The sequence below is a fragment of the Cherax quadricarinatus genome, chromosome 68 (assembly GCF_038502225.1).
Source record: "Cherax quadricarinatus isolate ZL_2023a chromosome 68, ASM3850222v1, whole genome shotgun sequence".
Taxonomy (NCBI): domain Eukaryota; kingdom Metazoa; phylum Arthropoda; class Malacostraca; order Decapoda; family Parastacidae; genus Cherax; species Cherax quadricarinatus.
The window spans coordinates 16,831,982-16,895,097 of record NC_091359.1 but is presented as its reverse complement, the minus strand read 5'-3'; the positions used below and the strand labels follow the sequence as shown (position 1 = coordinate 16,895,097).

The following is a 63,116-nucleotide window of genomic DNA, read 5'->3' as shown; positions in this document are numbered from 1 at the left end:
AATAATAATAATAATAATAATAATAATAATAATAATAATAATAATAATAATAATAATAATAATAATAATAATAATAATAATAATAATTTGTTTTAGTACAATTACATGTACAAGGTATACAGGCCTAGCTGACAACAATGACATACTACTATACAGAAAGCCCCTTGTTATGCTCCGCATGTTGGGCAAATTAGGTCAGTGTCCCAGGATGCGACCCACACCAGTCGACTAACACCCAGGTACCCATTTTACTGATGGGGAACATAGACAATAGGTGGAAAGAAACACGCTCAATGTTTCTACTCTAGCTGGGAATCGAACCCAGGCCCTCACCGTGTGAAGCGAGAGCGTTAACCACCAGGCCACCAAAGCCCATTGTAGTTCTGCAAATTTGTCGCATTATAATGTATAACAAACAAGATGATTTTAAGAATTAAATAATTGGGAGAATTATTGGTAGTGTTAAATATTGAGTGTTGATTATTTAATGTTGGGCGAGCAAGTATTTTTTTTTTTTTTAGAAGAGTCTTAAATTGATTTTCAGGCCTGGTTACTTTAGTATGTTCTGGTAATGAATTCCAGATTTTGGGGTCCTTTATGTGAATAGAGTTTTTACACTGTGATATGGACACAGGGTACATCAAAAAGAGATCTGTCTTATGTTATGGTCATGTGTCCTGCTAAGGTTGGTGAGATGTTTGAGTGGAGGGTTTATGTTTGCATGTATTGTTCTATGTATGTAGTAGGCACATGATTATTATTATTATAATCAAAAAGAGTAGGCACATGAATAAGTGTGGATGTTCTTCATTGTGAGCAAATTGACTTTTGAATAGAGGTGGAGTATGCTGCCGAGAGTGGGAATTTATCATCATTCTGTTGTTAGGTAAGACACATATGCAACAGTTAGGTATCTTTATTTCGAAACGTTTCGCCTACACAGTAGGCTTCTTCAGTCGAGTACAGAAAAGCTGATACAAGCAGAAGAGACTTGAAGAACGGCTGGATTTGAGAGGGACCTGACCTCCCAACATCTGCGTTCTACTAGTGACCTACGTCTCACCTCCTGGCGCTATATAAGGCTCCATCCTGTCACTTCTACTCCATATTGTTTCAGACTATGGAACAATGCTCTTCTCCAGACTGAGGGACTGACCACCTCAAAACTTTAAGGGTGATGGACTGATTACATCGTCTTCAAGTCTCTTCTGCTTGTATCAGCTTTTCTGTACTCGACTGAAGAAGCCTACTGTGTAGGCGAAACGTTTCGAAATAAAGATACCTAACTGTTGCATATGTCTTACCTAACAACCTGTCGGTATTTTATACCATTTTAATGTTCAATTATCATTCTGATTGCAGCCTCTGCTGGGTTATTAGAGGTCTTAGGTGATTTAATGTTGCTGATCCCCATGCACAAATTCCATATGTGAGATAAGGGTAGATGAGTAAGTGATACAGTGCAAGGAGAGCTGATTGTGGAGCATAGTATCGTATCTTTGGTAGTATGCCTACTGTCTTAGAGATTTTCTTGGAAATTTGTTGTACATGTGTCTGGAATTTGAGGCTACTGTCTAGGTGGATTTCTAGGAATTTTCCTTCTGTGAGTCTTGTGATTTGTTGCCCAAGGCTGGTCGATGAAAGAAAAGGAAAAAAGTTCCTTTGTAAATAGAGATAGAAACTTGAAGTTTCCAATTAGATCCGGTGGACGTCCTTGCCAAGCGCCAGCAGAGAGGGACGCCCACAACCCCAACCTGAGTTCAGTAACCGGATTCCCACCGAAGTCCGCTAAAGAATTTTCCGCAGAGCGGAAAACATGGAGCTGGCTAAAGTAAGCTGATGTACAGGTGCCCCTCCTGTAGAGTGCCCGGCGGGCAAAATAGATGAAGACAAGCATCTCAAGAGAGACTGGGGCGAGAGAGAGAGAGAGACATCCACACACGACGATGGTTGGCGCAGAAGTCCCCTGAGATTTGTTTTGTTTATTTGTTTGTATGTTGGGTTTATCAGGACCAGTGACGGCTCACGCAGTCTCGAACCCAACTTCACGAGGAACGGGAAGATTCGTTGCACAAAGCTGCACCATGAAAGAAAAAGGAACAAGAGTTCCTTTGTAAATAGAAACAGGAATTAGAAGTTCCCAATTAGATCAGATGGAGCACCTTGTCAAGCCCCAGCAGAGCGGGATACCCACACGCCCACTCAAGTTCAATGACCGGCTTCCCATCAAAACTGTTAGAGAATTATCCGCAGAGCGGAAAATGGAGCTGGTTAAAAGTGAGCTACTAAGTTTGTAAGTTTATTAAGGTATACGTAAATAAAGTTACATAGATTATCATACATACCAGCTTATGTGTAAAGAATCTAGGATAACACAAAAAAGTCAAAGTGATTCATTTCCAATGGGGCTGATGACAGGTGCCCCTCCTGTAAGGTATAAGTTTATTCAGGTATACACAGTTACACTACGCGAGCAAAGTAGATGAGGACAAGTGTCCCAGAGAGAGTGGAGGAAATTTGTCGCTGATACTCAGGTGAGAGCGAGACGTCCACACCCGACGAAGGTTGGTGCAGAAATCCCCAGGAGACTGTTGTTGTTGTTGAGGCAATTACACAAATGCTCGAACTGTTATATGAAGCACAGGAAAAAAAAATAATATCCTGTGGGGCTCTTCACAGACCTACGGAAAGCATTCCATACAGTGGACTACAATCTCTTGCACCTTAAATTAGAACATTACGAAGTCAGCGGACATTCCCTTGAATATCTAAAATCTTAGCAATAGACACCAATATGCCTACTACACAAATGACATTGCCTCAACTTCTCATCCTATAGTTGCTGGAGTGCCACAGTGTAGTATCCTTGGTCCGCTACTCTTCCTCATTAACAGCAATGACCTTCTCAACGCATCTCAACTCTTTAAACCAGTTCTATTCGCAGATGATGCTACTTGTCTCTTCTGTCACTCAAACCCGACTATGCTTAGAGGCACTGTTTACGACGAACTACTAAAAATATCTGTGTGGATGACGACCAACAAACCCACACGTAATATAGACAAAATTTCATGCTGTTTGGAAATAGAGCTATAAGTATGCAACTTAACAGTTAATTAATGGTTCCCCCCATTACATGACGCACAGAAGGCAAATATTTAGGTCTTCACCTTGACTGTAACCTTAAATTTCAGACCCATATGCAACATATATCCAAGAAAGCATCCAAAACAGTAGGCATCCTCTCCAAGATACGGTACTATGTACCCCAAACGGCACTACTCGCACTTACAGTACACCATTCTCTAATCTATCCTTACTTCACCTATGGTATTTGTGCTTGGAGATCAACCACAACCAATTACCTTAAACCATTAATAATAAAAAAAAGCTGCTGTGCAGATGGTCACAAATTCCTGCGCCAGACATCACACCCCCACCGCTCTTCAAGAGTTTGAACTTAATATAAAAAAAATCTGCACTCATATTATATATGTATATATATATATATATATATATATATATATATATATATATATATATATATATATATATATATATATATATATATATATATATATATATATATATATATATATATAATGTTAGGGCTGTAACATCAGACAGGGAGACTGCCCGTCTCCAAGCTTTGAGTGCACTTCACTCTTGGAACTTCCTCCAAGCAATTCCCATTTCGGCAATGGGAACATGCCTCGACCCAAAGACCCTCTGTATTGCATTGGCTCTACGCCTTGCTGCCCCAATTCACACGAAATATACGTGTATTTGCCGTGATGCGCAAGCCGACTAACATGGTCTACATGGTCTTAACTCTTCCAAAACTGAAGGTTGACATGCAAGACACAGTGAAGTCAATGACATCATAAAGAGAACCCTTGCTACAGCAGGATGCCCAGCCAAGAGAGAGAGCCCCGATCACTAGCAGCCAGCAATACCCACAACCCAGCAAACTGCCCAGATAGGATCACCATCTATCCTTGGAAGAATGGCAAGCTCTTAGCATGGGACTATACCTATGTGTCCACACTGGCTGACACCTACATCCATCACATTGTTGGGCGACAGGGAGGAGCTGCTGACCACAGGGAGGAGTACAAGATCAGCAAGTATAGGGACATAAGCCAACAGTATCAATTTGTCCCAGTGGGATCAGAGACCTTGGGATCATGGGAAAAAAATGCCACACATTTCCTTAAAGAACTGGGTTCCAGACTCATCGACACCGCCAGGGACCCAAGGGCAGCCACTTTCATGTTCCAGCATCACAGCATGGCCATCCAAAGGAAAAATGCTTGCAGCATACTTGGCTCACGTCCGGCTTCAGAGGATCAGGAAGAGATTTATAATCTTTGATATTTTGTACCAATGTATTCATGTTTGTGTTTTCTGTCAACATATTCTATCAATAAAATTCCATGTCATGTCATTCTACTTTAATCCATTCTCCCTAAATGACCAAACCACCTCAACAACCCCTCTTCAGCCCTCTGACTAATACTTCTATTAACTCCACACCTCCTAATTTCCACACTGAATTTACTGCATAATATTTACACCACACATTGCCCTTAGACAGGACATTTCCACTGCCTCCAACCGTCTCCTCGCTGCAGGATTTACAACCCAACCTTCACACCCATATAAGAGTGTTGGTACTACTATACTTTCATACATTCCCTTCTTTGCCTCCATAGATAACGTTTTTTTGTCTCCAAATATACCTCAATGCACCACTTGCCTTTTTTCCTTCATCAATTCTATGATTAACCTCATCCTTCATAAATCCATCCACTGACACATCAACTCCCAAATATCTGAAAACATTCACTTCTTCCATACTCCTCCTCCCCAATTTGATATCCAATTTTTCTTTATCTAAATCATTTGATACCCTCATCACCTTACTCTTTTTTAGTTCACTTCCAATTTTCTACCTTTACACACACTCCCAAACTCGTCCACTAACCTTTGCAATTTTTCTTTAGAATCTCCCATAAGCATAATATCATCAGCAAAAAGTAACTGTGTCAATTCCCATTTTGTATTTGATTCCCCAAAATTTAATCCCACCCCTCTCCCGAACACCCTAGCATTTACTTCCTTTACAACCCCATCTATAAATATATTAAACAACCATGGTGACATTACACATCCCTGTCTAAGACCTACTTTTACCGGGAAGTATTCTCCCTCTCTTCTACACACCCTAACCTGAGCCTCACTATCCCCATAAAAACTCTTTACAGCATTTAGTAACTTACCACCTATTCCATATACTTGCAACATCTGCCACATTGCTCCCCTATCCACTCTATCATATGCCTTTTCTAAATCCACAAATGCAATAAAAACTTCCCCACCTATATCTAAATACTGTTCACATATATGCTTCAATTACCTGGAGTTTACCTGGAGAGAGTTCCGGGGTTCAACGCCCCCGCGGCCCGGTCTGTGACCAGGCCTCCTGGTGGATCAGAGCCTGATCAACCAGGCTGTTACTGCTGGTTGCACTCAACCTAACGTACGAGCCACAGCCCGGCTGGTCAGGTACCGACTTTAGGTGCTTGTCCAGTGCCTGCTTGAAGACAGCCAGTGGTCTATTGGTAATCCCCCTTATGTATGCTGTGAGGCAGTTGAACAGTCTCGGGCCCCTGACACTTACTGTATTGTCTCTTAACGTGCTAGTGGCACCCCTGCTTTTCATTGGGGGGGATGTTGCAATGTCTGCCGAGTCTTTTGCTTTCATTGTGAGTGATTTTCGTGTTCAGTGGGCTGCAGAAAACAATATGAAGTTCAACGATGAGAAATTTCAATTACTCAGATATGGTAAACATGAGGAAATTAAATCTTCATCAGAGTACAAAACAAATTCTGGCCACAAAATAGAGCGAAACACCAACGTCAAAGACCTGGGAGTGATTATGTCGGAGGATCTCACCTTCAGGGACCATAACATTGTATCAATCGCATCTGCTAGAAATATGACAGGATGGATAATGAGAACCTTCAAAACTAGGGAGGCCAAGCCCATGATGACACTCTTCAGGTCACTTGTTCTATCTAGGCTGGAATATTGCTGCACTCTAACAGCACCTTTCAAGGCAGGTGAAATTGCCGACCTAGAAAATGTACAGAGAACTTTCACGGCGCGCATAACGGAGATAAAACACCTCAATTACTGGGAGCGCTTGAGGTTTCTAAACCTGTATTCCCTGGAACGCAGGAGGGAGAGATACATGATTATATACACCTGGAAAATCCTAGAGGGACTAGTACCGAACTTGCACACGAAAATCACTCACTACGAAAGCAAAAGACTTGGCAGACGATGCACCATCCCCCCAATGAAAAGCAGGGGTGTCACTAGCACGTTAAGAGACCATACAATAAGTGTCAGGGGCCCGAGACTGTTCAACTGCCTCCCAGCACACATAAGGGGGATTACCAACAGACCCCTGGCAGTCTTCAAGCTGGCACTGGACAAGCACCTAAAGTCAGTTCCTGATCAGCCGGGCTGTGGCTCATACGTTGGTTTGCGTGCAGCCAGCAGCAACAGCCTGGTTGATCAGGCGCTGATCCACCAGGAGGCCTGGTCACAGACCGGGCCGCGGGGGCGTTGACCCCCGAAACTCTCTCCAGGTAAATCTCCAGGTAAACTAGTCCCTCTAGGATTTTCCAGGTGTATATCATCATGCATCTCTCCCGCCTGCGTTCCAGGGAGCACAGGTTCAGGAACTTCAAGCACTCCCAGTAATTGAGGTGTTTTATCTCCGTTATGCACGCCGTGAAGGTTCTCTGTACTTTTTCTAGGTCAGCAATTTCACCTGTCTTGAAAGGTGCTGTTAGTATGCAGCAATATTCCAGCCTAGATAGAACAAGCGACCTGAAGAGTGTCATCATAGGCTTGGCATCCCTAGCTTTGAAGGTTCTCATTATCCATCCTGCCATTTTTCTAGTAGATGCGAATGATACAACGTTATGGTCCTTGAAGGTGAGATCCTCCGACATGATCACTCCCAGGTCTTTGACGTTGGTTTTTCGCTCTATTTTGTGGAAGGAATTTGTTTTGTACTCTGATGAAGTTTTAATTTCCTCATGTTTACCATATCTGAGTAATTGAAATTTCTCATCGTTAAACTTCATAATGTTTTCTACTACACATCTGTTGCATCAACACTAGTAAGTAAACTACCAGCTGCATCAAATACCTTTAACACAGACTCTGATAAGTTTCAAACATACTATACCAATAAAGGGGTAACCCCAAACAGTTGTCAACTAGTAAGTGTATCTCATGACTTTATTCAAAAAGAACTAAGCAGGTTAAACCCAACTAAGAGCACAGGCCCTGATAACATCCCGTCTAAGTTCCTAAAAGATGGTGCTTCTGAACTGTCAATCCCTATTGCTCACATAATAAATCTATCAATCACCACTAATACAGTACCGGAGGGGTTCAAGGAGGCCAGAGTCACTCCTATCTTCAAGAAAAATAGTAGGTCTGATGTAAGCAACTATAGGCCTGTTAGTATACTTAGTATAATATCTAAAATTCTAGAGAGGGCGGTGTATTCTCAAGTAGTTAAGTACCTTAATGACAACAACATTCTCCATAGCTATCAATCGGGCTTTAGAAGATCCTACTCAACCGACACCTCCCTTATTAATCTGATGGATTACCTGAGAACTGAAATGTCAAAGGGGAACCTCATAGGCATGGTAACCTTAGACCTGCAAAAGGCCTTCGATACTGTCAACCACAATATATTATGTAATAAACTTCAAGCTATCGGTATAGGTTCTGTAGACTGGTTTAAGTCCTACCTTAGCAACAGGAGACAAATAGTCAAAATCAACAAAACAGAATCAGAACCCCTGCCGATAACATGTGGAGTTCCCCAAGGTAGTATTCTGGGTCCCTTATTATTCTTATGTTATGTCAATGATATGCCTATCAGTGTCAAGTGCAAACTCCTACTGTATGCAGATGACAGTGCTCTGTTAGTGTCAGGTAAAGACCCACAAGATATTGCTAATGTTTTAACACTGGAACTGGAGTCCTGCAGCAAATGGTTAGTAGACAACAAACTATCATTACACCTAGGGAAAACTGAAGCCATTCTCTTTGGCACGAAACATAAACTGAGAAGGGTAAATAATTTTAATGTTCAATGTAATGGGGAGCCCATCACTTTGGTTTCATCAGTAAAATATTTGGGAATCCCCTTTGACCCATGCATGTCAGGAGAATTGATAGGGAACAGTGTAGTAAAGAAAGCGAATGCCAAACTGAAGTTCCTGTATAGACAAGCACAGTGTCTACCTACTGAGGCTCGCAGGACCCTATGTCTAGCCCTTATACAATGCCATATGGATTACGCTTGCTCTTCTTGGTACTCTGCCTTGACAAAAAAACTGGAAGATAGACTGCAAATCACCCAGAACAAAATCGTAAGATTCATCCTGGGGCTGGGACCAAGAGAACATGTAGGCCAGGATGAATTACAGCAGTTGGATATGCTGAATGTTGAAGACAGAGTAAAACAACTGAAGCTAAATCATGTTTATAAAATTGCTCACAAACAATGTCCAGAATATCTTGCTGTCAATTTTGTCAAGGTTGGGAACCAAAGCAATCATAGTACTAGGGGGAGAGAGCACAACTTTGTAGTATCCACAGTCAGTGGCCAGGCTTCAAACACCTTTTATTGTACAGCAATAAAGGAATGGAACAGACTGCCCGCACATGTCAAAGCCAGTCATAGCGTGAACCAGTTCAAGAAGAGTGCCAAAAGGTGTCTGATGAATGTAGCTACAGAAAGGGAGGGGAATGATTTTCTATTTTTTAGCTAACATACGTGTAAATTTTACCTTATTCCTTGTAATGACCCTCGTATTGTAGATAGTCTTAATGACCTTGGTGTAGCAGATAGTCTTTTTAGTATGATAATAAGATGTTATCTTCATTGTAGAATAATAAGAAAACATTATAACCTTTATACTATAATAATAAGGTAAAAGGACCCCAATGGAAATAAGTCACTCTGTCTGACTTTTTTGGGTTATCCTAGGTTCTCTACACATATGCTGCTATGTATGATAATTCTATGTAACTGTATTTGTGTATACCTGAATAAACTTACTTACTTACTTACTTACTTAATTCTGCAGTTACACAACCCAGGGCAACATGAGTTTAGAACAGGTCGCTCCTGTCTGTCTCAACTATTGGATCACTACGACAAGGTCCTAGATGCACTAGAAGACAAAAAGAATGCAGATGTAATATATACAGACTTTGCAAAAGCCTTCGACAAGTGTGACCATGGCGTAATAGCGCACAAAATGCGTGCTAAAGGAATAACAGGAAAAGTCGGTCGATGGATCTATAATTTCCTCACTAACAGAACACAGAGAGTAGTCGTCAACAGAGTAAAGTCCGAGGCAGCTACGGTGAAAAGCTCTGTTCCACAAGGCACAGTACTCGCTCCCATCTTGTTCCTCATCCTCATATCCGACATAGACAAGGATGTCAGCCACAGCACCGTGTCTTCCTTTGCAGATGACACCCGAATCTGCATGACAATGTCTTCCATTGCAGACACTGCAAGGCTCCAGGCGGACATCAACCAAATCTTTCAGTGGGCTGCAGAAAACAATATGAAGTTCAACGATGAGAAATTTCAATTACTCAGATATGGTAAACACGAGGAAATTAAATCTTCATCAGAGTACAAAACAAATTCTGGCCACAAAATAGAGCGAAAGACCAACTTCAAAGACCTGGGAGTGATCATGTCGGAGGATCTCACCTTCAAGGACCATAACATTGTATCAATCGCATCTGCTAGAAAAATGACAGGATGGATAATGAGAACCTTCAAAACTAGGGAGGCCAAGCCCATGATGACACTCTTCAGGTCACTTGTTCTAACTAGGCTGGAATATTGCTGCACACTAACAGCACCTTTCAAGGCAGGTGAAATTGCTGACCTAGAAAATGTACAGAGAACCTTCACGGCGCGCATAACGGAGATAAAACACCTCAATTACTGGGAGCGCTTGAGGTTCCTAAACCTGTATTCCCTGGAACGCAGGTGGGAGAGATACATGATTATATACACCTGGAAAATCCTAGAGGGACTAGTACCGAACTTGCACACGAAAATCACTCACTGCGAAAGCAAAAAACTTGGCAGACGATGCAACATCCCCCCAATGAAAAGCAGGGGTGTCACTAGCACGTTAAGAGACCATACAATAAGGGTCAGGGGCCCGAGACTGTTCAACTGCCTCCCAGCATACATAAGGGGGATTACCAACAGACCCCTGGCAGTCTTCAAGCTGGCACTGGACAAGCACCTAAAGTCGGTTCCTGACCAGCCGGGCTGTGGCTCGTACGTTGGTTTGCGTGCAGCCAGCAGCAACAGCCTGGTTGATCAGGCTCTGATCCACCAGGAGGCCTGGTCACAGACTGGGCCGCGGGGGCGTTGACCCCCGGAACTCTCTCCAGGTAAACTCCAGGTAAATTTATAATCCCTCTTTTCCTGCCATAGCTTATCCTTCAACATTACTGCTACTCCTTCTTTATCTCTAACTCTATTTGAAACCCCTGACCTAATCCCTTTTATTCTTCTCCACTGAAACTCGCTCACCCCCTTCAGCTTTATTTCACTTAAAGCCAGGACATTCAGCTTCTTCTCAATCATAACATCCACAATCATCTCTTTCTTATCATTCGCACAACATCCACGCACATTCAGACTTCCCACTTTGACAATTTTCTTCTTATTCTTTTTAGTAATTACTACAGGAAAAGGGGTTACTAGCCCATTGTTCCCGGCATTTTAGTTGACTTTTACAACACGCATGGCTTACGGAGGAAAGATTCTTATTCCACTCCCCCATGGATATAAAAGGAAAAGTAATAAGAACAAGAACTATTAAGATAAAATCAAAGAAAAATCAGATGAGTGTGTATAAATAAACATGTACCTTTATGTGTAGTGTGGCCTAAGTGTAAGTAGAAGTAGCAAGACGTACCTGTAATCTTGCATATTTATGAGACAGACAAAAGACACCAGCAATCCTATCATCACTTGGCAGGACGGTAGTACCTCCTTGGGTGGTTGCTGTCTACCAACCTACTATATATATTCTTTCTTTCAACACACCGGCTGTATCCCACCGAGGCGGGGTGGCCCAAAAGGAAAAACGAAAGTTTCTCCTTTTACATTTAGTAATATATACAGGAGAAGAGGTTACTAGCCCCTTGCTCCCGGCATTTTAGTCGCCTCTTACAACACGCATGGCTTACGGAGGAAGAATTCTATTCCACTTCCCCATGGAGATAAGAGGAAATAAACAAGAATAAGAACTAGAAAGAAAATAGAAGAAAACCCAAAGGGGTGTGTATATATGTGCTTGTACATGTATGTGTAGTGTGACCTAAGTGTAAGTAGAAGTAGCAAGACGTACCTGTAATCTTGCATATTTATGAGACAGACAAAAGACACCAGCAATCCTATCATCACTTGGCAGGACGGTAGTACCTCCTTGGGTGGTTGCTGTCTACCAACCTACTATATATATATATATATATATATATATATATATATATATATATATATATATATATATATATATATATATATATATATATATATATATATAATCTCGGTGACTTCCGAGGGCTCAGTTGGTGCAAGATAGAAGGAATTTGGGAAATTCCCATCTAGGTAGTCCCCGGCATGGGCATTGGTATGTGGGATTTTATTGGCTTGATTAGATCCTATGGTTGAGAAGAAGTCGTTTATCTTGTTAGCTGTGTCAGTGGGATGTAGTGGTGTTTCATTAGGTTTAGTTAGGACAATATTCTTGTTTTTTTCAGTTTGTGGGTCCCTAGAATCTGAGAGAGTGTTTTCCAGGTCTTTTTTATATCTCCTCTAGTGTCTGTGAATCTACTGGAGTAGTATAGTTGTTTGGCTTTCTTTATTACTTTGGACTGCTTGATCAATTTGAAACATTAATACATGCTTAAAATTGTGCTGATTGCAATATTTTTTTTTCCTATCTCACTACTATAAATCTTTTTAAATTGTAAAATTTTGATTACCTCACTTTAGTAATAAGGTAAAATAATGAGTAAATAAAATTTGCCACTCCATAACTTATGTCTAGTTTCAAGTGTAATCTCTTTCAGGTAAGTTAGTGGCTTTCTTTGTGCTTAACAACATTATATAAAATGTAAATCATACACTGTAATCTTTTCAAAGAAATAAAAATTGCATTGTATTGTTGTTGTTATTCTGGGCCACCAAAGATGACGTTTTATTGAACCCTTTCACCTGGAAGTCCAGCGATTAGCAAGTTTATTCGGGTATACACAAATACAGTTACATAATCATACATAGCAGCGTATGTGTAGAGAACCTAGGATAACCCAAAAAAAGTCGGAGTTTATTTAGGGTCATATACACTTAAGTACAATTATCATACAGTGTAAGTTACCTAGGATAGCTCAAAACTGGGCAGGAATGAGAAAAGAAACAAAGTTTCTAGCAGAAATTGTAACTGACAAAGACCCCATTGGAAATAAGTCACTTTGTCTGATTTTTTTGGATTATCCTAGGTAATTTACACATATGTTACTATGCATGATAATTTGTGTAACTGTATTAATGTGTATCTGTGCCTAAATAAATTTACTTAAAAAAAATCAATTTTAGATCAGGTAAACTCCTGTCTTAAGACGTTGAGAGAGGTGGGAATTTTGCTCTCTGAGGAAGCAAGTCTACACTCCATCACCACCATTGAAAAATGATTTTGTAATTCTTTTTTGTGGCCTAATTTATGTCTGCATAAATAAAGCTCTTGCTTCACATGGCGAATTCCTGGATTTGATTCCCAGTGAGGGTAGAAACATTAGGCGTTTCCTTACACCAGTTGTCTGTGTTCCCCATCAGTAAAATGGGTACCTGGGTGTTAGTGGACTGGTGTGGGTCGCATCCTGGGACAAAATTGACCTAATTTGCCCGAAATGCTGTGCATAACAAGCGGCTTTCTATATAGCAGTATGTCATATACCTTGTATACGTACTTGTAGAAATATAATAAAAAAGAAGCGCTAAACCACAAGGGCTATACAGCACTGCACTTGTAAAAATAAAGATATATTATTTTTATTATTATTATAAGATTTCTTCTCATGGGGTTTCAAGGGCCACTGACATATTCTGCAATAGTGAGCCCTGATTTAAGATGTGTGGGGAAGTATTGTTCAAAGCTGCATGCAGGCTTCACAAGGACCCTAATGAAAATAAGTCACTGATTTTTTTGGGTTATTCTGCTTAATATGCATTATGTATGATAATTGTATTTATGTGTATCTGTGCCTAAATAAACTTGCTAAGCTATGCAATGGAAAGGAAACATGAGTTCCCTTAGCAAGTAATATGCTTAACTTGACAATTTGGGACAATTCATCTGCTGGTTCTTATCTGTACTGTTCTTTCTATGAACTCGCTTTGCTAGTTCTTATCTGACAATATTTCTTAAACTTCTATTTGAGAACCTAAAATTAAATTCGATATTCTATTTATTTCATGTTTGCTAAGGTAAGTTATCACCTTTGTCATGCTTCTGGAGGCCTGTACAAGTGGGAATCCACAAAACCTTAAATGCGTACATCTATCTCTATAAACAAGTATGCTATTTCGAAAAAGTACTAAATAAACAGGCTTGAGAGCAACAAAACAGCAGCAAGTTCATTTTGTAAGGTGGAAGCCCAGTTATGTCAATGGGTCAATCTCTCAAACGATTAAGAGTCCCGATTTCAGCGAGACAATCCCTCTTTGGAGCAATACGTTTCACTGTTTTCCCCCAAAACTGTCTTACTTTCGAATATACTGTTCAGAGTGGTCAAACTACTGTACACCAATAGTAACAATACACTAGTATTGTTACATTCATGAGAGAGCACTAAACCCATAGGGATTATACAGTACTTGGTGAAGAATGGAAAGCATTCAGACTAGATTTAAAGAATTGGAGCACAGGTCCAATTCCTTAGATTAAGCCCCTCACCAACATGAAGGGACTTCTCTTGAGAGGGTTCCAGTTAGTAGTAAAGCAACAATCCACATTAGCTCCTAACCTCCTTGTACTGTGCTGTGATATATATCTATAACATCCCCCATGGTTGGGCATCAGTGATACTTCTTGTGTAGTGTCCCAGGATCTCAAGTGCTACTTTCACGATTTCATTCCCTTAAGTCATTTTTATATATTCATGGGGAAGAGCTGAATCCACAGAAGTCATACAGTATCTGGAAAATGAAGAATGGAGAGCATTAAACTCTGAAGATCACCCACAACCTGGGGAATGGGAGGTAATTAAGTTTATACCTCAAGAAAAGGAGAATAGGCCCAACACTTGAGATTGGTCATACTGTAATTAATCTAAACACTAAACCCATAAGGGTTATACAGCACTGTCCTTGTATCAATATTTTCATCTCTCTTAATCAGGGAAACACACAACCTATAGGGGTCATATAATGTCTGGGAAATGCGGTAGTTAGGCTAAATCCAAAAGGAAGCTAAATTCAGCTCCTTGAATCATGAGCCCCTAACCAGCATCACAGCACATACCATGAGGAGTTTGGATAGTTTAATCACTATCAAGGCACATCTCTTTTAGGGTCTGTAATAAGAAATACTTTATTGTACAAGTATACTGTATTATCATTATAATAAAAAAGAAGCGCTAAGCCACAAGACAAGTATACTGTAATTTCCAACATGATACGCTACATACTTAAGCAATCCATTACCTGTTGACATCAAATGTACTGTACTTTAATCCATATATAAGGATTAAGTAAACTGTGTATATATGTATACAGATGCCTTTCATTGTGTTGTATATACATGTACATGGTCAGGATTAATTTTATAACCAACAAATTTTATTCATGGGTACTAGACCCACACTGTTATAGACAGCACCTGGGGAAATAGGAGGCATTCAGGTTCCATTCAAGTTATTTTTATAATCAAAACTAAGTGCTAAACCTGCCAGGGTTATCCAGTCCATTCAAGTTAAGGGAGCATAGATCCAATTTCCCCCTCACTGGCATCAATCAACCTCCCTCTCTTGAGGGGTAATGTATTAGATTGATTTATTTACCACTTTGATTGGGGGTTCCTTGTTGCTGTGAAGGGCTCTAGATATGAACTCAAAGTTTGGTTCTTTTTCCTAGGATCAAACCTAAATACTCAACCCATTTCCTTTCATCATAAACAGTGGTGACATTCTTGATTTCATCATAATTTTCTGCAGCTTACAGCCTGAGTTAAGACTGTGACAAGTGGACTTTCATTTATGCTAATGCTGCTAATAGTGACAGTCACCAATATTGCTACTGCCGCTGCTATTGAGGCTACCTGACCCTCATGGGTTTAGCACTTGGTTATGATTGTAACAATAATAATAATTATATTGAGGCTACCTTTGCCAATCACACTGCTGGTGCTAGTGCTTCTACTGCTGACATTGCCACTGCTGTTGTTGATGCTATTGCCATTGCTCTTGTAACCCAGTACTACTCTGATGGTCCTTTCCTTTAGACTGCCTCCATTTTGCTATGCCTCTCAAAATGGCCACTTCCTCTCTGCAATGTGGTACTGTTTGACCCTTACAGGTTTCAACACTTTCTCATGAATGTACTGTAACAATTACTGTAACCACCAACTCCTTTTCTTCAAAATCATCCTGTTTAATATTTATGTTCTAATGATGTTCACATGACGGACATTATTATACGGAATATTTTCATAAAAAAATACTATACCCATACATATCATTCAGTGCTGCATAATGCACAAAACCCAGATGGGTCAGTAAGTGCTGAATATTTATACCTAATATGAAATAAAAAGATCTTTGTTATTTTATGTTTATTATAGAACCTTACATTTTTTCTTTCAATTATTTTACTTAAGTTTATAAGGCAATTATCAATATCATGTTTGCATTCTTTCTTTGATGGCTGATAAATGATTTTATGTATGACTATCATATTGTGAGACCTTTTGCTTTCTTATCTGTTAGCTAAGTGTGTAAAAACATTTACTTCAATGTGACCAAATAACAGACACAAGTTCCTCCTATGATATAATATGAGGTTTGGAAAAACTGGCCTATTGCTCATTTTTGTAAGAGCAGGGCAAAATACTTTACATTATTCATATGCTTATGCATTTCTATTCATGTATTACACATTTATTATATTGTTTTTTTTTCCTATGCAATTAAGAATGTACAGTAATACAGGGGTCACATTTCTTAAATCTTCATCATAAGATGAATTATTATGGCTTCACATACAATACCTCTGATGCAGCATTATGTTCTAGGTAACTGAATGTTCAAAAAACATTATGCATGGGTATAACAATATGTACTGTAATTACATTAACACTCATTGATTACTGAACAAAACAGACTGAATTAAATAGCTACTGGGCACAAACATAATTTGGTTATAATTTGTTGCTTGTGTAGAGGTTTTACCCATCTCATTATACTTGTATATAAATATCTGTATGTGATGATATCGCCTTTCTAGATGATGATGATACTGTACATGAAATACAGTAACACTTTACTTATTCTTGAAGCATCGAAAGCTACTTTTAATTTTTTATACTTTAGCTTCCATAATGGACTTGTTTGAGTCTACTTAAATTTTGTAATTAAACAAAAATATATGGTACACCACTGTACTGAAAATCCAAAAGTCAATCATTACCAAGCCTTCTCAGATAACTCCCATCCCACCTCACTGCCTCTGCCAGTCACTTGACACATTCAAGGCATGCGATATAAACTTGGGCTTCTTCGCCAAAAATGCACTTCAGAGGAATATACGAGTAGGAAAACAAGGTCAAAATATTACAAGTTATAATACAGCTAACAGATTGGCACAATTAATTAATGTAGCAAACCAGTCCTTTTTGATGTCATTAAATTAAATATTAAGTAACAAAAAAAATTGACTGAAGTACAGATTTTAGTCTTAAACTAGATTTATCTTTATTAAACAAAAGTTTTAGGGCTTGCACTCATATTTTAAGGCCATGCATACTTCAGTTGACCTGGCAGAAATGTTATTCAACAGCATCAAAAAATTGTATGTTCAAGAATGGTTTGTGAACCCTTCAGAACAAAAAAAAAAAAAAAAAAAAATCTTAATTGCTGAATATTTGCAAAATTTAATGATTGGCATTTCCTAACATTACATCGGTTATCTACCATATAACTGTTGCATAGATATTAGATAAAACCATAGCATAGGAGGCATTTAGGTATATGAATAAATATGAAAATTTCCATTGAGAATCCAAGCCCTTCAATCTAGTGAAGATGAGCGCAAAAGAGAAAAAATAATTTAATTTAGAGAGAGAATACTTATATATAAACTAATTTCATTCAGAGAATATTTCTGTACGTGAGATTCACATCCAAGCTGAACATCATTCTGAAAGGAACATGCACATATAGCTTTTAAGATATAAAGCTAGGAAATGGTTAATACATGAAACTGTGCCCACAGAATTTGTCTACAGAAACCACCTATGGAAGACTACCACTATCATTTAGTGAGACATCAATGGATAGCTACATCTACTGTACAAGGCCCAATATTTAAGTGCATTACAGTATATAAATAATTAATTGGCCCAGGTCTTCTCGAGCATAGGCTTTAATCACAATAGCCATACCTCTACTACTGATATACATTTTGTTTGTATAGGAATTAGTTATAAAATATTAAAAGCCCACAAACATTCTCTAATTTCAAGAGAAATACTATAGAAGACTACATATGCCTATGTATTACTATTCTATAAATCATAGGAACTAGAATTATATCTTTGCCTAATGTTTAGGCTAGGTCTATTTAGCTCACATTTCTTACAATAAATGAACCACTTTTCAGCATTTTATACAACAAACTTCCTGCAAATGCATTAAATGCCAAGAGGCTTCATGTAAGAACATCCTTGGGTCAGTATAGAAGGGATACTCTTCATATCTTAGTCATCTTTGCTGTCTAGGGAGGTTAAATTCAGTAATTTTATCCTGGTGATTTATGAATGTAACCTATTATAATTTTTCAACTTTTCTCATTTATTAACAGTAATAATCCAGTGAATAAGGCACACAAATGACTGTTACTGACAGCACCATCATACTTCACAGGATTCTCACCATATCAGAAAGCCACACACTGAAGTTTCGCATATTTTAAAAGATTATTTTCAGTGATTCATCACAATGAGGGTTCATTTGTGCCATCAACCAATGTCTATCATACTCTTGTTTGGATATATTTATATGCACACACACACATGGATCATGAAATTTAAAGTTGATGTTAGTGCCATGGAAATAAGAAAAAGCCAAAGAAAAACTACATGAAGATTATATACCATACATTTTTCTTGGAATTGCACTAGCCATTTCCCACCAAGATAAGGTTACTGCAAGGACACATTCACCATCACTCATTCTCTAGCTGTCTTTCCAGAAATGTACAGACATTACATTTCAGATGATGCTAGCCCCTTGCTCCCGGCATTTTAGTTGCCTCCTACAACATGCATGACTTACGGAGGAAGAATTCTGTTCTACTTCCCCATGGAGGTAAGAGAAAATAAACAAGAACAAGAAAATAGAAGAAAACCCAGAGGGGTGTGTATATATATGCTTGTACATGTATGTGTAGTGTGACCTAAGTGTAAGTAGAAGTAGCAAGACGTACCTGAAACCTTGCATGTTTATGAGACAGAAAAATGGACACCAGCAATCCTACCATCATGTAAAACAATTACAGGTTTTCGTTTTACACTCACTTGGCAGGACGGTAGTACCTCCCTGGGTGATTGCTGTCTACCAACCTACTACCTAGAAATTTTTTTTATGTTAATGCATAGGGTTTATTACCTGGACCTCAGCAACGAGAGTCGCTACTCTCACCGCTGGGCAACGGCGACCAGTAATTATAGACAAAATATTGCTAGTGCAAGATTACATAAATATACAGGAGGGTCCCACTTATATAGCAAGTTAGGTTCCAAGCTACTGCTGTAAAGCAAAAATCACTGTAAAGTGAAACAGCCTTTTTTCACTTTCAAATGCATATAAAAGCCTGATAACATGTTTACTCTATCATATATAAAGTGAGCAATAGAGCTAGGCCTAAAAAATGCATATAAAGTACACATATTACTTACCTGAAAATATTTTTGGCCTTAGCTTATAGTGAGTGGTGAATATATTTATTGTAGGAAGTCTGAATAAATGAAGAATGGGTATAATTGAAAACAGCTCTATTAGCAAAATACTGTAAAGCAAAGTGCTGTAAATCGGAACCCTCCTGCAATAGTGAGAAACTCAAATGCTATGCTGCTGGCAAACTTCAAGATAATCTCTGCATGTTTGGATGGAGAAATTCTAAAGTATATTCATAATGTATATTAGGCCAAAATTGGAATATACTGCAGCAGAGTGGTACCTGCACCTAAAAAATCTAAAGATAAAAATGTCCAAAAGTATACAGTGGTACCTCGGGATATGAACAGTTTAAAACTCGAACAATTATGTAAGTGTATTTATGTAAGTGCTTTTGTAAGTGTATTTTTGGAGGTCTGAAACGAATTAATCTAATTTACGTTATTCCTTATGGGAACAAATTTGTTCGGTATCGGCACTCGAACAGCCTTCTGGAACAAAATAAGTTCATATCCCGAGATACCACTGTACTACAAAACTGAGTCAAGGTGCTAAAAATTATGAGTTCTGAAGACTGAAAACACTAAAGATGTACATATTTATCACGAGTTGATAAAACAGGTATGTGATCATCACATGCAAGGTCATAAAAGGATCTGAAAGAATAAATTAAAAAATAATCAATGCCTTCAATAGGGGTAAGACCACAGTTGTAAAGTAGAAAAAATGAAGCTGAAAGAATTCTATAATTTTTTTCAATCACAGAATAAAAGAATGAATTAAAAGATGAGGTAGTAAGTGCTACAAGAACTGGAAGTTTAAATTATATGATGCATTAGTTACTGAAGATAGGAGACTAAGTATAGTTTATAGGACTGCTCTTCTGGCTATAAATTGGTAATCATAGACTCACACATACAAGCTTTGATATCTTAATTATTTTTTTGTGTGTGTGCCATTCCCAAGTACCTAAATACATTCACTCACAAAAACTTCTTTCCAATCTTTCATTCTCTGTATGTCTACTTCATGTGATCACCTTGCTCTCTCCTGCATTCACTTTTAACTTCATGGATTACACACCTTTCCAAATTTATCTACAAGTAATGACAGCTCTTAAAAATTCCCCAGTAGCATTGCATCTTATGCAAACAGCAATTGTAACAACTACTTTATATAAGATTAGTTATCTTCTATAACTGCATTTCTGCCAAGTATTACTCAACACTACTGGTACCTACAAACACATGAACAACCATAACAAATAATAACTTTAATTTGTCTCTAGTAGTATAATACGAAAATATTTGATGTATTGTTGTTAGAAGACACAAAATTTAAGTTAATATAAAATCAAGCATTCAAATGGATAATATTGTACCAATGAATGCTGGTGTTAGTATAGTTATAAAGAACTACTTTCCGTACCATTTTCAATATACTACTAATGTTCAAAGGCATACGTTACAATAAAAAAAAGGAGAGAACAGTAAAACTACATGAAAGTTAGCACTGCTAAAGGAATTTTTTTTCAATTAAGAATTACAATATGCTAAATATTGCAGCAGGACTTCAGCAAAGAAAAAAAAAAACTAACCTGTACCAGACAATCCTTTTATTATTACCACAGCACTCACTTATATACTAACACTACATATACAAAGATCAGCCATTTTTGTATTTCAATATCAGTGCTTTACATACTGTATTAAACACATTAAACATACATGTTCTACAACCATTGAGGCACTCGGTAACATCGTCTCAAAGGGATGCAAAGAGCATATCTGATGCTGTCATTCTTTCTCTTTTTGAAAATATGTCACACTAAAAAAAGAATTTTAAGCTTCATTCGAGTGATTAAGACAAGACATTTATACATTCCTTGAATGATGCAGATTCTGTCCAATATGACTGCCACTAGTCAATAATGTCTTACATTCTGTCCGTATGACTGCCACTAGTCAATAATGTCTTGCATTCTGTCCAGTATGACTGCCACTAGTCAATAATGTCTTACATTCTGTCCAGTATGACTGCCACTAGTCAATAATGTCTTGCATTCTGTCCAGTATGACTGCCACTAGTCAATAATGTCTTGCATTCTGTCCAGTATGACTGCCACTAGTCAATAATGTCTTGCATTCTGTCCAGTATGACTGCCACTAGTCAATAATGTCTTGCATTCTGTCCAGTATGACTGCCACTAGTCAATAATGTCTTACATTCTGTCCAGTATGACTGCCACTAGTCAATAATGTCTTACATTTTTTAATATAATTTTAACTGTGCCAAAATGGATTATGATGAGACTTCAATAACATTTATGGCAAGATCTTATTTCTATTACATGTTGCTCCTTTATTCAATATGGCCACCAAGAGATGAAAAATCGAGCTTGGTTCACTGACTTATTGCACCTCCAGTTACTTTTTTCTATATTTAAACCTCATTTTTGAGCACAAAACCTTAAGCCGACAATAGTAGAAGCCTTATCTCTGAACATATCAAAACACTTCAATTCCCTCAAAAACTATCAATCCTAATGTTAAAATATAATATCCTACATATTAATGCTAGCTACCAAACAGAGAGAATGATCTTATAACATATTGGTCTGGTACCAATGACACTTTCAAATTCCCTAATATAGGGGGTCAACTGGTTATGCTATAAATGATGAGAGGATGTGAAAGAGCAAGGAATTTAGTTTTAGCCACAATTAAGTACACAGTACATGTAAAGAATTCTGCAGTTCCCAGTGCTTTCAAGTGTATATACAACCTTACAACTACTTAAAGAAATCTTCAATTTTTGTTTTAAAAATAAATTTTCAGAATATTTGCAACCTGCACAGCCATGAAAATGTCAAAGCAACAAACTATATTCTGAAATTTATTTTATTTTATTAATATTGCCAAAGGAATCAGGAGTAATTATGAAGGATAACAGATTACATTATCAGAATATACACTGCTAAGCAGGTAAAGGCACCAAGTTAAAAGTACAAAGGAGTGCTGCAGTTTTGATTTGCAAATATAGCTAAATATGGCACCTTCCAGGAAGAGAGAATTTTTTTTTTTTTTTTAGTAAGAGTGCAAGAGTATACAAACATTAAATTTTTTGTGTGAAGTACATACAGGCAGTATTTTTGTTCTTAAAAATCCTGCATGAAACTCCTTACTACTGAAGAAAAAACTGCCTACTATCAAGGGGATAAAATTATATACATAAATTTTGTCTATAAACTTTATTGCATTATCTAAGAAAAGTCTCTTCAACTAGCTATACTTCATCACCAATTATTGTGTACACAATCCCATACTCTCATTAGTTCCTTAAGAATATATTTAGAAACAGTGCTTACTCACACTATTTTTCCCAAAGGTCAACTTTTCTGCAAATGTGCATGGGATTTCTATACGGCAGTTCCAAACAAGGCATATGTAGTTATACATGTATATATAACTGCTATTATTATTGTAAGCCAACAAAATTTACTATTTGTGACTATGAACCATGTCAAAGGAAGAAAAAACAAAATAGTAAAAGTATAGGCCCCCAAAATGCTTCGAAAAGGAACTAAAACTTGTATACTATTTCTAATTCAGAGAATAAAAAATGAAAGCAATTACTATTTGCGATTACTAAATCACAAACTTAGAACTGAAGTATTTTTTCCACTACTGAAAAATACAATCCCATAAGCTTTTGAGAAAAAAAGACCTAGATGAAATGTCTGCAGCCATTACTGGAGGCAGTGAATCAGCAGGAATTTCATCCATCCCATTATACCTGAGCCTTGAATTATAAGCCATACCTACTAGCTCCTAAAGATTCCTTCCAGCACAACTACAAAGTACATGGAGAAAAGTCTACAGCATCTAGTAGGATGGCTCATTCTGAGACATGGGCAAGGCCATAAACAAAAGATCCAACATAAAAATTACTATGAAAATTGAGTTCGGGTAATCATAAAAATAAAAGATTAACCCATATACAAAGACCTTTCCTCAAATCCAAATAATGAATCAAGATGGCAGACAGCATTACAAAATCCATCCTATATCATAACTACTTCACGAAATATGGCAGGTTCCATCTCGGACCGAGTTTCCATCTGCCTTCTCAATCTCTAGAATGACTCTTGTGAAGATGTCGTTTACAGCCTGAAAGTTAAAATTGAAATATGAAGAAAACTTTCTTTATACAAAGAACATAGAAAATTTGTACTGTTAGTTTCATATTTAGTTCAAGTTATTTATTCTATATAGTAATGACTTAGAGGGAGGGAGAGCAAGGAAGAGGAGAAAATATTATCTAATGCTCTTCCACTGAATTCCTTACCAGTTGGTATGCAAAGAGTGAAAAGTGGGGGTGGGGAGCCAATGACACCTGACATCAACATATTAATCAGAACTGCAATCTAACTGTTTCTAACTTTTTTTTTTTTTTTAACACTGGCTGTCTCCCACGAAGACAGGGTGACCCCAAAAAGAAAAGCACTTTCACCATCATTCACACAAACTCACTGTCTCTCCAGAGGCACCCAAAATACGACAGTTCAAATGTCACTCCTGACAGCAAATATCCCAAAACCCTCCTTTAAAGTGCAGGCATTGTATTTCCCACCTCCAAGACTCAAGTCCAGCTAACCAGTTTCCCTGACTCCCTTCACAAAATATTACCCTGCTCAAACTCCAACAGCTCATCAAGTCCCAAAAACTATCTTCATTCACCCCTAACATGCTCACACATGCCTGCTGTATGTCCAAGCCCCGTGCACACAAAACCTCTTTCACCCTCTTCCTCCATCCTCTTCTAAGATGACCCCTATCCCTCCACTACAGATTTATACACCCTATTTATACATCCTATTTTGCTCTATCCTCTAAATGACCAAACCATCTCAACAACCCCTCCTCAGTGCTCTGAATAACTTTTAGTAATGCACACCTCCTAATTTCCACACTAATATTTACATCACACATTACCTTCAGATATGACATCTCCACTGCCTCCAGCCTCCTCCTTGTTGCAGCATTTACAACCCATGCTTCACACCCATGTAAGTGTTAGTATGTACCACTATACAGCCTCTCCTCACGTAACAATGGAGTTCCATTCCTAAGACCACGTCAGTAAATGAATTCGTCACTAAGTGAGGAGCATACTATAATAGTAGTGGGTTTGTGTTGACCATCTTTGATATTGTTTGAATATCACCTTTGTACCATTTATAACATTTCTGGTATATTTTTAAATGTTTATACAGTAGTGTACTGTATATTGTAATAAACAGAATTAGAGGAAATCAGCTCTAATATACGTTATTTAAGTATGTATACTGGTCAGAGAGCCCGTTGTATAACCAAGTTGCCGGTAAACGAGTACGTTGCTAAGTAAGGAGAGGCTGTACTTTCATACATTCCCATCTCTGCCTCCATGGATAATGTTCTTCGTCTTCACAGATACCTCAATGCACCACCCGCTCTTTTTCCTTCATCAATTCTATGGTTTACCCCGTCCTTTAATATGCAGGAAAGAGGGAAATTATTTCCCAGTAAAAGTAGGCCTTAGACAAGGATGTGTGATGTCACCGTGGTTGTTTAATATATTTATAGATGGGGTTGTAAGAGAAGTAAATGCGAGGGTCTTGACAAGAGGCGTGGAGTTAAAAGATAAAGAATCACACACAAAGTGGGAGTTGTCACAGCTGCTCTTTGCTGATGACACTGTGCTCTTGGGAGATTCTGAAGAGAAGTTGCAGAGATTGGTGGATGAATTTGGTAGGGTGTGCAAAAGAAGAAGATTAAAGGTGAATACAGGAAAGAGTAAGGTTATGAGGATAACAAAAAGATTAGGTGATGAAAGATTGAATATCAGATTGGAGGGAGAGAGTATGGAGGAGGTGAATGTATTCAGATATTTGGGAGTGGACGTGTCAGCGGATGGGTCTATGAAAGATGAGGTGAATCACAGAATTGATGAGGGAAAAAGAGTGAGTGGTGCACTTAGGAGTCTGTGGAGACAAAGAACTTTGTCCTTGGAGGCAAAGAGGGGAATGCATGAGAGTATAGTTTTACCAACGCTCTTATATGGGTGTGAAGCATGGGTGATGAATGTTGCAGCGAGGAGAAGGCTGGAGGCAGTGGAGATGTCATGTCTGAGGGCAATGTGTGGTGTGAATATAATGCAGAGAATTCGTAGTTTGGAAGTTACGAGGAGGTGCGGGATTACCAAAACTGTTGTCCAGAGGGCTGAGGAAGGGTTGTTGAGGTGGTTCGGACATGTAGAGAGAATGGAGCGAAACAGAATGACTTCAAGAGTGTATCAGTCTGTAGTGGAAGGAAGGCGGGGTAGGGGTCGGCCTAGGAAAGGTTGGAGAGAGGGGGTAAAGGAGGTTTTGTGTGCGAGGGGCTTGGACTTCCAGCAGGTATGCATGAGCGTGTTTGATAGGAGTGAATGGAGACAAATGGTTTTTAATACTTGACGTGCTGTTGGAGTGTGAGCAAAGTAACATTTATGAAGGGGTTCAGGGAAACTGGCAGGCCGGACTTGAGTCCTGGAGATGGGAAGTACAGTGCCTGCACTCTGAAGGAGGGGTGTTAATGTTGCAGTTTAAAAACTGTAGTGTAAAGCACCCTTTTGGCAAGACAGTGATGGAGTGAATGATGGTGAAAGTTTTTCTTTTTCGGGCCACCCTGCCTTGGTGGGAATCGGCCAGTGTGATAAAAAAAAAAAAAAAAAAAAAAAAAAATATATATATATATATATAATACCTGCCTTAACTGTAACTTAACACAAAACAAACAATATACTATTATGCAAGAGGCAACACTTCATTGTAGGGCCCCATTTATATAGCAGGTTAGGGTCCAGGCTACCGCCGGAACACTGTCATAAAGCAGAACGCCATTTTTTTTTCACTTATGATATAAATTCCAGATAAATTTACTTTAAGATATATTAAGTTAGCAATAGAACTAGGCATTAAAATGCATACAATAAAAAGTAAAACACACATACAGTACACTCATTACTTACCTTAAAATATTTGCAGTCTTAATGTAGGGTGAGGTCAGGTGTGGTAGTCAGGTGTGATAGGTATGGCCATCCCACCCACACGTAATATACATTTAAAGCTCCTCAGAGCAATAAAATGCATATACATGTACAGTACACTCATTACTTACCTTAAAATATCTGTAGTCTCAATGTAGGGTGAGAAGCGAGTAAACGAGATAAAATGAATAAACAAGAGAGAACGAGTAAATGAGAGAACAGAGACGTGAAGTATGTAAACAGACGAATGCATCTGGTTATGGTTCATACGCTGTCATTTCAATGTTTGTGAATAAGTTTGTTTTTATTCAGGTACAGGTACACATAAATACAGTTACACAGATTATCATACATAGCAGCATATATGTACACTACCTAGGATAACCCAAAAGTCAGAAACAGTAACTTATTTCCATGTTTATGAAGCTTATACCATAATACTAACACCTTACATTGTGTACAAGTTGTCTCCATGTTGGTACAGTAGAATAAATATAAGCTACACTCCCATTCTCGTGTAAAACATCATTTTCAGAAGGAATGCTCTGAGTGAAGGCATACAAAAGAAATAATTTTCTACAATTTCCCCACAGTAATACTACTGTGTACACATTTTCTTTGGAGTTGAACTAGAGAAAACGTTATTCTTTCCGACACTTTGATAAGACAGCGGGAAAAACATCTCATATTTATGTTAATTTATTCTGTGAGGTGTATTTATCATGTTTATATGTTACATAGCATGTTTATTGTATATTTTTTGGAAAAAAAAAAAAAATTGATGGATTAATAGAAATGTTTATATTAATGTAATACAGTGGATCCTCAACTAACGGTAGCATTAAGTAACGGCAAATTTGTCTAATGGTGCTTTTTGGCGTAAAAAAATGTCTCTACCAAAGGCGAAAAACTCTACTAACAACGTTCGTCCAGAACATGTCCATGCGCCGGGAGCGCAGCCTGAGCAGGCCCAGCCACTCCAAGACTCAGTGTGCCATTGTTTACAAGCTGTTGGGGTCGATTCCACATGTGCCTGCCATATATTTTGGATTATTCCAGTGTTTTTAGTGCTTGTAACTGCTAAATAAGCCACCATGGACCCCAAGAAAGTTTCTAGTGCCAAGCCTGTGTTAAAAAGGGTGAGAATTACGATGGAAATGAAGAAAGATAATTGAAAAATATGAGAGTGGAGTGCGTACATCCGAGTTGGAAAGGCACTACAACAAATCACATTCAACCATCGGTACTATCTTGGCGAACAGAAAGGCAATCAAGGAAGCTGTTGTTGTGAAAGGTTCAAATATGTTTTCAAAATGGAGACCGCAAATAACTGAAGAAGTAGAGAGACTGTTATTGGTATGGATAAATGAAACACAATTATTAGGAGATAGAGTTTCTCAGTCTATAATTTGTGAAACGGCAAGAAAGTTGCATGATGATCTCATTAAGAAAATGCCTCAAAATAGTGCTGCTGCTGATGAATTTAAGGCCAGCAAAGGCTGGTTGGAGAGATTTAAGATTCATAGTGGCATACACAGTGTGGTAAGGCATGGTGAAGCAGCCAGTTCAGACAAAAAAGTGGCTGAAAAATATGTGAAGGACTTTAAGGAATACACAGACTGAAAACTTAAAACCTGAACAAGTGTTTGTGATGAAACAGGCCTGTTTTGTAAAAAAATGCCAAACAGGACCTACATTACTCAGGAGGAAAAGGCACTCCCAGGACATAAGCCTATGAAAGATGGCCTGACATTAATGATGTGTAGTAATGCTAGTGGTGATTGCAAAGTGAAGCCTTTATTGGTGTATCACTCTGAAACTCCCAGTGTTCAAGAAAAGCAATATTGTCAAGGGTAATTTGTGTGTGCTGTGGAGATCAAACAGTAAGGCATGGGTCACTAGGGAATTTTTCTTGGACTGGTTTTATAGTGTGTTTGGCCCCACTGTGACAAAATACCTCTAGGAAAAGAAATTGTCACTCAAGTGCCTCCTGGTAATGGACAATGCTCCTGCTCATCCTCATGACTTGCAAGAGGAAATTGCAGGAGAGTTTGGTTTCATTAAAGGTGAAGTTTTTGCCTCCTAATACAACTCCTCTCCTCCAGCCCATGGACCAGCAGGTCATTTCAAACTTCAAAAAACTCTACACAAAAGCAGTTTCAAAAGTGCTTTGAAGTGTCCTCAGACATTCAATTGACCCTAAGAGAGTTTTGGAAAGATCACTTCAACATCCTCAGTTGTGTAAACCTTATAGGTAAGGCTTTGGAGGGAGTGACTAAGAGGACCTTGAATTCTGCTTGGAAGAAACTGTGGCCAGAATGTGTAGAAGAGAGGGATTTTGAAGGGTTTGGGGCTAACCCTCAGGAGGCTATGCCAGTAGAGGAAGCTATTGTGTCATTGGGGAAGTCCTTGGGGTTGGAGGTTTGTGGCGAGGATGTAGAAGAGTTGGTGCAGGACAACGAGGAAGAACTAACCACTGCAGACCTGCAAGAGCTTCAGGTGCAACAGCAACAGATCACATCTCAGGAATGTTCTTCAGAGCACGATGAAGAGACGGAGGAAGATGACTTCGTCAAGGATTAGGGAAATGTGTTCAATGTTTACAAAGGTACAAGCATTTATCAATGAATTTTATCCTGTCACAGAAGTTGCAAGCCGTATTGGCAACATGTTCAATGGCACTCTTGTGTCCCATTTTAGGGAAATCCTATGGGCACATGAGAAACAGAGCTCTCTGGACAGTTTTTTTGTGTGACAGGGGTCCAGTGACTCAAGCTGGTCCTAGTGGCATTAAAAAACCAAGAAGGGAGGTAACCCCACCAAAGGACTTGGTACCTCAAAGTATTTATGGAAGGGGATTCCCCTTCCAAACAATAAAATGCCTGCATCATCTTCCAGCCTACTGTCTCATCATTCATCAACAACTCCACAATAAATGTAAGTGGCATTTAATTATTGTTTATTTTGCATGTCCCTTTCGTTTTGTTGTAGGGAAATGTATATTTCATACTTTGGGGTGTCAAGAATGGATTAATTCTATTTCCATTATTTCTTATGAGGAAAATTAATTCGACCAATGGCAAATTCGACTAATGGCAAGCTCTCTGGAATGGATTAATGCCGTTGGTTGAGGGTCCACTGTGTATGATATTTAATGCGCCTCAGAGTGATTATTATTATTATGTTTCATTATTATTAACATTATTGATATGGCATCTTCAAGACTAATAAGACACTTAGTGATTTTAATGTGTACCTGCATGCCAACACAGTATGTAAGTTTACTTAGGTACAGATACACATAAGTATAATTATCAGAGTACTATATATAAAATATGAAATAACTTTAAAACATTTGAAATTTTGCAAAGTTTCCAGACATAATGGACAGACGTGCTCACAGAGTATGTAAACAAACCAGGTGGTGCATGGTGACTATTAAAGTAAGGTGGAGAGAACTGTATAGCAAGTTTTGGTCATAATTTGAAATGTCCATATTAGCGGAATGCTGTAAAGCTGGGCCCTACTGTACTTACTTATATTTCTTAGTCATGCTCTAGCCAGGCCATTCATGCATACATTACATTGTACAGATTTCTTTCTTTCTGCAGATGTCTCAGCGTTTTACCTACTTTTTTTTACTAGTCTATTCCATGATTTGTATACTGTATAAATTATGTACTCTGAACCATGGGGGCTTTGACCATCAGAAGACTCTTCAGGTAGACCAATGCATGTCTTGAGTTTTTGAAAATGGTGAACCATTAACATTACCTATTGCAATAAATACACTACAGTAAGAAATAACATCAAACTTATGCTAACCTCATGTTGCTTGGCACTGGTTTCAAGAAAAACTGCCTTCCAGGTGTCTGCAACTTTGCGTGCTTGATCAGTACTCACTACACGTTCCATGTGAAGATCATTCTTGTTGCCAACTAAAACTACAGGAACACTGAAAATAAATATACCATATAAACTAAAAATAGTGTAACTATAAAACAACATTAAGGATATATTAAACATCAACATAAGCTTCAGTTAGCAGTAATAAAGTTTAGCTTTCTCTCCATTCCCAAACACATCCCAACAACTTGAACCCCATTAACAATCCACAGCCCACCCTCTTAATAACAGACAACATGGCAATGTTATAATGGACAAAATCTTTCATGTTTAAATATGAAGGTTACACGAGCCTGGTCACAGATCGGGCCGCGGGGGCGTTGACCCCCGGAATTCTCTCCAGGTAAACACAGTGGGTGCCCATTTTTGTATTCACACTGCAGACTATTTTATCATCTTTTATCTTATACTTACAGTTTTTCCTTTGTAACTTACCCTACCCTAACTTAGAAATGGGCTGCAAAGCTTATGTGAAAGCATGACACAGGTAGTAGGAGGATGGTTTGCAATCCATGCACCTGACCCACATTTTACTCTCTTGATTTTTAACACTTCACTGAATCTAGGTCATGTAGCATCTTGGCCCACAACTATCACAAGTCTTACTTCTGTATGGATTATTCCAGATTGACCCAGCGGACAGCAACAATAATGGATAATTTCAGCTTTAACAGACTTGCTTCATTATATCCTTAAATTGTCCATAAAAATAACACTTTTTTATAATGGATAAAATCCATTAAATTTTAAATGAATTTACCCAACGACCATAAGAATAAAGAAATATTCCAGCTTTAACAGACCCTGTCTATTGTTTCCAAATAACATATGACCACAGGGTTTGCTGTTAAATCAAGTTAAATGAAGATTAAATAGAGATTTTACTGTACTTTTTGTTATTATTATCACATTACTCTTTTCTATGCTTACTTTTTATTTCCTCCACTGACACATTTATCTAAAGTAGCCACTAAAACTGCCAGATCCTCAGATCAAGAAAAACAATGGATGAGAAAAGCCAAAGACAAAGAAAAAAAGATTACAAAGCTATAACTATTATGGAAGAAACTAATAAGAGCAGATACAATAGAATAAAACAGAAGCAGGAAAATGTCAAACAAGGAAGAGCATATTTTTTCTAGAATAATTGGAAAGTGATGAATTCAGAACATCAAGTAGAGGCTGCCTGCAGCACCACTACCTCATCCCACATCACCACTCACTCTAAGCCAAGATGTACACAATGCAAGCCTATATTTGGCAGGTGATAATACATACATTGCATTCTTTATTCCTTAAAATAGTATCTTCTAAATATTTTACTCCAAAATATATTCAGGTGGAGCCAGTCTCCCTTTAAATACATGAATGAATGAGGTTTAATAAGAAAATAAGCATAATTTTACACATTTATTAAGCAAGGTATACCTGTATTATATTTGAGAAAGGATACTGGAAGGTGTTTACCATTAAAAAAATAAAATTCACACTGAAAGATAAACCATATAAAAAAACATTTAGAAAAGCTAAATTTATTATTTAGAAAAAATATCTTAATACTATCCAATCAATTATGAAGTGTGAATTTTACACATTTATTAAGCAAGGTATACCTGTATTATATTTGAGAAAGGATACTGGAAGGTGTTTGCCATTAAAAAAATAAAATTCACACTGAAAGATAAACCATATAAAAAAACATTTAGAAAAGCTAAATTTATTATTTAGAAAAAATATCTTAATACTATCCAATCAATTATGAAGTGCAACAAAGTCTCAAAGTTAAAATAGTGCAGTGTGGCAACATTCAACAGTACTACATACTTTAATTCAACAGCAAACATTTGAATAGCTTAACAGATGTACAATATAATGAATAAAATTATGTATGCAGCAATGTACATACTGGATGAATACTTCAAATTATCACAAAAATAAACATACCACAAACAGCCACATTTTAACCCCATGGAACATTACCATTTTACTTCCCTAAGTGCACAAACAGCCACATTTTAACCCCATGGAACATTACCATTTCACTTCCCTATGTGCACAAACAGCCACATTTTGGCCCCATGGTACACTACCATTTCCCTTCCTTGAGTATACAATGCATATTTACAAAAGGCTCTAGAGCCTAGTCTATTAGGAGATGGACAGAGATGGCCTAATCACCTGTAATGACAGCTGATTACTCTTATCCAAGACCCTACATAAACACATTCGTTCAATCAGGCAAAATGAAGTACAGTGGTACCCAGAGTTTCAAACTTATTTCATTCCAGAATGTTGTTCAAGTGCCATTATCGAACAAATTTGTTCCCATAAGGAATAATGTAAATTAGATTAGTCCGTTTCAGACCCCCAAAAATACACTTACAAACGCACTTACACAAATACACTTACATAATTGTTCGAGTTGGGAGCAGTTCAAAACTCGGGGTACCACTGTATTTTGCACAAGAGTGAAATCTAATTTTCAGTCTGCTTCCTGAGCTGGTTACTCAAAATAACACTACTCTTTCCCTTTATTATTATCTAAATCGGACAGCAAAGACAAAAGAATTCCCAAAACCTTATTTTGAGTAAAACAATAAAAAGGGGCATACTCAGAACTCACGTGACTTTGCCCATCATGTCAAGAATTTTATCATAAATGACTTGTGCCACCTCAAATGACTTTTCTGAAGTGATGGAGTAGACCAGAACATAACCATGAATGTCCATAGAGTACTGTGCTGGGAAGATGCTGTACTCATCTTGACCAGCTGTGTCTACTAGCTCTAAGCCATATTCTTGACCTCTAACCTGTAAAAATGAGACATAAATATAAGAACTAGACATGGCATATGGTACAGAATACACAAAATGGAAATTATGGTTACAATATTATGCTAATGTACAGAACTAAGTGTCAACAGCCAAAGGGCTTGCAATTTATGAGTAATTACACAGTCCCTTAAATTTCTTCAAAAGGGAGCTTGCCTATACTGGGATGTGAGCACTGAGCACTAACTATGACTGATCAAGCCATTAGCCAAGAAGCCTGGTCAGCTGGGATGAAAGGGGCAGCAAATCCTGGATGCTCTCTAAGGTTGTAATTTTTTTTTGTTTAGTTACCAAATCAACAGTATCTACATTCTCTTCCTATCAGCCTACTTCAACAGCTCTTTAATGCTAATATTTAGTATTTTGCTAACTATATAAGGGAGGAATTAACAGCTATTTTACTGGAAGCTATTTTGATTGCTCGAAGTGCACTATGTTTCTGTAATTAACCCTTTGAGGGTTTTCGTCGTACTAGTACGTCTTACGCGTAGGGGTTTTTGACGTACTAGTACTCATAAATTCTAGCGACCTCAAATCTAGTGGGAGAAAGCTGGTAGGCCTTCATATGAAAGAATGGGTCTATGTGGTCAGTGTGCACAGTCTAAAAAAAATCCTGCAGCACACGGTGTATAATGAGAAAAAAAAAAAAATTTTCCATTTTTTTTAATAAATCAGCGACTTTGCAGTGTATTTTCGTATAGTATTTATTGTTGTATTCTAGTTTTCTTGGTCTCATTTTATAGAATGGGAGACATATTACTGAAATTGAGATGATTTTGACTGGTTTTACAATGAAAGGTGCCTTGAAATTGAGCTCAAAGTAGCAGAAATGTTCGATTTTTACCAAACTTCAAAAGTAAACAAATCGTGCCAAGCGTGCAATACACGTCAACTGGTGAGTCTAATATTCTTTCACAAGTGCACCAATAATATTTATACCATTTTTTACACTAATGCAGTAGTCTGCATAACAGTAAATCTTATATTTTTTGTGAGAATAAAAATTCAAAGTGGAAAGCAAAAGAATATAAGAGGGGCCTTGAGACGTGACTAATGACTAGAGGAAATGTCATTTTAGTGCCAGGAATATCTTTCTTGTTTATTCTGGACCCTATTCCGAAATTGGCATCTTTTGAAATTTGTGTGAAATTGGCAAAATTGCTAAATTCTGACCACTGTACTGGATAGTTGAGTTTATAAATGGGTGGTTTCTTGCACCCATTCGATAGAAAAAATGGAGTTCTAGCGAAATATTCATGTTTTTTGTCGACTAGTACAGTGAAATTGGCCGAAAATGGGGCTCAAAGTGGGCAAAATCGCCGATCCGTAAACATCGCTGAGACCGCTAACTTTGCGAGAGCATAATTCCGTAAGTTTTCTATCAAATTTCAAACTTTTGGTGTCGTTATGATCGGGAAAAGATTCTCTATCTTTTCATAAGAGAAAATAATTTTTTTTTTTTTTAAATTTGGCCAACCCTGAGAACGAGTTTCGGAGAGGGCCTGTCGACCCTCAAAGGGTTATTAAGTTATGCAGTCTGAATTATAAAAATTAATTACTTATTACAACTATTAATTATTATTAACTATTATTATTAATGAATACATGCAGAAACAATCATGTCATGATCAACGTTACAGTTTCTGTACGGAGCTTGGAGGCATCTGTTGTCTTTATCTCCCCTAAATAATATTAGTTAAGAAAATAGCTAAACATATGAAGATTATTCAAGGCTGAATCTCACAAAAAAAAAAAAAAAAAGTAAAGCCTTACCTATTTAATGTCAAGGAAAAAGCAATTTCAACAATCAAGAGCACTTACTGGTAAAATAGCATCACTGTTAAGTCATTCCTTGAAATTAGCCAGCAGAGCATACCAGTGTGCACTGCTAATAATTAGCTTTAATTCCTTTGTTTCCCCTTTTTTTGTTTAACAAACTGGCTGACTCCTACCGAGGTAGGGTGACCCGAAAAAGAAGAAACACTTTCACCATCACTCATTCCATCACTGTCTTGCCAGAGGCACACCAATACTACAGTTCAGATGCCCATCCAAACTGCAATATCCCCACCCTTCCATTGGATTGCAGGAACTGTACTTCCCACCTCCAGGACTCAAGTCCAGCTAACTGGTTTCCCTGAATTCCTTCATAAATGTTGCCTTGCCTACACTCCAACAGCACATAGAGTCATAAAAAACACTTCCACTCACTCCTATCATGCTCACACATGCCTATTGGATGTCCAAGCCCTTTGCATATAAAATCATTAAAAAAAAAAAAAAAAAAAAAAAAAATAATAAAAAAAAAAAAAAAAAAAAAAAAAAAAAAAAAAAGGCAAATCTAAATAACTTGCCACCATTCATATATGAAAAAGCTGTGAATGTGCTGTCACCCAGTATTGCAACACTGTTTAACAAATATGTCAAGTCCTCAACCTTCCCATCCAAACTCAAAACAGCAAGGGTTACCCCGATCCTCAAAAGAGGTGACCCAAATGATCTGAACAACTACAGACCTGTATCAAACTTGCCCTTACTTTCTAAAATGTTAAAAAAAAAATACATAATACACTAACAACTTTACTCCTACCTTATATCCAACAACATACTTAACCCTTGCCAGTTTGGGTTTAGACTAAAAAAAAAGTATGAATGATGTTTTTATACAAATGCTTGATTATATACAGCCCTCAATAAAAATGAATATCCATTGAGGCTCTTCATTGACCTATGGAAAGCATCTGATACAGTGGACCACAATCTCCTGCACCTAAAACTAAATTATTATGGCATCAGAGGACATTCCCTCGATTACCTAAAATCTTATCTTAACAACAGACACCAGTATGTATAAGCAAATGGATTCAAATCCTCTGTCCAGCCTGTATTGTTGGAGTGCCCCAAGGTAGTGTCCTAGACCCACTCCTCTTTCTCATCTACATCAATGATCTCCCCAATGCATCTCAACTCCTTAAATCAGTTCTATTCACAGACGACACTACTTACGTCTACTCCCATTTAACCCTAGCTATAGTTAGACACTGTAAACAACTACAGTAGTTGCAAAAAATACCTACTTGGATGATGACCAACAAACTCACTCTAAACAGACAAAACATACTTCATGCTGTTTGGAAACAGTCTTAAATATCCAACTTAATATATCAATAAGTAGTTCCCTCATTGTGAAAGTTTAGACACATATGCAACATCTAGATATCTTTATTGTAGACGTTTCGCCATCCAGTGGCTTTATCAATACAGATTCTAGGACATAAAAATTAGAAGAAAGTAGAACTATATACAAAAGATGAGGTAATCAGTCCCTCAGCCTTGGAGTTAGTGTTCACAGCATCATGGTGGAGGAGAATCTGGAGCAAAGGCAAGAAGACTGGCGGTTATATAGGCCGCAATTTGTCAAACACTGCAACATCATGGAATCCTGGTTCAGAGGACATCTACAAGACCTTCTTCACAGCTGCGACAACTAACCCATCCCTTTGGGTAGGACCTACTTCCACTGGGGAATCCCGCCTACCAGTGACTATGCCCTCGTCTGCTACACGTCCTTATCCACTGACGCCTATACTGTATAACTGCCAGTCTTCTTGCCTTTGCTCCAGATTCTCCTCCACCACGATGCTGTGAACACTAACTCCAAGGCTGAGGGACTGATTACCTCATCTTTTGTATATAGTTCTACTTTCTTCTAATTATGTCCTAGAATCTGTATTGATAAAGCCACCGGATGGCGAAACGTCTACAATAAAGATATCCAGATGTTGCATATGTGTCTAAACTTTCATGTTGTCGGTACATTATACCTTTCTTGCACAGTTCCCTCATTACAAGACAAATTGAGGGTAAATTTCTAGGTCTTCACCTTGACTAATCTTAAATTTCATTACCACATCCAGCATATATCCAAGAAAATTTCCAAATCAGTAGGTATCCTTTCCAAGATACGGTACTATGTACCCCAAATGACACTCCTTACCCTATACCACTCTTTATATATCCCTGCCTCACCTATGGTATTTGTGCCTGGGGATCAACCACAGCCAACCACCTTAAACCTTTAATAACCCCAAAAATAAAGCTGCTGTGTGAATGATTACCAGCTCCTGTGCCAGACAGCACACCCCACCACTTTTCCAAAGCCTGAATGTACTAAATATACTAGGCATACACTCATATTATTGCACCTACTACATACAGAACATTAAACTCCAATATAAACCCTCCACTTATACTTCTCTTTCATAGCTACAACAGAATGCACAGTCACAATACAAGGCACAAAGCACTCTTTGACATACCTCGTGTCAGTCTGACACTGCAAAAATGCAATGCACATAAAGGGCCTGAAGATCTGGAATTCACTACCTGAGCCAGTAAAGAATCCCCTGACTACATACAAATTTAGGGCTATGCTTAAGAATCATCTCTCAATACTAACCAAACCAACCAAAACTTCTAATCAGTTTAAAGCAATTCTCCCAAATATTATATGATTTTTAGTCCATTAAAACATCTGCCAATCCATAAAATATTGCTGTTTGAACTATTAATTGTAATATTTTTTTATTATGTGCAACTTCAAAATTATTATTCCATAAACCTCCACCTCGACTACCTCGCATTAGTATTAAGGCAAAATAAAGATTTATTAAAAGGTTAACCATTCTCATCTTGTCTAAACTTAAGTAGTTATTATGTACAAGGATTAGTCTGCCCAAAATGCCCCAGCATGATAGTGGTTTTCTTTGTACTTAACAACTCAAAATTGTAATTACACACTGTAGCCTTTGCAAAGAAATAAAATCTTTACTCTTTATTCTTTTAACTGCTTCTCCAACCTTTTGTAGTGTGACCCCTACCCCTACTTACCCTTCACTACACTCCAGATTTATACACTAGGTCATTCTACTTTGCTACAACTTCTGTATATGTCCAACCCTCCTCAACAACTCATCTGTAGCCCTCTGGATAATATTTTTTATAATTCTGAACCTCCTATCTCCTAATCTTCAAGCATCAAATCTTCTGCATAATATTCACACCACACACATTGCTCTCAGAATTTTATACAAAAAAAAATAATCAAAGTTTGGAAATTAGGTTTGGGGGTTACTAAAAGTATTATCCAGAAGACTGAGGAGTAACTTAAGATGGTTTGGACATTTAAAGAGGATGGGGCAAAATAGAATGACTTGGAATGTGCATAAATCTGCAGTGGAGGGAGGTATAGAAGGTAGACAAGGTTGGAGAGAGGAGCATGTAAATGAGGTTTTGTATGAGGACTTGGACATCCAACAAAATATGTAGAATATAACAAAGGCTGAAGAAAGGGCATAAAGAAATGCCTTACCCCAACACACCATAAATGACCATAGTAAACAGATTAGTATTTTGACAAGGAATACACAAGTGGAAAAAGTACTTCATGTATAAGCATATTACCACTCCTTGTATATGGTATACCCATGTCTCAGGGACAGGAAGCTAATGGCTTATCGATGTAACCAAATCAAGCATTTGCCCATTTTCAGGATGCGACCCACAACAGTCGACTAACACCCAGGTACCTATTTACTGCTAGGTGAACGGGATCAGCGGGTGTACGGAGACTTGCCCATACATCTTGCCCTGTCTAGGATTCGAATCCGAAACCTTTTGGTTGTGAGTCGATTGCGCTGACCACTTCACTACAGGTCACAGTGTCTTAAGAGTATCTGCCGTAAGTAATAGCACACAAGAAAACAAGTTAATAACAGGTTTTAAATTAACTACCAAGAGGCAATCACTGAAGTGTCCTGTTTCCATTTATGATGTGTCAAAAGATGTTTTTAAATCTAAAGTGATTCACTAAAGACAGAGGTTCTCATAACTGCAACAAGAGCAACATTCATCTCAAAATACTGTAATCTAATACATCACAGAACACAATGTAAGATCAAGTATGCATTTTCTAAATTTAAAATAAATTGGATAAACCATAAAAAGAAAACTTCATGAAAGAATTAATATTAACACTACACTGCATCATCAAACTGATGAAATACAGTACATTGCCCGACAAACAATATACCTCGCGCTTTAACCGTTTGAGAGTTCATGCCGTAGTTCTACTGCTTTGAAGCCAGGGTCAACACGTGATGAGCTCAGCTCACTCAGATAAGCTGTGAGTGATAAATTTGGGCCTAGATATGAGAGATTGCATCTAGGATGAAAGTGTGCACCATATAAAAAAAATTCTGCAGCACACAGTGCATGAGAAAAAAAAAAACACTGTGTTTCTGGAGTAAAGCAACGACTTTGCAGTGTATTTTCATATGGTTGTAATGGTTGCATTCATTTGATAGAGTGGAAGATATATTATAATAGAGATGATTTTAACTGGCTTTAGAACTGAAAATAGCTTGAAACTGAGCTCAAAGTAGCAGAAACGTTCGATTTTTGTAGATGTTCAAGAGTAAACAAATCACATCACGTATCCAATACATGTCAGCTAGTGGGTCTAATATGCATTCATGAATGCAATGATATTAATTATACAATTATTATAATAATGCATAACAGTAAATCTTCTGTTTTTTGGTGTGAATAAAAATTCATAGTGTGAATAAAAAATGAAAATGGAATTCACGAGTAAAGCCTGGAAACGGAACTAATAAACAGAGGAAATGTTACTTTAGTGCCAGGAATGCCTGCATTGTTTATTCTGGACCCTGTTTTGAAATTAGAATATTTGGAACTTCGTGTGAAATTGGCCAAATTACCAATTTCTGACCACTTTACTGTGTATTTGAAACAGTTGACTGGGAAGTTTCTTGTGCTCAATTGATAAAAAAGAAGGCATACTAGTGAAATAGCTAAGATTTTGGTCGACTTGAACAATGTAATTGGCCTAAAATAAGAGTCAAAGTGGGCAAAAATCACCGATGTGTAAATATCGCTGAAGCAGCAAAAATTTGTGATAGCGTAATTTCGTCAATTTTCCATCAAATTTCATACCTTTTGTTTTATTACCTTCAGAAAAAGATTATCATTTCATAAGAAAAAATAACAAAAATTTAGTTTTGAAAATTCTTGGACCCTGTGGACAAGTTTCAGATCGGGGGTCTGGACCCCGAAACTGATTCAGAACAGTGAAATCAAATTACACATATTTTCAACATTCAGAATGTGTTATTAATGGTTCTGGGATCATTGGCCTCAGTTAAGTCCCTGACCATGCCTCCTAAATTAGAAAGGCAATAATGTACACCGCAAGAATAAAGAGCTATTATGAATGCAATATGAAGGTAAGTGTATTATACGTACTGAGTACAAATATAACTGCTGGATTTGTCAGTCAAATGTTCTTAAAGAAAGAAAAAAGAAACAGCCAGCAATCAGGCCAGGGTGCAAGATAATTAACAGGATTCCATTTTGTACTCATACAGCAATATGACAGTACAGTACCTCCTTGGACTGCTGATGTCTACCAACCTATTACCTATAAAAAAAAAAGCTCTCTACTTCAATTTTAATTTCCGGGAATTTTTCACTATCCTATACTGTATTCTGTCAAATGCCATACCCTAGTAAAACTATATATGTATTTGTTTCAGCTTTATACACTGCTTTCATTTATGTGGATAAAACTGTACCTTACATTAATTCTTGATGATCTTTAAAATGAATACATTATATGAGTGTGAAATGGAAGTCTGTACCATATACAGTATACAAAAGTATACACAAGAAAAAAAAAAAAAAAAAAGTAATTGTGGTAGGGGACCTAAATGCTAAAGTAGGAGAAGCATTTAGAGAGGGTGTGGTAGGTAAGTTTGGGGTGCCAGGTGTAAATGATAATGGGGAGCATTTGATTGATTTTTGTAAAGAAGGGGGTTTGGTTATAGGTAACACATATTTTAAGAAAAAGAGGACAAATAAGTATACAAGATATGATGTAAGGCAAAAATGGACAACGTATTGGTAGATAAAAGATTGTTGGATAGACTTCAGGACGTACATGTTTATAGAGCGGCAACAGATATATCAGATCATTTTGTAGCTGTATTACAGTGAGAGTAAAAGGTAGATGGGATACAAGGAAAATAGAAGCAGCAAGTAAGAGAGAAGTGAAGGTTTATAAACTAGAGGAGGAGGCAGTTAGGGTAAGATATAAACAACTGTTGGAGGACAGATGAGCTAGTGAGAATACAGGCAATAGGGTAGTACATGAGTGTTCAGCAGAAGTTTGTGATTACAGGAAAGTGGGTATGGGGGGGGGGGGGAAGAAGAGTGATTAGTGGAATGATGATGTAAAGAGATGTAAGAGAAAAAGTTAGCATATGAGAGGTTTTTACAAAGTAGAAGTGATGCAAGGCAGGAGGAGTATATGGAAAGAAAGAGAGGTTAAGAGAGTGGTGAAGCAATGTAAAAAGAGAGGAAATGAGAGAGCGGGTGAGAGATTATCAACAAATTCTGATGAAAATAAAGTTTTGGAGTGAGATTAATAAATTGAGAAAGCCTAAGGAAAGAATGAATTTGTTAGTTAAAAATAGGAGAGGAGAGTTCTTAACCCTTTGACTGTTTTGGTTGTATATATATGTCTTACGCACCACTGTTTCCGATGTATTTATACGCGTAAATTCTAGCGGCTTTAAATCAAGCGGGAGAAAGTTGGTAAGCCCACATGTGAGAGAATGGGTTTGTGTGGTCAGTGTGCACCACATAAAAATCGTTGTATTCTCGTTTTCATGGTCTCATGTGATAAAATGGAAAACATTACAGAAATAAAGATGATTTTGATTACTTTCACGATGAAAACGACCTTGAAATTGAGCTCAAAGTAGCGGAAATGTTCTAATTTTACCAATGTTCAGGAGTAAGCAAATCACACCACACGTCCAATACACTTCAACTGGGGAGTCTAATATTCTTTCACTAGTGCACTGATATTATTTATACCATTTTTACAATAATGCAGTAATCTGCATAACAGTAAATTTTGTATTTTTTTGTATGAATAAAAAGTCAAAATAGAAAGCAATAGTAATATAAGAGGGGCCTAGAGACGTGACTAATGAACAGAGGATATGTTATTTTAGTGCCAAGAATGTCTACATTATTTATTCTGGACCCTATTTTGAAATCGGCATCTTTTTTAATTTGTGTGAAATTGGCCAAATTGCCAATTTCTGACCACTTCACTGGGTAGTTCAGATCGGTAAATGGGCGGTTTCTTGTACTCAACTGATAGAAAAAATGTAGTTCTAAAGAAACAGCTATGAGTTTGGTCAACTGGAACAATGGAATTGGCCAAAAGCAGGGCTCAAAGTCGGCGAAATCACCGATGCGTATATGTCGCTGAGACTGCTAACTTCGTGGGAGCATAATTCCGTAAGTTTTTGACCAAATTTCGTACTTTTGATGCCATTACAATTGGGAAAAGATTCTCTATAATTTCATAAGAAAAAATAATTTTTCTTTTTTCCAAAAATTTATCGACATAGAATGACAGTATCAGAAAGGGGCCTACGACAGTCAAAGGGTTAAATGGAGAGTTAGATTTATCGGGAAGATGGAGGGAATATTTTGAGGAATTGTTAAATGTTGATGAAGATAGGGAAGCTGTGATTTTGTGTATAGGGCAAGGAGGAATAACATCTTATAGGAGTGAGGAAGAACCAGTTGTGAGTGTGGGGGAAGTTTGTGAGGCAGTGGGTAGAATGAAAGGGGGTAAAGCAGCTGGGATTGATGGGATAAAGATAGAAATGTTAAAAGCAGGTGGGGATATATTTTTGGAGTGGTTAGTGTTTTTATTTAATAAATGTATGGAAGAGGGTAAGGTACCTAGGGTTTGGCAGAGAGCATGCATAGTTCTTTTGTACAAAGGCTAAGGGGACAAAAGAGAGCAGGATAGCAGAGGCTTTAGGAAAGGTAGGGGCTGTGTAGACCAAGTGTTTGCAGTGAAACACATAGGTGAACATAGATTTTTGTGGCATTTATGGATTTGGAAAAGGCATATGATAGGGTGGTTAGGGAGGCAATGTGGTAGATGCTGCAAATGTATAGAATAGGAGGTAGTTTATTGAAAGCAGTGAAAAGTTTTTACGAGGATAGTGAGGCTCAGGTTAGAGTATGTAGGCGAGGGGGAAGGGATCATTTCCCAGTAAAAGCAAGCCTTAGACAGGGATGTGTGACGTCACCATGGTTGTTCACTATATTTATAGACGGAGTAGTAAGAGAAGTAAATGTTCGGGTGTTGGCAAGAGGTGTGGGGCTAAAAGATAAAGAATCTAACACAAAGTGGGTGTTGTCACAGTTGCTCTTTGCTGATGACACTGTGCTTTTGGAAGATTCTGAAGAGAAGTTGCAGAGGTTGGTTGATGAGTCTGGTAGGGTATGTAAAAGAATGAAGTTAAAAGTGAATATAGGAAAGAGTAAGGTGATGAGGATAACAAAAAAAATTAGGTAACAGAAGATTGGATATCAGATTGGAGGGAGAGAGTATGGAGGAGGTGAGTGTGTTCAGATATTTGGGAGTGGATGTGTCAGCAGATGGGTCTATGAAAGACAAGGCGAATCAGAATTGACAAGGGGGAAAAAGGTGAGTGGTGCACTGAGTCTGTGGAGACAAAGAACTTTATCCATGAAAGCAAAGAGGGGAATGTATGAGAGTATAGTTATACCAACGCTCTTATGTGGGTGAGGCATGGGACGTGAATGTTGCAACAAGGTGGAGGCAGTGGAGACGTCATGTCTGAGGGCAATGTGTGGTGTGAATATAATGCACAGAATCTGTAGTTTGAAGAATAGGGGGTGTGGGATTACCAAAACTATTATCCAGAGGGCTGAGGTGGGGTTACTGAGATGGTTTGGACTTGCAGAGGATGGAACGAAATAGAATGACTTCGAAAGTATATAAATCTGTAGTGGAGGGAAGGCGGGGTAGGTGTCAACCTAGGAAAGGTTGGAGGGAAGGGGTAAAGGAGGTTTTGTGTGCGAGGGGCTTGGAATTCCAACAAGCGTGCGTGAGTGTGTTAGACAGGAGCGAATGGAGACAAATGGTTTTTAGGACTTGACGTGCTGTTGGCGTGTAAGCAGGGTAACATTTATGAAGGGATACAGGGAAACCGGCATGCCGGAATCGAGTCCTGGAGATGGGAAGTACAGTGTCTGCACTCTAAAGGAAGGGTGTTAATGTTGCAGTTTTATAACTGTAGTGTAAGTGTGCCTCTGGCAAGACAGTGATGGAGTGAATGATGATGAAACTTTTTCTTTTTCAGGCCACCCTGCCTTGGTGGGAAATGGCTGGTGTAAAAAAAAAAAAAAAGTATTGACAGAAAAGCAGGCCTTGCAAAAATAATAATAAAATTTGCCAAGATCCGTTACAAAGACGATGAAGTGACAAATACCTGGAATGCAACTTCTGAATGAACCACTGAATTTACACAAACAGTTTTATACCAAAGCTAATATTTTATGAATTTTGATCAATTCAAGATATTCGATGTCTACTTAGAAAATCATCTCAAACTATTTCTAACTACTCTAGTGTACAAAATGTCAAAATTCCATTAAGACCGTCATGCCAGACATTATAATACTCTGTACAAAAATATTTAAATATTTTTTTTTTTCAAATTGTCATCTGCATGGTATTTTCATCATCAGGGAAAAGCACTGAACCCATAGGTCATACAATGCCTGACATGACATGGAAGGCTTCTACCAGTGCATGGTTGCTGTTCCCACCTACACCTCACCTTGTCATATTCTTACCACAACTTGACATATACATACATAAAGTGGTGTTTACAGAGATCTGCAAGGTAACCTCAATGGCCCTAATTGTGTTTTACTGATGATTTAGTAATAAAGCAACTTTTTTGAACAAGTCCACTTCAAGCTTTGTTAAACAGTTTTGACAACACCTTGGTGCCAACTTTTCAGACTGTATTTGTTAAGGTGTTATGAAGTAATCACAGCATGTATAATTCCTAGGAAATATAGCAAGTATAATCCCTAGGAAATATAGCATGTATAACCTTATGAATTGTAGCACACAGCTATATATTCTCTAGTGCTCCATTACTTTAAAGTCAATGGAAGTGTAAGAAAGGTAATGTACTGTAGAGTGCATCATACCCTTAGTATTAGCTCAATTACCTGGATTACCTGGAGGTTATTCCGGGGATCAACGCCCCCGCGGCCCGGTCCATGACCAGGCCTCCCAATGGATCAGGGCCTGATCAACTAGGCTGTTACTGATGCCGCACGCAGTCCGACGTACGAGCCACAGCCCGGCTGATCCGGCACTGACTTTAGGTATCTGTCCAGCTCTCTCTTGAAGGCAGCCAGGGGTTTATTGGCAATTCCCCTAATGCTTGATGGGAGGCTGTTGAACAGTTTTGGGCCCCGGACACTTATGGTGTTTTCTCTTAGTGTACCAATGGCGCCCCTACTTTTTATTGGCGGCATTTTGCATCGCCTGCCCAGTCTTTTACTTTCGTAGGGAGTGATTTCTGTGTGCAGATTTGGGACCATTCCTTCCAAGATTTTCCAAGTGTAGATTATGATATATCTCTCCCTCCTGCGTTCCAACGAGTACAAGTCAAGTGCTTCCAAGCGTTCCCAGTAGTTAAGGTGCTTGACAGAACTTATACGTGCAGTAAAGGATCTCTGTACACTCTCTAGATCTGCGATTTCACCTGCTTTGTATGGAGATGTTAATGTACAGCAGTATTCCAGCCTAGAGAGAACAAGTGATTTGAAAAGGATCATCATGGGCTTGGCATCTCTCGTTTTGAAAGTTCTCATTATCCATCCTATCATTTTCTTTGCACGTGCGATCGTGGCACTGTTGTGATCCTTGAAAGTGAGATCCTCAGACATTACTACTCCCAGGTCCCTTACATTATTTTTCCGCTCTATTGTATGGCCGGAGTCAGTAGTATACTCTGTTCTAGTTATTATCTCCTCCAGTTTTCCATAACGGAGTAGTTGGAATTTGTCCTCATTGAACATCATATTGTTTACCGTTGCCCACTGGAAAACTTTGTTTATATCTTCTTGGAGGTTAACCGCGTCCTCAGCAGATGACAGCCTCATGCAGATCCTAGTATCATCCGCAAAGGATGATACGGTGCTGTGGTGTATATCTCTGTTTATGTCTGATATGAGGATAAGGAATAAGATGGGGGCGAGTACTGTGCCTTGTGGAATAGAGCTCTTCACTATGGCAGCCTCCGATTTAACTCTGTTGACGACTACTCTTTGTGTTCGATTTGTTAGGAAGTTGAAGATCCATCTCCCCACTTTCCCAGTTATTCCTTTAGCACGTATTTTATGGGCTATTACGCCATGATCGCATTTGTCAAATGCTTTTGCAAAGTCTGTGTATATTACATCTGCATTCTGATTTTCTTCCAGTGCATCCAAGGCCATGTCATAGTGATCCAGTAGTTGTGAGAGGCAGGAGTGACCTGCCCTGAACCCATGTTGCCCTGGATTGTGCAGATTTTGGGAATCCAGGTGATTTGCAATCCTGCTTCTTAGCACTCTTTCAAAGATTTTTATGATGTGGGATGTCAGAGCTATTGGTCTATAGTTCTTAGCTAATGCTTTGCTGCCACCTTTATGGAGTGGGGCTATATCCTTTGTTTTAAGTGACTGTGGAATTTCACCCATGTCCAAGCTCCTCCTCCATGGTGTACTTAGGGCACGCGAGAGGGGTTTCTTGCAGTTCTTAATGAAAACAGTTCCACGAGTCTGGGCCCGGGGCTGAGTGCATAGGCATGTTGTCAATGGCTTTTTCGAAATCTATCGAAGTTAGGGTAATGTCGGAAATCTGGCATACATTTATGGAGTTTTGAGGCTCATTCATGAAGAAATCATTTGGGTCGTCGATCCTCAGACCGATTAGTGGTTCACTAAACACAGAGTCGTACTGGGATTTCAATATTTCACTCATTTCCTTGTTGTCGTCTGTGTAAGTCCCATCCTGTCTGAGTAAGGGCCCGATACTAGATGTGGTTTTTGCCTTGTTTTTGGCATATGAAAAGAAATATTTTGAATTTCTTTCAATTTCACTAATAGCTTTAAGCTCCTCCTGCCTCTCCTGGTTCCTGTAAGAGTCATTTAGCTTAAGTTCGATAGTTTCCACTTCCCTGGTCAGCGCCTCCTTTCGTGTATCAGATATTCTAGCACTCCTGAGGAGCTCAGTGACTCTTCATCGTCTTCTGTTGAGGGAGCGTCTTTTTCTCTCCAGTTTACTCCTGCTCTTCTTCTTTCTTAGGGGAATATGCCTAGAACATGCTTCGGCTACCAGGAAGTTGATCCTTTCAAGGCACTGGTTTGGATCCATGTCATTTAAGACATCTTCCCAACATGTTTCGTTTAGGACATGGTTTACCTGGTCCCAGTTGATGTTCTTGTTGTTGAAATTGTATTTTGTGAAGACACCTTCACAGGTACATGCATTCTGCTGTTCAGGACCCCTATGCATGTACGTCTGGACTTCGATTAGATTGTGATCGGAATTAGTTGTTTTTGATATTCTTATGTCTCTTATTAGGTCCTCATTATTTGTGAAGATAAGGTCAAGTGTGTTTTCTAGTCTTGTTGGCTCCACTATCTGCTGGCTTAAGGTGTGTTTTTCGCAGAGACTTAGTAGCTCATGTGTGTGTGACCTTTCATCTGCGCTACCTCCGGGGATTGTTTCAGCTATAACATTATTTGCTACATTCTTCCATTTTGTATGCCTTAGGTTGAAATCACCAAGCAGTACGATGTTTGGGGATGGAGCTGGAAGGTTTTCCAAACAGTAATCGATTTTCAGTAGCTGTTCCTTGAACTGTTGGGAGGTTGCATCTGGTGGCTTGTATACAACCACAATGACTAGGTTTTGGTTCTCGATCTTTATTGATAGAACTTCAACTACCTCATTTGTGGTGTTCAGCAACTCCGTGCAGATAAGGGACTCTTTGACATACAGGCCAACCCCCCCTTGTTGCCTGTTTTTTCTGTCGCATCTAAAAAGGTTGTAACCACTTATCCATATTTCACTGTCAAAGTGATCTTTTGTGTGAGTCTCTGTGAAGGCTGCAAACATTGCATTAGACTCCACTAGAAGTCCACTGATAAAAGGTATTTTGTTGTTGGTGGATAGCTTAAGGCCCTGTATATTAGCAAATATGAACGAGGTTGTATTCTGTGTTTGTTGGGGGGATTTTGTTATTGGCATCAGTAGTTGTAATTCTGGAGGGCCATGGGTGGCCACTGGCTGCGCCTCCAGTCCAACAAGGCTCCAAGGTGGTGGACTATTTTTGTTATTTCCTTCCATTTTCTTTTTTCGTTTCCTGCCACTAAAAAATCACCTGGAGTTGGGTTGTCGTAGCTACTATTGTTTGTCTTGTGGGGTCTGTGCCTCCTGGTCCCTTTTAGATGGTATGCAGGGCACTCGATGTTGTAACACTGCTTCTGGAGGACCGAGGAGTGGCACATTTTTGGGTGAAAGAAAGTACAGGAAGAAGAACGACACACTCCTTTAAACAGGAGGTCGCTACATTTTTTGGGATGGTCAAAGTTGCATGTCCCATTTTTTCCCCTGTTATTCCATGCTTACAGATGCCCCAAGCATAATATTTGCACAAATTCACCTTTGGTTGAGAATTGTTGGGAGGTGTGTTGTCAATTTCTGCAGGTTCTGGGACTGCACTATAATCCTCAGTATCCAAGCCAGGGCCACCCCGTCCTGGATTCCATCTACTTTCCCCAGTATAATTACTGCATTATGCAAGTTAAATATAGCCAGGTGATATTGTTATCTAACATTTAGTCTCTGATTTTATCTCGCTGGTCAAGGGGTCTGCCAAAACCTTGATTAGCCTCTAGAGATATTAGAGATATATTAATACAGTATACAGCATTTAAAAGTGGATCCTTTTTTTTTTTTCATTCTTTGGTAATGACAAAACTGACCCAAAACTATCCTAATAACTGCTCACAAACTCCCCAAGGAATAATTAGTAAAACACTTCCACCTACCATAAATCTTTAACCTTATGATCATACAAAACATTCCTTGGTGTTATTTTCACACTTATATTTTATGCAATATGGGCAGCTAATTTTTAGGATATAATGTGAAATACAGTTACGTAAAAATTTTGGGAAATGCTGGGCAAAATAAAATTTAAAGTACTGCAGCTCCAAGCACATTTATTGAAGTTTAAACATTAACAAAAAAGTGTTAGACTGACTGATGGAGAAAAGTATAAATTCTACTTACTTTAAGTTTCTTCGTAAATGTGTTCTCAATAGTTGGGTCATAACTGTCAACAAACTGGCCATCAACAAACTGGATGCACAATGAAGATTTTCCTGCAATAGAAAATATGTAAACAATTATACCAATAATAAAATACAAGTATTCAAAATACTGGATGATCCAACAGGAAATATGTCAAACATATGAAAAATTTCCAAAAGCACTATTAAATGGTATCCAAGTACAGTAAATCCAAAAACGAGTGTAGCTGGCCGTGTGTTAGGCATACCAAAATGTCCTATATGCAGGTAAATTGTGTATTGTTCCAGTCATGGTATTGTGCTTCTTTTTTATTCTGGAGGGATAATAGTATTGGATGAGAGACAAGTTTCGTGATTTGTTCGACATAACAGATAGTTGTCAGGAACACATTAGGGTAAGGTGTTTTTAAACAGTAGCTTTGAGATGGTTGGCAGATAGGGACCGTCTGTAATCTTCATGCAAAGAGTTCCAGATTTTAGGACCTTTTGTACGTTGTATTTTTACATAGGTTGGTTGGACATGGGGAATATCACAGATTTTTGTCTAGTATTGCGCTTATGAGATCTGTTTCAGTTATTAAGAAAAAATTTCAGGGCAGGATTGATATCAGAAGACTGTCCTGTATATGCAGTACGAACAGCAGTGTGAATTTTATGTAAAATCCCCAAGTTTAGACTTTTGAAGAGTGTGGGAATGTATTATGTGGCACTAGACTGGGTGATCATTTGTACAGACACTTTTTGTTGGGTTATTATTGGCTGTAGATGATTTACTGGAGTGGATCCCCAGGCACAAATAAAATACTAGTAGTACTGTTTGAGGTACATAGTAATGTACCTTGGAGAGGATGCCAACTGATTTGAATACTTTTTTTTTTGTGCCCAATGTGGGTGTTGAATTTTAAGTTGCTGTTAAGGAACAGATTTTTCTCTCCATGACATTCCCAGCATCCACCATCCACACCTGTGGAAATAAATCTACTACCTTTATTTGACCTCATGACAATGTCATGAGGTCAAATACCAAACATCCCTTCAATTAACAATAACATTTATGAAAAGCACTAAATTTCAAGGATGATTATTATAATCATGGGGAAGTGCTAAACCCGTAGGATTATACAGCACCTGGGGGGGTATGGAAGGTATTCAGGTTTAATTCAGGGAACTGAAGCACAGATCCAGTTCCCTAGATCAAGAGCCCCTCACCAGCATCAAGGAACCTCCCTTCAGGGGATATCAAGGATGAGTCAGCATCCCCATCAATATTAAATATATCTTCCCCAGACATTACCAAGAACATTACATAATAACTAGTTAAATTACCCTTAAAACTTTCAATCAACAAACTTTATATTCGTCTTAATACTGCTTAATACATTAGGTTCAACATTTTAAATCTATATTTAATAACCATTATGGAGTAAGTTAGTGGTGACTCCTACAAGGAAACAATGGGGGACACCTTCCCATATTTTCCTCCTATAATCACCTGAAGGACTCGACTCAAAAGTGACATGGCTTACCAACGCTCCTGTAGCCCATCACGGCCACTTTTCTGTTCTTGGGGGGCATGGCTGGCAGGAATGTGGTTCAGGGTTCCATAAGAGAGATACTGAGGGTGAGAGAGTAGCAGCAGGAGTGTCCTCAAGTGTAAGTTTGAAGTGTGAGTCAGGACAGCCACGCGCACTTTGTTATTATGATGGCCGCCTCACCTCCCTCTCTCATTCCTTCTGTCTTCCCTAAACCTTGTTAATCATCATCCACCTACAAATCCTCTTTATCCTCACATATATTAACAGTGAGTTTATTCCCGTTATCTTTAATACGACGGATTTCCCAAGCCAGTAATAACCAGTTGACAGCAGCGGCATTTGACTAACTTTTAAGCTGTTATTAATTACAACTTTATCATATATAACTTTGTAAGATTTAAAAAAAAATATGTTTTCTGTATTTTATTAATCATAATAACAATATTTTAGATATGGTTCAGAATTTAAAGCGTGTTTTGATAATATACAGCAAATGTCAGCAGGATCAGCTGACGCCTCAACAGCTGATATTATCAGCGCGAATTTTTAACTACTCTGATTATATCAAAATTATATATATATGCACCTGTACCTCACGTGTTGTATAATGCAATATTCCCCACTTTTATTTCTCTACTGGTACCTTGGGTATACCGGAAAATTAATTAATTTCTACGTTTTACCTGCCAGGAAAGTATTTAAGAGTAAAGACTGAGACACTCATGCAACATAAGGGATAAGATAAGATAAGATAAGATAAGATTTTGTTCGGATTTTTAACCCCGGAGGGTTAGCCACCCAGGATAACCCAAGAAAGTCAGTGCGTCATCGAGGACTGTCTAACTTATTTCCATTGGGGTCCTTAATCTTGTCCCCCAGGATGCGACCCACACCAGTCGACTAACACCCAGGTACCTATTTGCTGCTAGGTGAACAGGACAACAGGTGTAAGGAAACGTGTCGAAATGTTTCCACCCGCCGGGAATCGAACCCGGGCCCTCCGTGTGTGAAGCGGGAGCTTTAGCCACCAGGCCACCGGGAATCTTTATTGAGGAAACGTTTCGCCACACAGTGGCTTCATCACTCCAATACAAAGTAGAAAGGTGTAAGGAGAGGAGGAGTTTGAGGTAATCAGTCCCTCAACCTGGAGTCGATATGTTCAGTCCATCAATCTTGTAGAATGTTGCATAAGTGTCTCAGTCTTAACTTGTCGGCTTTTTAAACCATTTATCATATTTAAGATTAAGTAAGTTCATAATAAATAATAATATAATAATATCTTTTACAAGTACATGTACAAGGTCTACAGTCCTTGTTAACAACAATGACATACTACTATATAGAAAGCCGCTTGTTATGCTGAGCATTTCGGGCAAATTAGGTCAGTTTTGTCCCAGGATGCGACCCACAACAGTCGACTAACACCCAGGTTCCCATTTTATTGATGGGTGAACATAGACAACCGGGGTAAAGAAACACGCCCAATGTTTCTACCCTCGCTGGGAATCGAACCCAGACCCTCGCTGTGTGAAACGAACGCTTCAGCTACCAGGCCACGGTACAGTTATACATAAACACAATTACACAAATTATCATACATAGTAACATGTGTAAATTACCTAGGATAACCCAAAAAGGTCAGACAAAGTAATATATTTCCACTGGATAAGATTTTTAACTTGGAGGGATAGACAACCCAGGATAACCCAAGAAAGTTAGTGCGTCATTGAGTTGTCTGTCTTATTTTCACTGTGGTCCTTTAATCTTGTCCCCCAGGATGCGACCCACACCTTTTTGCTTGCTAGGTGAACAAGGACAACAGGTGTAAGGAAAAACACCCAATGTTTCCACCCGGTCGGGGAATGAACCACGAACACTGAGTGTGAGGCGAGAGCGTTGTCTACCAGGCCACGGGACACCAGCTAACACTATCATTCATATAACAATCTATGCTCTTTGACTTAGTTAGGTTTATTTAGGTACAGATGCACCTATGTTACTAGATATAATAACTGTACTTTTGGTATTATCATTGGTCCTAGCATAATACAAAAAAAAGTCGACTATGTGTTTCTATGTCAAAAGCTTATTTATTACTAAACATAAATTTAGCTGCTAATGTACTTATATAAATTAAAGCAAAGTGCTATATTAACGGTAAAGATTATTCTTCTTTCACGCTAAAGATGATGGAATTCTTGGGCTAGTATCAAGAAGTATAAATAACGGATGTCCTTCAGTTATTTATACTTCTAGATTGTGCTGCTCAGTTCTGATCTCCACATTACAGGATGGACATAAATACGCTGGACAATATAGGGAAGAATTACGAAGTTAATGCCATGTATCAAAAACCTTTCCTATAATAATACCTTTATTTCTACAAGTACATGTACAAGGTATACAGGTCTAGCTGACATCAATGACATACTACTATATAGAAAGCCGCTTGTTATGCTCAGCATTTCGGGCAAATTATGTCAGACTGTCCCAGGATGCGACCCACACCAGTCCACTAACACCCAAGTACCCATTTTACTGATGGGTGAACATAAACAACCGGTGTAAGGAAACACGCCCAATGTTTCTATCCTCGCTGGGAATCGAACCCGGAAATTCGTCGTGTGAAGCGAGAGCTTTAGCCACCAGGCCACGGAACACCTCACTGAATATAGATTGAAGGTAATAAACTTGTTCTCTCTGGAAAGCCATAGAATTAAAGAGGATATAATTGAAGTATGCAAATGGAAAACAGGAATAAATACAGAGGATATAAAGAGAACAGAGAAAATGTGTAAGCAAGACCGAATTCCCAGAAATATATTAAAGTTGAACAAATCTAAATTTAGAAAGGATAAAGGGAAGTAGTGGTTGGGCAGTAATGTTGTAGATGAGTGGAGCAAACTCTCAGGTAGCGTCAGTGAGGCAAGAACTTTGCGTGGCTTTAAAAATAGGTCAGACCGGTAAGAGATAAGAAAAGATAAGATAAGATTTCGTTCGGATTTTTAACCCCGGAGGGTTAGCCACCCAGGATAACCCAAGAAAGTCAGTGCGTCATCGAGGACTGTCTAACTTATTTCCATTGGGGTCCTTAATCTTGTCCCCCAGGATGCGACCCACACCAGTCGACTAACACCCAGGTACCTATTTGCTGCTAGGTGAACAGGACAATAGGTGTAAGGAAACGTGTTGGAATTTCCACCCGCCGGGAATCGAACCCGGGCCCTCCGTGTGTGAAGCGGGAGCTTTAGCCACCAGACCACCAATGGAAATATATGTCATTTTGACTTTTGGGGTTATCCTATGTAATTTATGCTATGTATGATAACTGTACTTGTGCCTAAATAAACTTAATTATGAGTACCTGCCTAGCATGGGCTAGCAGGCCTACTGTAATCTTCCTGTATTCTTGTGTTCTTGGAAGACAACATCTCATTCCGGATGTAAAGAAACTTTCCTTAAAACAGAAACACTTTCACAGTCAAGCTTTGTTCTGGAGAGAAACTTGCCTCAAAACAAAGGTACTTTCACAGTCGAGCTTTGTTCTGGAGAGAAACTTGCCTCAAAACAAAGGTACTTTCACAGTCGAGCTTTGTTCTGGAGAGAAACTTGCCTCAAAACAAAGGTACTTTCACAGTCGAGCTTTGTTCTGGAGAGAAACTTGCCTCAAAACAAAGGTACTTTCACAGTCGAGCTTTGTTCTGGAGAGAAACTTGCCTCAAAACAAAGGTACTTTCACAGTCAAGCTTTGTTCTGGAGAGAAACTTGCCTCAAAACAAAGGTACTTTCACAGTCAAGCTTTGTTCTGGAGAGAAACTTGCCTCAGAACAAAGGTACTGTGGAAAATTGCATTTATCTGAATGTATCATTATATACATAACAGCAAATGAACATAGATAATTATTATTTATCAGTTAGACAAGTAGGAATTTGGGACACCTAGGTCGTAAAAAATGTCCCCCTTCGATACCTACTACTGTCATATCCACAAGTTGCTCTGGACCTATTAATTAAATGAAATATACATCACCAGGAATGCTGGTAAATATATAAATTTGTGGACTGTATATTAAAATTAAAAAAAGATTATAGTATATACACACATTTATATAACAGAAGGAGAATATATCTTAATCATAACACTCACCAATTTGACTGGAGATTAATGTGTATCATACTCAGAAAACCTCACTGTCTATACATGAAAATAACAACTGGCCAGAGCTATAACATAACAGACTTATCTGAGGTTCCTGGAGCTGTCTTGTCCAGTCGCCTGATATCTCAAGTTATGCAGGACTGCACATCCATCAATTTCGCCTCCTATTTGAGAGGTGTCAGACCAATTTTAACCTCTAGAGCACGAAAAATTCTTCCCATTACACTAATGTTTACTTGGCTCATTCAAACCAAAATGGCGATTCCCCGTCTGCGCAGGAGCAGGTCCAGTTTCCCATTTTTCATAATATAATTCTTTTAAATATACAATATAGGGCATCTATTTACCTATAAATTACCGTATTTCCGGAAAATATACAGTATTTTCCACACTGCAGCCAGGCGGAGGTCATTGCAAAAGGACTCAAATTACTGATTTGGCAACGGTGGAGCACCTGGGCACATATAGGATCTGGCATCCACATGGCGACATATTACACAAGATTTAATCACCATTTTTACACTTTGCCATCCTGTGGAATCCAGAAAGTTTCCCTAATACAATTTAAGGTATCTTGTACCCCACTATGCATTACATTCTTATTGGCATTTAGAACAATTAAATTTGTTAGATGATGAGTTTTGGGCAGCAAGATAGGGTGCTTAGCATAATCACCCAATTCAGCATTTTGTAACCTACCTCTGCACCTAATTACATAGTTCTCTAAATACAGCCCCAATTTCTCTATTATGGAACCTTTCACAATATTTCTCTCCATCATCAATTTAATCTCATTTCCATAGATTTCCTCCTGTACTCTCTTTATCCAATATTCAAGAGGATGTGAAAACTTATATGATATATTCATCTTGTTTAGAAACTTAAACACCAACTTAGTTACATTGATTAGTTTGGGTAAAGAAGAATACCTATTTATATCATTGGCTAAGGAAGGACAAACTATTGGAGCGGTGGTCACAGTAATTTCAACAGGAGCAATATATGCCTTTTGTACAGGCCAATTAGCTTTATTTACCAACCAGCTCGGTCCTTTAAACCATGATACAGCATTTACAAATTTAGCATAAGGTAAACCTCGTGACAAGAAATCAGCTGGATTCTCCTCACCAGGTATATAATTAAATTTTAACATATGCTGACACAAACTATTATACTTCTCTTGCATCTGATTAATTTCAGTGACTCTGTTTTGTACGTACACAATTTTACTGTTTCCATTACAAATCCATTGTAAGGATACCTCATTATCAGACCAAATTACAGTGTCGCTAATATTTATCTCCTGCAACTTATTTCTTATATAATTAGCTAATTTGACACCTACATAAATGGCTGCTAATTCCAACTGAGGCAAGGTACATGATTTAATTGGAGACACTTTAGCCTTAGACATAACAAGAGAAATAACACTATTACATTGAAGGTAAGCAACTGCTCCATATGCCAATTTTGAAGCATCACAAAAAATGTGGAGTACATTTTTCCCATTTGGATTGGCCACCTGGCGTGGAAACTCCAACATTGGAATTTTCTCATAATCATCAATCAATTCATCCCACCTGTTAATGAATTCCTCAGGTAGAATTTCATCCCAAGCACATTTAAGTTTCCATGCTTCCTGAATTAATAATTTCCCTCTTATAGTAAGGGGCGACACTAAACCTAGTGGATCAAAACATTTGGAAACTTCAGCAAGCAAAACTCTCTTAGTTAATTTATTGGGCATACTGTAATTATTAGGTTTTAACATTAACAAATCTCTCTCAGTATCCCAAGTTAAACCCAATACATTACATTTTGGCACTTCATCTCCAGGGAAATCTTTACTTATTTTGTCCTTTAATTTGGACGAATTACTATTCCATTCCCTCAGAGGCATATTTGCACTTTGCATTATTTCATTAGCCTCTCCATAAGTCATTACAGTTCCTCTTCAGTTGACATCACACCCAGGAAATTGTCCACATAAAATTGTTTGCACATTACTTTACTCAATGGACTTTCCATACGTTTAAGGTGTGCATTTATCGTCGCTTGAAGTAGGAATGGACTGGATGTAGCACCAAATAATACGCTCCTAAAGCGAAAGGTTTTCAGAGGGCTAAGTGGGTCACTAAGATTTTCAGGCCATAAGAAGCGGGTACAATCCTGGTCAGCCTCTTGTAAACCCACTCTTAGGAAAGCTTTACTTATGTCAGCCATAAAGTCATAATGCTTCTCTCTGAAATTTAATAAGATATTTCCTAATTTTTCCGTCAACGACGGACCTGTCATCAAACAGTCATTTAAGCTAGGTACATTTTTGTTACTCCTGGCACTACAATTAAACACAATCCTCAAAGGAGTGGTCTTAGAATCCTTCTTCACTCCGTGATGGGGCAAATATTGACCATAAATTTGGCTTGCTCAGGAGGTACCTCTTCTATAAATTTATTAATTAACTGCTCAGTAATTATATCATTATAGGCAGTTAACAATTCTGGTGTCTTACTCAGTTCGCGGAGCTGAGCCTTTAATTGTCCATATGCCATTCTGTAATTAGTGGGCAATTCTGGATGGTTCAGTCTCCACGGAAGTCGTACCCAGTATTGTCCAGATTCAAATTTTACATCTCTCAGGTACTGCTCCTGAGTAAAAGAATCGTCTGGACTTTCTTCATTTACATTTATTCCAATGCTGTCTAATTCCCACAATTTATGCACTGGCTCAACACCATCCTCTATGGAAGAATTGTACTGGGGTACAATTTCATGATTAAGACACACAGTTATGGTATTTGTAGTTTCCTCTAGTCATGAATTATTATTACGAGGAATCCTACCATACATTACATGGCCTCCTGCAGTCTTCAAAAGGGTGACACCACATTTCTTTACCATACCCTTTACAAAGGAGGCATAATAGTCACTACCTATCAAAATATTTATTGGGCCTACAGAATCATCATTTACACCAGAAGGTGCTAAATTTACATTATGTGAAAGTCTTTCTGTAGCTTTACTTAGCCCTACTGTAGATATTTTCTCTGGAAGTCTATCTACAATTACTGCATTAACACGTTTTTTTCTCATTGCCCAACCTGACAGTTACATAAACAGTGTCATACAATTGAGCTCTTTTATCTGAGAGAAAACCAGATAATTTTAGAGTTGTGGGATCTCCCATTTGTACTTTCATACCATCAAGACATTTACGTTTTCTGAAAGTACGCTGGGATCCCTGGTCCAATAATGCATTTACATTTTTTTATTTATGCCTTTTATCATCAATTTTTACCTGTAACACAGGTAAGGCTACTTCAGCAAAACCATCATTATTAACATTAGCAGCAATTTTTACATTAGCTACTGTTGTGTCAGGATTGTCAACATTATCATTATCATCAACATTATCATATAGACCTTTACACATGACTATATGGTGTCTTCCTTTGTGACATTGATAACAGAAGTTTAATTTGGCATAACAATCCTTTACATTGTGATTACCCAAACACCTGATACATCTGTCAAGTTCCTCCAATCTTTCAACTTTATCATTCCATGAATTGTATGCATTGCAATTCTTAGAAAAATGAGTACCCTTGCAGAAAAGACAATCTCTCTTTTCTCTGACTGGTTTCTTATTAACTGGGCTACTCTTAGGAGGATACTTATTCTTCTTATCTTGTGGAGAATCATTATTTCTGATTCTTACTACTTGATATGCACCTATGCAACTTTTTTTAGGAAATGAATTTTGATTATTACCATTGGGATAATTTTTCCCTGTGTGAAACTTGACAGATACCTCAGAGTTATTATGTGTTGCATCTTTAAAATGAGTTAGTTGGCTGGTCTGCAACTGCACAATTAATTCTTGTAGACCTAGTCTTATTTCCTCCAGTCCAAAATAACCTTTGTGATATTTATTCGAGAGCCATTCAATTGTTTTACAGCTTAATTTATTCTGTACCATGGCACTCAATAACCTGTCTGATTCCTTCAGATTATATTTATTACTTAAAGTTTTGAGAGTGCTCTCCAGTTTAACTCTAAACTGCTGTAAACCTTTGTAAGTGTGATCTGGAGATTTTAAATTAACAATGATATTCACTAGATCCAACCTACTTTGTTCTATATTACCATAAATGACTTTCAACAAGTCAACTGCTTCCTTGTAAGAGTCATCTACATTGGGAAAGGCTTGTATCAGTATGTGAGCATCTCCTCTTACCTGTCCTTTGAGGTAAAATAATTTAGTTACACAGGCTAGGTCACTGCTGTCATGCACAGCTGCTTTAAAAATTGACCAAAATTCCTCCCAATTTTCACCAGGATTAAATACAGGTAAACATAATTCTGGGAGTTTTGGCAAAGACATATTATTTGTTGGAGCAGACTGATTAACTGCCTGGTTTACACATTTTAATTTATTCAAGGCCCGACTTTTACAAGAAAGAATCTTTTCCTCTAATTCATAATACTGATTAATCATAAGATCTACTTCAGTCTCATCTACACAGTTTACTAACAAATCTCCTTCATATTTGTTGTAATATAATTTGTATGAATCATATCTATTACCTAAAGCATCTAAATACAATTTTAAATCATCAGTATTCACAGTTTCTTGATTCATTAATTCCAAGCATTTATTATATGCCTTGGTTACATGACCCTTTCTAGCCTGCAGTGATGCTTTCTTTGTTCTATATTCCATATGTTTGTCTTCTATATTAATTTCCTCATTATCAGCCATGATGCAATGTATTAAATTCAAATGATAACACTGATTATGTACTAAATTATGCACTTTATAAAGGTAAATAGTACAACTTACCTTTGAATACATCCTAGCTACTTGAGCGTAGCAATTACATGCAAAAAAATTATAATATAAATTTTAAATGTACATTAATACAAACAAACCTTTAGCCAGACTTGGCTTATCAAAATTAATATTATACAAATTAATAAATCCTTGCCAGAATTTGGCATAGCAAAATTAATATTATACACATTAATATTAGTTACACTTGGCTTATCAATTACACATACTTTGATATAAATCTGGGCCAGAATTATCTTATCAAATTAATATTATACAAATACATTAATATAAATCCTAGCCACTTTGGCTTTGCAAAATTAATATACACATTAATATAATTAGCTACACTTGGCTTATCAATTACACATACACTTATACACATTAATATAATCTTTAGCCACACTTGACTTAGCTTATCCAAATTAATATTGTAATAATTATAACCCACTACACATTCAGTAAATTTGTGAATTTAACATCCACCTCCTTCTGTCATTTCACATATAATTATTAAGTAATTAACTAATTAATGACTTCACTAATTACCTCCAGTTCAAGAAGGACCAATGGGCAAATTAAATGTGGAAAATTGCATTTATCTGAATGTATCATTATATACATAACAGTAAATGAACATAGATAATTATTATTTATCAGTTAGACAAGTAGGAATTTGGGACACCTAGGCAGGGCCGGATTACCGCATAGGCAAACTAGGCATTTGCCTAGGGCCCTGTGCATTTGGGGGCCCTGCGCATTTGGGGGCCCCGCGGTCCAAGGAGTTCAGGGGCTCATCCAAGACTGCGCACATGGTGCAAGTGCAAAGGGGTCCCTACCTAAAAAGTTCAAGTGTTTGGAGAGTAAATTTGATTTTTAAAAAATAATCAAAACAAAAATAAATAATGAAATAAAATAAAATAAAACTGCAAAATACTTCGCAATAAGTGTAGATTCAACACCAGATATTTCACATACAGATCAATGGATATTCATTGTTCACTTTGTCGACTCCAGTGGTAAGCCTGTAGAGCGCTTTATAAAATTCATTCCTCTTTCAGGCCATGATGGAGAAACAATGATGAATGTAGTACTGGATACTCTGTTTGAACATGATCTCTCTATTATGGATTGCCGTGGCCAGAGCTACGACAATGCAAGTAACATGTCGGGTAAATATAATGGATTGCAAGCCCGTATCAAGCAAATCAACCCACTTGCTGAATATGTGCCCTGCTCAGCACATTCTCTTAATCTTGTTGGGTCATGTGCTGCGGAGTGTTGTGTCGCTGCAGTTTCATTTTTTGGACATTTACAAGCACTCTTTAATTTTTTCTCTGCTTCAACGCATCGGTGGAGTATACTCAAGTCAACCATTCATGGAGATGTCATCAAATCATTATCAACAACAAGGTGGTCAGCACAGCATGATGCAACACATGCTTTGAAAGACAGCTTTGCTGAAATACGTTCTGCTTTGATCCAAATAGCAGAGGATGAAGACCAGACAGCAACTACAAGAAGCGAAGCAGCCAGCTTAGCATCAAAATTGGAAGATTTTGAATTGGCCTTACTCTGTGTGCTTTGGGACTGTATACTGGAACGGTTAAATGCCACGAAGAAGACACTTCAGAAAATTGAAATTGAAATGGCTACTTGTGCTAGCCTCTATGCAGGCTTAGTGGAATTTGTAAGCTCACTTCGCAATGATGAAGCTTTTGAAATGTTTGAAGAGAAAGCTAAACTGCTGGTGAAAGACTACAGTTACCGGGCTGATCATCAGCGGTCAAGGAAGAGGAAACGCAATTTTGAAGAGCCAGACAATGAAATTGTGTTGCTACCAAGGCAGAAATGTAAGACAGCTACATACTTCGTCATTCTGGATTCACTGATTACAGAATTGGTGAAAAGAAAAGAAATCTACCAGAATTTCAATGACAAGTTTGGATTTCTGTTCAAAATTACTACTATGCCAGATGGAGAATTGAGAGAAGCTGCATTAAAGTTGCAACAACACCTTTCAGCAGATGTTCAGGACACATTTGTTGAAGAAATAGTTCATTTTTCTGGGTATATGAATCAGATTAAAGCTCCACCTGAAAAATGTGCGCCCTCAGCTGCTTTGAAACATTTAAGAAATGCAGGTATCTCAGAAACCTTCCTTAATGTTGACATAGTGTATCGCCTTTACCTAACACTTCCAGCTACTAACTGTGAAGGAGAACGTTCATTTTCTGTTTTTAAAAGAGTGAAAAACCAGCTCCGTTCAACAATGAGCCAAGACAAATTGTGTAACCTAGCCTTGTTGACCATTGAGTCTGATCTAACAAGAAATATTGATTTTCAGAATATAATTGATGATTTTGCCAATATGAAATCCAGAAAAAAGTTTATTTAAGAAGTGCCTGTGAATATAAACAATTCTTTACTTTCTTGAGTTTATATGATTTGATAGTCTTATGCATGATGCAATGATAACAATAATGGTCAGTGATTTATAAAGGGAATAACAGTGCTGTAGTGGTTATGCTGAATATAATAGGTACATAATGTCACTACTTTAATAGCCTAATCAAGTAATACTATGCTGTCTTGAGTTTATTCTCTTTAAAATGCATGATTTAACAAGATAGTTATAATGGCTGTTGGTAAATGGTTTTGGTTGTCTTGATGTACTTTCCCTATTAAATTTAATCTAAATAGCCAGAATGTATTTAATTAGACCTTAAACAGGCTCACACCGACCCCCCGCACCCCCAAGCTGGAAGGGGTCGTTTCGCTTACCCGTAACTCAAAGGGGCCCCGCCAATCTGAATAGCCTAGGGCCCGGAGACTTCTTAATCCGGCCCTGGTTTTATCCTTTGAGATTATTAACCCCAGATCCTGACACGAGGCTAGTACATGATTAAGAATGTTTTGGGTGTTGGAGAATCCGGTGGTGTGAATCATTATATCATCAGCAAAACTAACCATATAATGATGGGGCTGGCTAAGCATAACATTAAGTAAGGGTGGGACTAAGCACACCTCCCTGTGGGGTTCCTAATTCAAAATCTTTAGTTACACTTTTATGTCCCAGGAACAACACAGACGACTTTCTGTTGGACAGGTAACCTTTAATCCAGCGGAGAAGCCATCCTCCAACATCCATTCTGGCAAG

General features: G+C 38.0%; 1 protein-coding gene across 1 annotated transcript; it reads right to left on the bottom strand.

The window, feature by feature from the left end:
• Positions 1 to 22,335: 22,335 nt before the first annotated feature.
• On the bottom strand, positions 22,336 to 51,238 carry Rheb (Ras homolog enriched in brain). The gene is made up of 5 exons (XM_053789591.2): positions 50,959 to 51,238; positions 49,413 to 49,504; positions 32,916 to 33,103; positions 30,212 to 30,341; positions 22,336 to 23,490 (listed from the first exon to the last, which is right to left on the bottom strand). Exons 1-5 carry the CDS (start codon positions 51,005 to 51,007, stop codon positions 23,401 to 23,403), a joined length of 549 nt encoding a protein of 182 aa, XP_053645566.1. The 5' UTR covers positions 51,008 to 51,238; the 3' UTR covers positions 22,336 to 23,400.
• Between the last annotated feature and the right edge of the window lie 11,878 nt (positions 51,239 to 63,116).

Excerpts from the sequence above, each read along its gene's own strand:
- Rheb (XM_053789591.2), bottom strand. The coding sequence starts at position 51,007 with ATGCCCCCCAAGAACAGAAAAGTGGCCGTGATGGGCTACAGGAGCGTT. Across the intron at positions 49,505-50,958 it reads GATGGGCTACAGGAGCGTTG|GAAAATCTTCATTGTGCATC; the intron begins GTAAGCCATGTC and ends TTTCTATTGCAG. Across the intron at positions 33,104-49,412 it reads CATTTACGAAGAAACTTAAA|GTTAGAGGTCAAGAATATGG; the intron begins GTAAGTAGAATT and ends TCATTTTTACAG.